Source organism: Ictalurus furcatus, chromosome 9, assembly GCF_023375685.1.
Source record: "Ictalurus furcatus strain D&B chromosome 9, Billie_1.0, whole genome shotgun sequence".
Classification (NCBI taxonomy): Eukaryota; Metazoa; Chordata; class Actinopteri; order Siluriformes; family Ictaluridae; genus Ictalurus; species Ictalurus furcatus.
In genome coordinates, this window is record NC_071263.1 from 7,969,330 (window position 1) to 8,041,418 (window position 72,089).

At 39.3% G+C, this 72,089-nt stretch overlaps 1 protein-coding gene across 1 annotated transcript; it reads left to right on the forward strand.

Moving 5' to 3' along the window:
- Window positions 1-9,613: 9,613 nt before the first annotated feature.
- On the forward strand, window positions 9,614-33,613 carry bmf1 (BCL2 modifying factor 1). The gene is made up of 4 exons (XM_053633030.1): window positions 9,614-9,781; window positions 16,729-16,925; window positions 17,922-18,088; window positions 29,208-33,613. Exons 2-4 carry the CDS (start codon window positions 16,754-16,756, stop codon window positions 29,325-29,327), a joined length of 459 nt encoding a protein of 152 aa, XP_053489005.1. The 5' UTR covers window positions 9,614-9,781; window positions 16,729-16,753; the 3' UTR covers window positions 29,328-33,613.
- Window positions 33,614-72,089: the final 38,476 nt, after the last annotated feature.

The window sequence follows — 72,089 nt, forward strand, 5'->3', positions numbered from 1 at the left end:
TTGCCACAGACAAACCAAACGATAGTACTAAGTCAAGAGTATGACCCTTCTGATGTGTCGGTCCAGAAACGGATTGGACAAGGTTAAAAGAGTCCATAAGACATAAAAACTCGAGGTTTCGACTGACAACGGACATGTATATTAAAATCGCCTAGAATCAGAAGTCTATCAGTATGTGGCATTAGAGAGGCCAAAAAAATCTGAAACTTCTCGAATAAAATCCTTGTTAAATTTAAGTGGTCTGTAACCTAGCACACATATCAAGGAGGTAGGAAGCTCAACCTTGAAAAGCTGCACCTCAAAGCTTAAAAAGTCATCAACAGGCAAAAGTTTACAATCAAAACAGTTCTTAAAAATTGTTGCTATTCCACCTCCATGACCTACAGTTCTTGGAGAATTAAAAAACAAACAGTCTAAAGGAGTAAGTTCCTTCAGGGCAGTAAGTAGAGTCACCAGGGCTGAGCCAGGTCTCCATCACAAATTAAAAAATCCAGAGCACGAGTGGTGAAGAAGTCATTTAAGATAAATGATTTGTTGGACAAAGACCTAGCATTTATTAAAGCAGATTTAATAGGGAGGTCTGTAATACGCACTGGGTCTGACATGGTGTTTATTGGTAAATATTCCAGCGATCTAAGGTTTGCTGAAATTAGCTCCTCCATTTCCAGCGCTTGATCTAGCACGTAAATGGTGAAAAAGAGACCAGATGGCTAATATTTCATCATCAACAAAAGTGTCAGGGAGACTGGAAGTACAAGGTTTGCGTCATGAGCCGTGATGAACATAATGTGGGCGACGAGCAATTCCCAGTACGACACAGGTTTTATAAACCGCGACGACGAATACCAATAATAAAGCTCTGCAGGTAAGTACCGATAAACCACTGTAGAAAGGATATTGTGAAGAACAGCATAACAGCTGTAGTTGGCATGCCATGCATAGTGAAAAGAAAACCACTCAATCATGAGCAGCGCATCTCTCTGAACCGTCTACAAGACCATGTTGAAAAACGTGTTAGCCTGAATACCACAGGACCACCCAGAATACCACTGGATAGGAAAACTGATAAAGAATACCCCAGACCTTTAAGACCCAAAGGAGAGTAGCAAGCAATAAACCAGAGAGAAAGTGGAGACTGCGACACTTTCAACGAGAGAGTTCAAGGTGGGCTAGTGAACGACAGGAAAAAAGATTACAAAAAATAAAAAGTTCAAACAAATATAAAGACAAACATATATCAACAGCAAACACCTTAGAGCAGAGGCAGACAAACTCTAAAAGTGTTAGTTGTTCCGTATATAGAAGTAATCAACACGTTCTGACTAATCAGAATCAAGCATTGAACAGGGCTGTGATTTAAAAATCACAGCCCTTCCTATATCCCCAATGATTATGTTTAATTACATAAGGAAGACATAAAAAATTATCATAGGATCTGGGTTACTGATTGGAAGGTCAGGGGTTCAAGCCCTAGCACCACCGAGCTGCCACTGTTGGGCCCTTGAACAAAGCCCTTAACCCTCTCTGCTCCAGTGGCACCATATCATGGCTGACCCTGCACTCTGACCCTAACCTCCTAACAAGTTGGGATATGCGAAGAAAAAGAATTGCACTGCACTGTAATGTATATATGGCAAATAAAGGCTTCTTCTTCTTCAAAGGTTAATTGTGCATCTCTAAACAGACATCTTACACAGCCTTAATCTCTTTATCTTTCAAAAGAGATTCTCCAAATCAACTGCTTTCAGTTCCAAGGCTATCCCTGACATGCTTCTGAGATGCTAGCTCCGTCCATTTACCAGACTCTATAGCTGAGGTGCTGTCTGGCACTCTCTGTTTACCAGTGTGGATCGGGTGTCTTTGTTTAATAAGCAAGGGCATCTCCCCTCCTCAGAGGCAACCAAGTCCAGCTATCTCTCAGTCTGTGAAAGGGAGGGTCAGGCCTAAATGACCCTCCCCACTCGGTGTGATCAATTATTCACGCCCCCTTCACCTGAGATGACTGACAACCTGTGCGTTTGCTTCTTCGTCTGGAATGAGGTGCGCTGCAGTGTCGGGCACTAATACAATTTGTGTGTGTGGGAATGCAAGTCTCTTATGTTTAAATACATATCTCATTTAAATGGAAAAAAACTGCAATAAATGGGACATAACATCCTAATTAGACTAAGTAATATGTCAATTGCATTAATATGTTGTGAATTAAGCACAACACACAAAGCTCAACTCAAAAAAGTTCCCTGTGACCCTGTGTAGGATAAGCAGTATGGCGAATTAATGTATGGATTATTATTATTATTATTATTATTATTATTATTATTACTATGTGCATGGTTTCCTGCAATAAACTGCCATCCCATCCAGTGTGTATTCCTGCCTCATGTCCAGTGTTCCCGGATTTACTGGGATCCTAATCAGGAGAAAGCAGTTCCTGAAGAGGAATTAACAAATGTATGTATTTATTTATTTGTTTGTTTGTTTGCTTGTTTGCTACCATCCCATCCAGGGTGTATTCCCGCTTCGCACCCAGCATTCTTGTGATAAGCTTTGATTAAGAGAAGTTCAGACAAGTCTCCTAAAGGTGAGATTAGTAAAGAAATGTGTGGGCAGTGGTATTAATATATACACTGTCACTTGGGTTAGACAGATGTAAAATAAAATCATAAAATACAGCTCTAGATGGAGCGAGATGGTATTCTGGAAGTTCAGAAAGGTACACCGATTATCATCATATGATGGGTAGTGGTGGATTGGTGGTTAAGGCGCTGGGTTACTGATTGGAAGGTCGGGGGTTCAAGCCCCAGCCCTGCCAAGCTGCCACTGTTGGGGCCTTGAGCAAGGCTCTTAACTCTCTCTGCTCCAGGGGCGCTGTATTATGGCTGACCCTGCGCTCAACCCCAAATTCCTGACATGCTGAGGTACGTGAAGAAAATAATTTCTCTGTGCTCTAATGTATATGTGACCAACAAAGTATCATTATATGTTAATTAACAACATACTTTTGGTGATATTACTGCTTTGTGCCATATTGTATTAAAAATGTGTTAAACTGTGGCAGCAGGACTACATGACTGACCACTAGGGCATCCTTTGTTAATTTACATTGTGTGAGTGGATGAGTTTTTTTTGTTTTTTTTTTAGGTCTTTAGTCTTTAAGGTTTAAATGGATAATTAACTCTGTTCCAATGGAAGGAGGGCTGAGAAGGCCAACAGGCTGTTACTGGGTTAGTGCGCCTACTTCGGTCCCTTCTCATTCACTGCCATTGGGTCAGTGCAGCTGCATTTCCACCTGACTGGCTGGGTGAGCTCATGCAGTTGCTACGGGGCTTGCGCAGTCAGAATGTGTGAAAACCCCCTTTTTGTGAGTCTCTAGGCAGGATTCAAGCACTCGGGATGTTTTCAATGGAAGATTCATGAATGTGGGATGAATGTGTATGAAAGAGTAATAGAGATAAAGGAAGATAGACAGATAGTGTGGGGTAGGTGGTGGGTGGGTGGAGGTTTGGGGATCTACTGACTGCAGGAAACAGAGCATGTGATACTTCAGTCATGTGCGTGTGCATGTGTGTGTGCGTGTGTGTGTGTGTGTGTGCGTGTGTGTGTGTGTGTGTGTGTGTGTGTGTGCATTTGATCATGCGTTTTATTTTGATGCTATAAGATAAGGTCATAGCCTTTATTTCAGCTTCTCTACTACCTGGAAATACACGATAATGTTTATATTAACCCTCTTCTGCTTGACATATTAACCCAGTGATGACTGTTGCCATCAGAACAGGACAAGAGATGGCAAGACACACTTGGTTAACCTTGTCTTTCTTCTCTGCCCTGTTTCCATAGAAACACACTACCCCTTGAAAGTATGCTCTGATCATATCAATCATTTATCTTATTTTTACGGCCTCTCTATCAGCAGTGGCATCATGGCATAGATGCCAGGGGTGCTCCATTTACTCCAAACACAACATTTGGCCATTCAGATGTTGCATTTAATGCCAGATTGATGAGCCTACAATTCTTGGGGCTGAACTCATTATTCATGCTGTATATAATTGGACGTTTACAAGTTTAACTCATTGACCACTTTAATCACATCATAAACCTTTAGAATAAAAAAAGTTTCCACAATTCTTTTTTAACAGTCCAATATCTCATGTACACCCAAATGTTAATACAATACAGTATATAATAGGAATACACACACTATCACATTACTGGGTGTCACCCAGAAGAAGATGGGTCCCCTTTTGGGTCTGGTTTCTCTCAAGGTTTCTTCCTCATATCGTCTTTGGGAGCCCCCCCCCCTCACCCCCCCCCCCCCCCCTCCACCCCCCCCCGACACACACACACTTTCAATTCTGTCTGACTCATTACGGATCTAAATCTACAACCAGGTTTCTATAAAGCTGCTTTGTGGCAATGTCTATTATTTAAAGCGCTTAACAAATAAAAACTGAATTGATGAGTTGAGGGAACGCATGCTACTAAAACTCTAAACTCCTGACCATGCAGTGGAGACAGTCTGTTTGTACATAGTCACAAACAGCTTCAGTGTGACTGTTTCATGCAGGTTTATTGATTTGAAGGGGACGTTGGATACTTGTGATGATAGTAATTAATTTCAGACTTATCACAGGTCTTATCACAGTATGCTTGCAGATGGAACTCAAAGTAAGTTCAGTAAGCTTACAAGGTATTTAAAATTAAATTGTTCTGAAGTATTTTCACACCTGGTTATGTGACTAAATGCCAACACTTACAACACTATATGATTATTATATTATTATTAGTATATATAGTACTGTGCAAAAGTCCTAGGCAAATGCAAAGAAATGCTATAAAGCAAAGACTGCCTTCAGAAATAATGAAATCAAACACTGTACATAAAAAATCCACTATTAAAAGCAGCAAACAGTAATAAACTAAACAAAGCCAATATTGAGTTTAACAAGCCTTTGCTGTTTAAAAATACATCAGTTGTCTCAGGTATTTCTGAGCATCTTTGAGAATCTGCAAAAGATCTTCTGGAGCCTCTTACTGTCATACCTGTTAAATCTGTTTCTATTTTTGCAGATAAACCCGGACAGACTTCTTTATGATTTTTGTCTGAAAAGTAACAATTTACATTCTTTCCTGTCATATAATCATTTTAATGTAACATTTAATTTTTTGTTGGAAAATGTTTGGAATCAAAACATTTTTTATTGACTCAATAAGACATAAAATAAACATTTAAGACTAAATTTATATGTATATATATATATATATATATATATGTGTGTGTGTGTGTGTGTGTGTGTGTGTGTGTGTAAATACATTTTTTACTGTGTTGCATGTAGAAATGATAATAAGTTGCTTAAGTCAAGACAATGTACATAAAATAAAACTCTTGAAAGGTCCATTTTTTATGAGGGATATAGTAGGGACAGTCAAATTGGACCTCAATCTCTGAACCATAGTCGTATTTGTTTATCATACAACATATTGCTTTTGTCATGTTTCAGTGGTTTTTGATTAAAAAAAATCTTTCTTCCATTAAGTTTCATTCATTCACTCATTCTGAGCAATTGGCTCAACTTGTAATGAAGTTGCTTAAAATATTTCTTTCTTTCCAAGGAAGTTGCTGAAGTGCCAGTTAATGGGTGGGGGAGGGCTATGCTGTGTGTATGTGTAGTGAGTAATTGTCCTCTGCTCTGTGAGAGAACGTTGAGTTGCACTCTTCCCCAGCTGTCCAAGTGTTTATTGACTAACCACTGCATACTGGGAACACCCCACGTGTTCCCAGTATGCAGTGGTTAGTATCTACTAAAAGTGGTCCAAGGAAGGACAATCAGTGAACCAACAACAGGGTTGCAATGATCTGCTGGGAAACCTTGGGTCTTGGCATTCATGTGGATGTTTCTTTGACATGTACCACCTACCAATACATTGTTGCAGACCAAGTACACCCCTTCATGGCAACAATATTCCCTAATGGAAGTGGCCTCTTTCAACAGGATAATGCGCACTACCACCCTGCAAAAAATGGTCAGGAATGGTCTGATTTGGCCTCCAAATTCCCACAATCTCAATTTGATCGAGCATCTGTGGGATATGCTAGACAAACAAGTCCAATCCATTGAGGCCACACCTAGAAACTTACAGGACATAAAGAATCTGCTGCTATCGTGTTGGTGCCAGATATTACAGCACATCCTCAGAGGTCTTGTAGAGACTGTGCCGCGACGGATCAGAGATGTTTTGGTGGAACAACAGGGACCTATACAATATTTGGCAGGAGGTTTTATACACCTTTGTTCATTGTTTATAGTGTGTATGTTATAGAACAAAGTGTGACAGTTATATTTAAGGCTGCCAGTATTATTATAAAACATACAATTCTACAATACACAAAAATCCAGGAGCTCCAGTCTTTATGGGCAAAGGCTTTATACATTTCTGATCTGTGTGGAGCTACAGGTTATAAATTTCATGTTCCAAATTCCTCTTACTTGCTGGCCTCACTCTGCATTAAATCACAGTTTCTTTGCAACAATGTTTGAATTCCAATTTCAAAACTTTACACTTCTGGAGACTGGTTGGATGTGTGTCAGTGGCCTTGGTCTGAACTTGTTCAAAATTTTGGCAAAGCTCCAGCAAACTCCATGTGAACCCTGTTGATGTCCCTTGTGGGGTTAGGAGAGAATGGGGGAGGTAACATGCAGGGTCAATTAACAAAGGAGCACAGTTTTACACTTTGTGAATAACGGTGGGTCTAAAGATGACCATTATTATTATTATTATTATTATTATTATTATTATTATTATTATTATTTTTTACCAATACACAAACCTGAAGGTCAATGCACTTAAAAAAATTATTATATAAGTCAATTATTTATTACTTACTAGATATAATGGCCATTGCCTAATTTGCACACTTTCCACCACTAGCAGTGTTTATGTGGTGTATTGTGTATTAATTTTTTGCACTATAGTGCATTGTAATTGGTTTTTTGTTTGTTTTTGTTTACTGCATCTTATTGTTTACTGTATTGTATGTAGAAATTCTAATAAGTTGCTTAAGTCAAGTCAATGTACATAAAATAAAAGTCTTGAAAGATCCATTTTTATGAAGGATATAGTAGGGACAGTCAAATTGGACCTCAATCTCTGAACTAGTTTCAGTGGTTTTTGATTTTAAAAAAATATCTTTCTTCCATTAAGTTTCATTCATTCACTGATTCTGAGCAATTGGCTCAACTTGTAATGAAGTTGCTTAAAATATTTCTTTCTTTCCAAGGAAGTTGCTGAAGTGCCAGTTAATGGGTGGGGGAGGATATGCTGTGTGTATGTGTAGTGGGTAATTGTCCTCTGCTCTGTGAGAGAATGTTGAGTTGCACTCTGCCCCAGCTGTCCAAGTGTTTATTGATCAGTCGTAGCCCCAGAGGGCGGAGAGGGCCAGATCATAACATCCAGCAGCTGCCCTGCTGTCCCCGAAGGACCAATGGCTGGTGCAGGATTCAGAGGCATGAACAGATCTGCCACAGAGTAGAGATTCCCCTCTCTTATGCCGGGTTCTCTGTCTGATCAGCTGAGTTTAGCAGAGAATTGAAAGGGGCTTGTGTATGCAGTTGAAATACTAGTGTTAATTCAAATCACCATTGCTTGGTACAGCATGGACATACCTTTGATTGTCTTCCAGTCAATATTTTAATGCAGTTAACTTATTCTCCATTTATTACTGGGATCACAGTACATTTACAGTAATTATTTTAAAAAGCAGGTGGCATGGTGGCACAACATATAGCATTGCTGCCTCATGGCTCCGGGTGTGATCCTCAGCTCAGGTTACTGTCTGTGAAGAGTTTCACATATTCTCCCCACATCTGTATGGGTTTCCTAGATGTCCTAAGCTTTCCTCCTACTTCCCAAAAACATGTTGGTAGATGGATTAGCTCCTAGATGTGAATATGTATATTTGTGTGTATGATGGACTAGCGTCCTGTCTAAGATGTGTTTCTGTCTTGTGTCCAGCGTTCTCGGGATATGATCCAGATCCATCAAGACCTCACCAGGAATATGACATATTATGTCATGAGAAAAAAAAAATCATGACATCCAAGATAAATTACCACTGCATTGGACAATAAGGCCAAGTTCTTACAAAATTTACTGGATATTCTAGTTCATGTGAACTAAAACTATATTGATAGTATCTTCTGAATACAATTTATAGGCTTGAATAACTAATCGTGGATTTAAAGGGTATTCGTGACAAAATGTATATGTGATACTTAGCATTTTTTTTGCATTCTCATCATGTGCGCTCACTACCGTGTAGTAGTACTGTCGGAATTTCCCTTCCACGTGCCTGATCGCAAGAGAAGAGGGCGGGATCAAAACAAACACTCTGATTGGCTACAGAAACACTGGAATTTAAAGGTATAGCCAAACATTCTTATTGGACAATGAGTTTCTATTCATGTAATCCATTAAAAGGGATATAATGTTTCTATCCTATTCACAGATTATTGAATTATTATTATTTTTTTTAAATAAAATTTGTCAAACACATCAGTCAAACACTTTGTAGAGTCAAAAACAGCAGGTTAAAAGATAACAAACTTTTATTAATCCCTCATAAGGAAAGTAAGTGTTACAGCAGCATGAGAGTAAGAATAGAACATGTGATAAATAAATAAATATAATTATGTCAATATGACAAGGATACAAAATGATTGATAGCGGTATGAAATGTAGGGCAGTAAATAAACACACACACACACACACACACACACACACACACACACACACACATATATATATATATATATATATATACATACATACATATACATACATACACATACATACATACACACACAGTTGTGCCCAAAATTTTGCATACCCATTGCAGAATCTGCTAAATCTTTATATTGTTAATAAAATAAGAGGGATCATAAAAATCCCATGGTGTTTTATATTTAGTTCTGTCCTGAATAAGCTATTTCACATAACAGATGTTTACATATAGTCCACAAGACAAAACAATAGCTGAATTTATAAAAATTTCAAAAGTTTACATACCCTTGATTCTTAATACCATGTGTCGTTACCTGGGTGATCTACGACTGTTTTTTTGTTTTGTGATAGTTGTTCATGAGTCCCTTGTTTGTCCTGAGCAGTTAAACTGAGCCAGGGGGATGTAAACTTTTGAACAGGATGATCGGTGTAAATTGTTAGTATTTTGTCTTCTGGGAGACATCTTATTTAGCATCTGAAGGGCAGTACTAAATGAAAGAAAAATATCTTTTAACTAAATAATACTCTTTTTTATTTTATTTTAATAAAGCAGAGATCAACAAAATAAGGATATCAACATACATATTGACAACAATATAAACAATAACCAGGGGAGGCTACAACAACAGATTAATCTACAAAAACATAAACAAACAAACAAAACTCCAAAGCAAATAATATAATAAAATTGCACCCCCCCCCCCCCCAAAAAAATAAAATAAAATAAAAAATAATCCAAATTTGGAGTTGGTGTTTTAACAGCTTTCTGATCGTTCTCAGGTACTCTGGTCGTGGATTGCGTCACGTTGTTGGGGCGGAGTCAGTGACGTCGATAGGAATAACACTAACGTGCTGGAGGCTGGACTGCAGAATGAAAGTTGTCGAGAAGGAAAGAGGAGCATACTGATCTGACTGTACTCTGAGCTCATCCCTTCTGCTTTACACCGCCTGCTTTTTTAGACTCAGAATCACCACGGATCTGAACACAGACCGAGCAGAGGTAGGTCTCAGTTATTACACAGATATGTTCTATAGACAGCTTTAAACTGTTGCATTACAGCTTGTGTGATTTTTTTAAAATATATTTTATAACTAATCAAATGATAACTGTAGTTAACAGATTTGCTCTATATGTTAACTAACACAAATAGCTATGGTGTGCGTATGTATATGAGGTGTAGATGTGGGTTTCTCTGGCTGTGCTGTGACTGACAGATGTGCTCTGAATGGCACACGGATGTAGTTAAACACCCGGTATGCTAGTGTAGCTAACCGGCCCTCTCACAAAACCATCGAGCTAATCAGTGTAGAAACAGTCACCAGGTTAAAACGATGGATTTCAACTCTATATTAACGAGCTCTACTACATTCGAGGCCACCTTTATGTTGGCTTTTATGGCAGTACCCGATAGGCTGTTCCGTTACGAGGTAAACACTGTAGTTCACACGATGTAAACACTTCACCAACTGCCTGAAAGTGCTGCGGTGTCGTGAATCCCAGTCGGCTCGTTAGTTCAAGTGGACGCATTAGATTGTTTAACCTCTGTTAACAGCGAGATGTAATAGACACGCGCGGATTATACGAAGTGTAGACTATTAGAACACTGAGTCGATACATGAGTCGACACATGCCGGGTCTGTTTGTTTAGAAATTGCTATCAGTTTCAAACTGTAAATACTGCCATTGTTTTCCTGATTCGGCTACTAATAAATCACTTTTTTTTATTTTTATTTTTTACCTCATTTTAGTAGTCGCCAGCCTGCATGAATAAAAATAACATGTATATTGTGAGTTTAAAAGTTAATTTTGTATTATTTGAGCACTGTCATTCGGGTGTAGTGAGCTAAAGCCAAAGCGCAGTATGAGTATAAACTCGTTTATTTGGCAAAAATGAAATTCCCAGCGCTCACGGAACTCCTATTGTTGTTTCTATACCGAGCAAAGAAGCATTACAGCGGCGATACAATCTCCCTAAACGAGTGGCGTGGTCAAGCATTGTCATGAGGCAGATGATAATAATAATACAATAACATAATTATAATAATAAACTTTATTTTTACAAGGCACTTTACACAATAAGAAAATACCAAGACAAAAAAACAACAACACACAAAACGTTCAAAAACCAGACTTGAATACAAAATGGTTAAAACCATTAAGAAAAGGCTAACCTAAAAAGACGAGTTTTTAGGTTAGATTTAAACATGCTTAACTTCGGTGCATCTCTAACTAACATGAGCAGATGTGAGGAAGTGTAACTAAATGAAATCACAGTGTGTTCCTGTACACTTGTACTGAGAAGTGAGTCGCGTGCGTGCCCCTGCTGTCTGGACTTCAGACCGCATTGTTATCTCTTCATATTAATAACGTCACCGTTAAAAAAAACCCAAACAAAACAAAAACGATTCAAATAACATGCTAATAATCTGGGAGAACAACGTAATATCATATAAATCCACACCCACGCGTTTTTTTTCACTTAATTCCCGGCTGTCACTTTGATCTCGCTATGCTAGCTGGCTAGTAGCGTTCAAACAGAACGACAAAAAAGTGCCTGATTCTGATTGGTTAATTCCGTTTCTCACTCATGATCAAATGTGACTAAACAAAGTATGTATTTGACTTGGAGAGGTTAAATATGGGGTCGTCATGGTGACCCTGTTGACCTTTTCTGCACAAAGCAATGCTGTTTACTGTATAATCTGCGGTGTGTGTGTGAAATGTTAACCTCCCGAACAAACATTCGAACTTGTAACACGAACCAGCCATTAATAATAATGATTGATGGATAACAGGCTAAATTGTGCCCTGAGGTGGCGCGGTTTTCTTGAACAATCATTCCGCCAAAGGAGAGACGCTCATGCAGTGCAAACCCGTCCTGTGTTCAGTCAACTGTAGGACCTCGGATGTTACACCCATGTACTATATGTGGAGTGTTTTGATTGTTTGTGTGTGTGACCTCTGGCCATGGTTTTTAACAGTGTTAAATCAGTGTTGCTATCTCTATTCAGGGGAAAGTCGGTAGAATGGTCGCCAGATGATGTCATTAAGTAATTTGCATATCGGTTGAATCAGTTGCATATCAAAACATGTTCTACGAAGAAAGAATATTTATTGGAGAGACATAGAACAGAATAGAGTGTTATCAAAACAGAAATTAATAAGATTATTTCTTGGGAACAATGGTGATCAGGGATTGGTTGTTGTGAACAATGATGATCAGGGATTGGTTGTTGGGAACAATGATATTCAGGGATTGGTTGTTGGGAACAATGATGATCAGGGATTGGTTGTTGATAACAATGATGATCAGGGATTGGTTGTCGGGAACAATGGTGATCAGGGATCGGTCGGTTTGGGAATAAAGGCTCGTCCAAGCACAACTAATGCAGACTTTACACTGCATAACAAGCAGCTGTGATGATACGGTGCTTCAGGTCTCGAGTGCAGGACAGTCTGCTAGATAAAAAGTAGCTAGATTTGTCGCTCGGCTATAATTTTAAGCGTCTAGGTTGCCAAATCATCTGATGTTTGGAATAATGGTGGCAATGCCAGTAACACATGCAATTTTGAAGATTAGTAAAGTCAAATTATTACTGGTTGCATGTGGTCCTGGGCTTCTCCATAGAAGTATCTGCTTGTACTTTTCATTCTCATCTCCTTTCACCTTTTTTCTTTCCATGGTCTTTGCTGAATAACGATGCCGGTGGTTGAATGCAGATTTAAACATTTTTTTTTTTACTCTGGAACACAATAGATGTGTCAACACATACTGAGACTGTTGGTCAGGAATCAGCTACCCGTTAGCACAGATAACTTCTAAATGTAAATACTGTCACTTTTTGCCTGATTCAAGCGAAACCTTTTTGACAATGAGACTTCTGGGTGTCAGTGTGTACATTTAGTTTAAAGACCTCACTTCATTTCCCCCTTTCTCTCCAGAGGCTGAAGTCTGTATACATGATCTGTAATATTAGTGAGAATAAAACTGGGTAAAAGACAAATTCTGTGCGTTATTCAATATTACACCTGCAAAAAATGTCAGTGAATTGGAAAATCTGTCTGATTTTGGTCCAATTCAAGGGAGGTATCAGGTGCAGTATCAATACTTGATATCTATGCAGTATAAATACTATGATATCAGACCGGTACATCTCTGAAAGTGATGATAAACAGATGTCATGTTGAGCAAGGTCATAGGTTTCTCTGCTCTGAGCCTGCACACACACACACACACACACACACACACACACTCAGAGTTCAGGGCAGCAGAGGGAGCTGTGTATCGCTCGCTTCAGCGTGGAGTCATTCGCACTTTCTATGGGATGTGAACAGAGCGACCCGATGTTTCACTCAAACACACACACACACGCACTTTCTCCATGCTGCACTCCAACTTGTGAAAGTGTGTGCATGCTTTCAGCTTTCAAACACAACAGACAGACCTTCACTTTAAATTTAGAAACTAGTTGTGAACGTGTATTGTCTCATGTTTTTATGAAAGTAGCACATGCTTTTTGTGTCAGTTCGGCTTGCAGTGTGTAGTCTCCATTCTCTGTGACATCATTATTATTTTTTATTACTGATGTGCTGTGTTTAGAGAGTGGCTTCTGTTGGTTGTGTGTGTGTGTGTGTGTGTGTGTTTGTTTTACTTCCACTGTGTCTTGTGCAGTATAATGTTATATGAGATCAACATGGAGGCATTTCGGGGATAAATAGCTACTACTCACCCAGAATTGTCATGATCCACAAAAACCACATGGGCTCTACCACAGAACACCGAGAAAGTAGGAGACACGGTTTATGCCACTGCCTTGCCAAAATCCCCGTAAGGTTAAATATAGTAAACCCGTTGTCTAACCACAGCCCCATGGTGTGTCTTCATGGCTACTGTTTATCTAAATGAGTACCACAAGTTAAGCTAATCTTTACTGTTCTTGTGCTATTGCTGATGCTTCGGGTCTGGACTGTATGGATGTTCTCTCCAGCCCTGCTGTTATTAGAGTCAGAGGCATTGATTTTTCTTTTGGTCATGTGTGTATTACAAACACAACCTTCGCAATGGTTTGTGTGTACGTTCCCAGTCCATGGGTGTGGCCAAATGGGTGGTGCAAAGTGGCACATGCCTCACTTGAAGTAAAAACTGGCCACCCGACTCTGACCTCAAATCTTATCTCCTGAGAGATCTATTATTCGTATGCCTTAATGAATCATATCTAAATGGTGTTTTGGCCAAATCTCATAAATATTAAGAAGTATAGAGTGACTTCAAAGTCAATACAGGAGTCATTATGTGGCCATTTTGAACTAAGAACCAAATCTGATGTTCTGCAAATATTCTTAACCAAGGCGCAATTTGGAGTCACTACCCATTACACTGGGGTTATACTTGCTTTAAGCGATGCAAGATGGCCCCCATGTGTATTCTTTGTTCAACTCCAAAAAATAATAATGCAGTGTATGGTGCTATACCAAGTAAACAGCAGAGACAACACAACTGTGCCACTTTTTTTGGTCAGATTCTGTCAGAAATATGCTATGTGTTGTCTTGGCGATTTATTTAATAGTCTGATATACGATTATATAAGTCCATTTTATTTCAAGCCCTGTCAACTCCCAACATCTTCACTGTTTATCTGTTTGTACCAAGATCAGAGCAAGAAGGTATTCCAGTGCTGGCGAGGTGTCTTTTGGCTCTGACCCGCCCCTTAGTGGATAGATATTTGAATCCTCCAAGTGTATGAAAGGTATACCAATGACTGTGTGAACTGTACCGTTTGTGTCATCACCCCATGTCTAAATACCTGGAAGCACCTCTTCCCCAGTCACTCATGAAAGTGCTTAATAACTATAGTTCAACTCGAGGTCTCAATTCCCAGCCTCCAACCAGGAAAAAGTCGTCAAACACAGGAAACAACCAGGAAAAAGTCAAGAAAACACATCCTCAACATGAAATTCCTGCTTGTCGACTTGATGTAGCTTCTCAATTAGGAGTTTTTTTCCCCTGTTTACGGCAAACTGTGACGGCAAATCAACATGGCTGCCCACAGCATCAGAATAAACAAAGTAGCACCTCTTACCTTTCAAATGAGTTAATGCTGTATATACAATTATTAGCTTTAGATCAATCAGCATACAGACATTCACTTCTATATCTATAATCTACAACACTGACTATGCAGTTCCTTTGTCAAAGGATGCCATTCTGACCTGCGAATTGCTGCTTATGAGGTAAGTCGAATGCAGCATTAGCTTTCTGGACATGTCTGTTAAGTTGTAAGTGCTTGTTGTACTTGCACTTGATGATTAGGAGGTCACGTGACCTTAACACGTATGTTGGCTGTACTTGTGCTAGGAACTCATAAACTTACCTTAAAGCCTTGGAAGCATCACATTTCTGACAAGTATATTTAAATGTCTCTATTTTATAGTTTTGCATTTTGAACTCGGACAGCACTTGGTTTTGTTTTGGTTTTGGTGTTGGACAAAGTGAGCGAGTGTCTCCTAGAAAGGAGCAAGAGCTTTCTGTGGCGTATTTATAATGAAGAAAAAGTGCAAAACCTCTTTTTCCAGGATATAAGGAAGTAAAGCAGGACTGTACATGGACATGTGCTGTATACACGTGCATGTAGTTCTGCAGTCCCCTCCGAAAACTATTGGAACAGCAAGGCCGATTCGTTTGTTTTTGCTGTAGTCTGAAGACCACCCAATTTGTAGGCATGCAAAAATATTGGAACATGTGACTGACACATGTTTCTTGGTACCCAGGTGTGCCCTGTTAGATTGATTGATTGTTTTAAACAATAAATAACTCCGAATATCTACTCTACTCTTGGTTTTAGCTTTCAGTTTCACCTGTGAGGCCAACATGAAAATCAGAGAGCTGTCTATGGGAGAAAAGCAAGCCATTTTGAACCTGAGAAAAGAGGGAATTTCATACAGAGGCGTTGCACAAACATTGGGCATAGCCAATACAACAATTAGGTGATGTCAGTGAGTCACAGGCTTGATGTAGTTATTGCAAGCAAGGGATATGCAACCGAATATTACATGTTATTTACTTTAATTTACTTCAAGTCTTATCTGTTCTGATACTTTTGTTCACCTAAAAATTCGATGTTATGTTGTTTAACACCTCTAGATGTAAATACCAGGAAATAAAAGCTGAAATCCAAAACCCACGTCTCATATCCGTCTCAAACTCAAATGTTTTTTGGTGTCTAGCACGAACAAATAAACTGGCCTTGCTGTTCTGATTGGGTTTTGAAGATGACTGTATATCTTTCTCTTTATTTAAATCACTTGTTGTTATTCTCTACTGAGGCTAAACGTAAGTACATACAGGACTGTGCAAAAGTCTTAGGCACATGCAAAGAAATGCTGTAGAGCAAAGATGCCTTCCAAAGTAATGAAATTAAATGTTTCTCCATTTAAAAAAAACTAAAGAATAGTAATAAACAGTAATAAATGAAACAAAGTCGATATTTGGTGTGATGACCCTTTGCTTAAAAACCCCCCCAGTAGTCTCAGATAGAATTAGCGTAGTTTTATAAAGAAATGAGCTGTAGGTTTTATTGAGCATCTTGAAGATCCAGCCACGGTTCTTCTGGAGGCGTTGATGTGGCACTTGCTTCTTATTTTTGCAGCAAAATCCCTTTTTTTTTGTCTGAAAAGTGTCTCTTACCACTTAATCTGCTGTTTTCTTTACTGACGTACAAACATTTTTCCGTAACATTTCATTTTGTGCTGGAAAACTAATGTTGGGAAATCTAAAATGTTTTTTTTTTAATGACTCGATAATGTAGAAGTCATAAAATACGAGTTTGAAAGTTTGTACTACAAAAAAATGGGGTGCTTAAGACTTTTTCACAGTACTGTACATTGTTCCACTAATGATGGTCTCTATATTCATCGACAATCTCATTGACGAATTTTCTGCATTGCAGGTGGACAGCGTACAAGACCCTGCTCATGGATGAGGATGAGGATGAGGTGTTTGGGCCTGTCTCACAGTGCTGGCCTTCCTCCAACAGGGAGATAAAGCAGGAGGACCACAGCACGCAGACCCCAGGGAGCCCTGCGGTACGGCTAAATGGCATGCTGCCCTGTGGCGTGGCCGAGGAGCCCCGACGACTCTTCTATGGTAAACCTGACACTGAAAAACAACTTTATCAGTTAGGAGAACTTAAAAAAAAAAAAAGTGTTCATCACAGTTTGTCTCTTTGCTCACACTACCAGCACTCATAATTTGTTTAATCAGAAGAGTTACAAGTAGTGTAACTGTTTCATTCTCTTGTTTAGCCCTCAAGCATTGGTACCATGTTCCATCATCTCTTATGCTAATAGAGTATACTGGACACGAGCGAGAGATTCTAGCACCTGTGAGAGCAATCTATGTGTCTCTCGTCCTCTCCCCTCTCTCCCCTGTGGCGTCTGATTGTCGTGGCCTCTTCAGCTTTTATTACTTGTGTGTGTGTACTTAGTCGCTTTGCAATTCAAATGACTGCACGCAAGGGTTGTTCTGTTGGCTCTGTGCCCAGGCATGGACACCAACAGAGCTAGAACCTGACTGCACTGTTTCATTAGTTTATGTTCGCACACTTACAGAGTTATTTCTCCAATGACCACACGAGTCCTTTTCCCATTTTAAATTCAGGACTGTTTAATCAGCCACTGGCCCAAACAGCAGCTTCCTGTTCAGCTTCTCTGAATGTCGCCGTTAAACCTTTTGTGACTCGTGTGTTCTTGTGATGTATTTCCTTCTCTTTGATGTTTTTGTGAAAACGTTTCGTTTTCGTGATTCGTCATTTTTCTAGTTTATTTTTAAAACTTAAGGAACTTGAGGTGTAGAAACCACAACAAACAGGAAATTTGATTTCTGAAGTCTGATTTATTGGCGCCTTAAGCACACAGCGCAAAAATAACAATCTGGTCAGGGCAATGCTTGTAATTCCTGCAAATTTCTTGTACTTAGGCCTAGTTGTTTAGTATATGAGGTTAGATGTACTCTATAGATGTCAGAGCTTTAGTAGTAGCAGCTATGTTTGTCAGTCAGTATTATGTAGTCCCTTGTTAGGTGGTGTGTTGTGTTACAGCTTTGCCTCTATCTCTCTCTCTCGCTCTCTCTCTCTCTCTCTAGGTAGTGCAGGATTGCTATTGCTGACGCCGTCTGCCCGTACTAACCGCGTCGAGGACGCCATGTTTCCTGAGAATCGGCCTCGCCGACGGCCTGCGCATAGCGTGGAGGCTCAGATCGGCCAGAAACTCCAGATGATTGGCGACCAATTCTATCAAGAGCACATGCTGGTAAGTCACATCATGTCCCATGTTTATGGCATAGCAATACATTACTGAGAAAGTGAGCGCTCTGTTCTCAGTGGGTGTGGGGGATATTTACGAAGTAAAAATACTGCCATATTGTAGTATGATGCAGTAAAGTATGGTTGTAGTGCAGCAGCCACCTCCTAACCTCTTTCAGGAATGTTGGTGAGAACCATCATCCATGCATGTGCACAGAGAAGCAGAGCATCACACATCTTATCTTAGTTCCTGCCCAAAAGTGTTATTGGTGATAAGGGGCACCGTACCGGGGGAGGGGGTGGATTAGGATGATTCTAAGGTCAGACAGGGGGCCCAGCAGAATCCCATACTTTCCTGTGTGATTTTGGTATTTAAATGGCTTCTTTGCACAATAATATTGGGCGGCTGTGGATCAGGTGGTAGAGCGGGTTGTCCACTAATCTTAGGGTTGGCGGTTCGATTCCCGGCCAGCATGACTCCACATGCCGAAGTGTCCTTGGGCAAGACACTGAACCCCAAGTTGCTCCCGATGGCAAGTTAGCGCCTTGCATGGCAGCTCTGCTACCATTGGTGTGTGAATGGGTGAATGAGACACAGTGTAAAGCGCTTTGGATAAAAGCGCTATATAAGTGTGCCATTTACCATTTACCATTTAATATATTAAGAAGCACACTATAATGAATGCCCTCAGACTGTTCCAAGCGCATGTGTGTCCCCGTTACATGCATCAGGTAGATGGAAAGAGATGACGCAGACAAAACCGGGATACCAAAAGAGGAAAGAAAAACATGAAAAAGAGGAGAGAGCAAGAATGGGAAGACAGCTAATCACCAAGTTTAAAAAAAAAATAAGGTGATTTATGTTCTCTGTCTTGTGTTATGGTTCTGAAGATAACCCGTATGAAGCTGCTATAATTAACATCAAATAGAAACTCTATCAGTTACTCGCCCCGATGTTTATCCTTGGAAGTTGGAACACATTATTTCAGAGTATGTATGTTTTTCTACGCAATCGCGCAATAGTAATGGAGCATTGAGCTTCAAAAAGGACGAAAAAGCACCAAGCGACAATAAATCTAGTCCAGTGTTGTGTGTGTGTATATTCAAGCTTTCCGAAGCCATGCAACAGCTTTCTGTGAGGAATCAATCGAAATTTAATGTAATCATATAAATCTGCTTTAATTGTCCCAACTGCGTCCATGAGAGAAGTGTTGTAATAATGTCCGATTCGTGAGTGAATCGTTTATTTGAGTCGGTTCATTTCAGTGAATTGGAGAATCCCGTTGATAAAACCAGTCTGAATGATTCATTCACGAATAGAACTGATTCGATTCTTGAATTCAACTCACTGATTCAATGATCCTGTCACTGTTTTCCACATTTCTTTCTGGAGCTGCTGTGTGTGAAACTTATTATTCACTCAGTTAATAATAATAATAATAATAATAATAATAATGATGATGATGATGATGATGATGATGATAATAAATAATAAAAGTTCATTTTTGTTGGTATTTGGGGAATAAGAAATTACAAGTCGACAGCATATAAAGAAATCCAGACAAAGTTTCTATAGTGTCTGTGTATGAGAGAGAGATAGAGAGAGAGTACAATGGTGTTAATTACTTGTACTGTATATATAATTATTTGTATATAGTTATAAATACATAATTTCAAATTTAGTTCTTTATAGTCTTATTGAATATGCAATAATTGTTATGCTTATTGATAATGATTGTTTTTACACGTGGCAGTAAGGAAAGATCACTGGTGGGTGGGGGGTTAGGGCCCGGAGTACAAATTAGCCAGCGCGCCCAGGAACCCTAGCAACGCCCCTGGCGGTAATGATATCTTTAGCTTTGTGAGATGCTAAAACCACTTAATGTCATGCTTCTCTTGCCAAGTCTTCTTTTTCTTTCTTTCCTTTTTTTTGTTAACTATGACCCTTGTGTGTTCTCATCATCAGCATGTCATACCTTCTTACTTGAAGCAGTTTTTTTTTTTTTGCCTCAGTTTAAAGCCATTTAAAAACTCTCTACAGTCCTCTCTACAAGTATTCACCTCCCTTGATCTTTTGTTTTATCTTGAATTATTTTGATATATTTTTCATAACCAATCCCTGATTGATACTTTTCCAGAACTTTGTCCCGGACTTGTTTTGATAGCTTCTTGGTCTTCTAGATGCCGTTTCTTTATGCTCTGTAACAAACTCTGTGGCCGTCTAAATGGATTCTATTCAACTAGTTATGTGACTTCTGATGAACTAATTTAAGGGTTTCACAGCAACGGGATGTGGGGATGAATAGATTCATGACAGTCCATTCAGTCCATTTCAGTTGCAGGTTGTAACACTACAAAATGTAGAAAAGCTCAAGTGGGGGTGTAGGTGGGAGCGCGTTTACTTATGCTAGGTGCTGTACACTGGAACAGAAGCTCAACATCATTCCAGACTAAAGTTCCAGTGCAGTTTACACATGGACATTTTCTGTGTCAGATTGTTCTCTCTCTCTCTCTCTCTCTCTCTCTCTCTCTCTCTCTCATTTTTTTTATTAATCTCTCCTACTGTGCTAAAGCTTAGCTCACACTATCCTACTAGCTTCCTGTTTATAGTTCTCTTTTCCTTTTGTGTGTGTGTGTGTGTGTGTGTGTGTATGTTTTTGTCTGTCAGTCACTGTGTGGTGGGTTTGTCATATAACACACAGACAGCAATGCTCAGCTGAGACTGTTGAGGTTTGTGTGACTCTGGCCAAGAATAATGGCCCTTTGTTCGGATTAATGCTACATTGTTGGATTAGTGTCACGCGTGCTCAAAAAGAGAGCCTATGAGTGTGTTTACACGCACTGGCAGTGTGGAAGTGTGTTATGAAAGGTGCAAGCGTATCACGAAACCGTCAGCTGGCAGTTTCTAATTTGTTTTCTATTACATAAAGTCTATTAAATCTTCATTGTCCCTCCACAAATCTCTCTCACTCTCTGTCTCTCTCTATATCTCTCTTTCTCTTTCTTTCGCTCTCTCTCACTCTCTAGCTCTCTCTCTCTCTCTCTCTCTCTCTCTCTCTCTCTGTCTCTCCCACACACAGGTAAGAGGTGAGAATGTGAGGTAGACAGCGTGGTAAGCCAAGACTTAGTCTGTATAGATGTGGTTAGTGAGACTCCAGTGAAGTCTTGCTTGGCGCTGAGAGAACTAGCAAGCCACACTCACACTTACACAGATTTACACCCTGTAGTAAGGAATGAGGAGCCATGAGGCAGCGATGGTACAGCCAGCTTGATGCCAAGTGTGTGTTCCCAGTGATAATAAGCTACTGTTTTAACTGCAGCTCACCGAGTTGCTAGATGTTTGAGGTTTAAAGCCTGTTTTTCAGGCTACTCTGCTCTCTCTGTTATGTAGCAGACATTGTTTTCGCCTGTACCCGACACTGTGCCAGGTCTCGTCCGTGGAAAGGAAGGATGATTATACTCTTACACTTATATCAGGAACTTGCTTTTGGTGTGCAACAGTAGATGTGTACAAGTCCATATGAGGGTAAGATGTGGAGGGCAGAGTGTTAACTGATAGCCTCGGCTCACCTAATTGACTTGAGAGGCCATACGGGAGCCCAGAGATTATGACTCGCGCTCTCTCGGGCCACTTTATGCCGCTTTACGCCAAGTTGATGAGTGATCCCAAAGAAACCTGAACCTGAATCTATTAGGCTGCATTTAGTGTGTGTGTGTGTGTGTGTGTGTGTGTGTGTGTGTGTGTGTGCTCTTCTCCCCCTCTGCTTCTTGCTGTTATTCTTGATTGTGTAATTTATTGCTTAATGTCAAAGTACAGAGGCTGCTTCAGGCTGTAGTCTTTGCAACTGTTTACCCCCCCCCCCTTTTCTTGTTTGTTTTTCCTTTCTTTATTGCTGTCCTTGTTTATGCCTCACTGTACATGTCAAGTCTTAAGCTGACAAGTAAATATATAACTACACACATTACAGTGTAGCAGTTTGTTGATGGCTTGGGCTCAATCCAAGTTTTTCATTTTAATTAATGTTCTGTTTTTATAATCGGTTGTTTGGGACAGCTTCAGGGCTAGTATTACTAGTATACTTTTCTGTTATTCCTTTAGGAGAGTTCAGGTTGAGGTGCACTGCGGAACATTCATGAGCTGCAGGTTTTCTTTTATTACCGTCCATTTAATCATTTTCTTTAGCAATGAGAACTTGGTTTGTTGTACAGCATAACAGCATGATAGCCCACCACCACCAACCCTAACCCCACCCCGCCACCCGTGTTATTCCCTTTACGGCTCAAAGACGCAGTTTGGAATTCTTACTGCTCACTAATCCCACTATCTGGTTATCAGGACGGGTTCCCTTTTTGTTGTCTGGTTCCTTTGAGGTTTCTTCCTCATGTCCTCTCAAGGTGATTTTTTTTTCTTTTCTTTTCTTTTTCTTTTATTTCCACTGTCATTTCTGGCGTGTTCATTAGGGATCTAGATCTACATCCAGATTTCTGTAAAGCTGCTTTGTGACAACGTCTTTTGTTAAAAGCACCACACAAATAACATTTCATTGAACATCATTTTCTGATGGATTCCAGGTCATATTGGCTATCTTGCAATGAACAAGCAGACATTGCTGCTAAGGAAGCCCTCAAACTGAGAATCACAGATTGTCAAATCCCACCGTCTGATCTCAGACCGATAATGAACTCGTACATCTGAAAAAAGTGGCAAATGGAATGGGACCTGTGCATTCCTAACAAACTACAAGAAATCAGCCCTGTTATGAACGAAAGACACTTCCTTGATTTCCTCTTTGAATCCAGACACGATCAGACTCGACCGTATACACGTCCTTATTGGACACTCAAGACTTACTCATGCATTCCTATTGAACGGTGGAAAGGACCTCCAACATGTAATTCCTGTAAAACAAGAATGCCTGTTAAACATATATTAATGGACTGTCCTGCTCTTAACAATACTAGACAATGCTTTTACTCAGAAAATACATGTTTATAAATCTTCCAAAAGGTCTCACCAGGACAAATCCTAGAATTCTTATTGAATATTAAAGTGAAGGACCTCATATAGCTGTTGTTGTTGACAGTGTTGAAAAGTTGCATGATTATACAGTTGCAATCAGAATTATTCAACCCCTAAATCAGGTGTCTTGTCAAAATGTACAAACGTTCAGCTGTTTGCAATGAACAAATCAAACAAAAGAAATTGAAATAGTTCAACACAACGAATGCTTCAAGTGGATTCCCTAAATTCAACTGAAAATGCAACTTATAATGATTTATCCAGTTTAAAAATTATTCAACCCCCTGAATAGAATGCAAAACAGGTGTTGTCTAAAGCACCCCTGATGCAACTAATCAAGGGCTTCATTAATTGCACCAGGTGTGCTTGAGCTGGAACACATGAAAAACCTGAACTGGCTAGGGGTAGATAATATATGAAGTACCTGGACAGGGCAGAAAAAGGAAACTATCAACAGGTGCAACCAGATTTCTGAGAAGGAATGTTGTTAAAAACCCTCGAGTGACTGCAAAACACCTGCAGCAAGACTTCAGTGAGCACAGTAAGGCGCGTACTAAATGCAGAAGGTTTCCATGCCGGAACTCCAAGACGTACACCACTACTGACCCAAAAGCACAAGAAAGTCGGCTGAAAATCATATAAATAAGCCACAGAAGTTTTGGGATTCTGTTCTATGGAGCAATGAAACAGTACTGGAAGTTTTTGGCAGGATGGATCAGCGGTATGTCTGGAGGAAGAAGAATGAAGAAAGAACACTCTGTCCACAGTCAAGCATGGTGGTGGCTCAGTGATGCTCTGGGGCTGCTTTGCATCCTCTGGCACTGGAAACCTGCAGCGTGTGGAAGGCAAGATGGATTCATTGAAGTATCATTAAATCCTAGGAGAAAATGTCATGACGTCTGTGAGGAAGCTGAAGCTTGGACGTCATTGGACCTTCCAACAGGACAATGATCCCAAGCATACCTCAAATTCCACCAAGGCTTGGTTGCAGAAGAAGTCCTTGAAGATTCTACAGGACCATCACAGTCGCCTGACTTGAACCTGATAGAAAATCTCTGGTGGGATTTGAAGAAGGCGGTTGCAGCACGCAAACCCAAGAATATTACTGAACTGGAGGCCATTGCTCATGAGGAATGCCAGAAGCTCTGCATCTCGTTTGCAGCAGTTCATAACAGCAAAAGGGTGCGCTACCAAGTACTAAAGATGCTTGCCATGAAGGGGTTGAATAATTTTGAGACTGGAGAAGTCATTAGTTGCATTTTTAGTTGAATTTGGGGAAACCACTTGAAGCATTTGTTGTGTTGAACTATTTCACTTGCTTTTGTTTGATTTGTTCATTGCAAACAGCTGAAAGTCTGTACATTTTGACAATAAACCTGATTTGCAATGGGGGTTGAATAATTTTGATTGCATATGTATTCTTGTAATACTGTAAGACTTTACACAATGTCCTGTTTTACCTACCTTGAAAATAGCCATTGATGCTGACATGGTATCAAAAGAACAATAAATAATAAAATAGACTTGAATTGAATCGGAAAAAAAAAAAATGAAGCGGGATCCTTTTGCACTATTCCTTCTTGACTTCCGTGTCAATCTTGAAAATACTTTCCATCTATTTTCTTAACAACTAAACCAAGCTTGATTGAGATTTTTCTTTGTTATATGTACAGTTTGGTCAACCCACAGAGAGAGCGAGTTGAAAAAGAATGGGCTTCTCTGTGTTGCCATACCGCATGATGAGAACCCGTAGGGGACAGAGACTTCACTTTTCATCCCCTAAAGCCTAGGCCTTGCTCGTTTATCATCGGGAGCGTTCGCTTATCAGTGCCTCGTCTCGAGGTTTGACGCCGGCAGTGACACTTCAGTTTCGAATGAGTCAGACGTGACAAAGAGTAGCCTGTTGTTCCCACGAGCCCCCTGACGAGCAGTTAGTGCAGCGCCGGCGGGCTGCTCAGCCTGAAATGAAGCGACTGTAGAGAGTCAGATAGGAACGTTCACTGCTGACAGATAAATTGCTGCTCTTGACAGGTTTGCGATGGGACCCTGAGGCAGTCTTTGGGATTATCTGAGCAGGGCCATGTTTCCAGGAGCTCTCTTTGGGGGTTGTTATTATGTTTTTTCATTGTTCTTTTTGTTCTTTTACAGGTCACTTTGTTCTGAGAATTTTAGTACCTAGAGTTCCATAACGCAGACATGTGCATGTGCGTAGGGTTTCAGATACTACTTCCTGTGTGTGTGTGTGTGTGTGTGTATGTGTGTGTGTGAGAGAGAGAGAGAGAATACACACACAGAGAATGTACTTCTGTTTACCAGCACTCCAGAGAAAAGGGGATGTTTTTTAAGAGACTGGTTTCCTGTCAACCAGTTTGCTTAAAAAGCTGTGCAGCACTTCTAATGGGACAAAAAGCGACAAGTTAGGGGAAAAACAATAAAACAAAAAGGCTGTTGCTTGTTGCTGCAACCAGTTTTACCAAACTGTAATGTGAAATTATTAGCCAGTCATTTGGAAAGTTATTTCTTTCAGGTTGTTCTGCCAATCATAAAAAAAAGATGACAAATGTATAGATCTCAAATATTTCCAAACATTAAGTAAGGTCTGAGATATGTATGGAGTTTAGGGTGAGATATGGATAATGCACATTTTATTTATTTCCTTACTTCTTTCTTTCTTTTTTTTTGGGCACCAGGTGTCTAACTGTCAGCTTCTGTTATGGATAGCCCCAGTGATTTTACAAATTGCAGACGAGGTCTCCAGTGGGTCTGGTGACATTTACTGCGTGTGTATGTATGTGTTTATTGCTGCTGTTGTGATAAGCGGTGGCTCTTGGGAGCTCTGCAGCTGATGGCGAGCCTGCACGCACGACTGATAGGAAGCCAGCAGGAGTGACTGGTGACGTCTGCCTCGACTCTAACGCTTATCTCTGGTTAAATTTAGCCTTTGACTCATTTTGACAGTTAGTCATGTGGCATGGAGTCTCTCACTCTCTCACTCACACACACGTACCCACACACACACTTACACACAGACATTGCGTGCCACACTGTTTTGAGTGGGAAACTGTGTGTGTCTGCATATAAAGGTCATTCTTGCCTTCTTGATAACCTTATGTTGTCAGTTCAGAGGCATGAAGCATGAGGCTGCTGTAACACACCTCTGGCTGATTAACCTGTTCACCACTCTTACTTGCAAATCTCCAGTCTCAGACTGAAATCATACTTTGCCTAGGATGCAATCAGGGTGTTCTGTGCTCATCATGTTTTCAAATAGAGTGAAGAAAACTAGGACTGAGGTTGCTTTCACACTTTATTTCCCACTCAATTGTCAGTGCAAGATTTACATGTTGTTGTTGTTGTTGTTTTTCCTGGTCACTGTGGAGCATTTTCTAAAGTCAAGGTGCAGAGTGACTTTTTTTTTTTAACCTTCCAACCAATCAGATTGCAAGTTGAGGCAAGCAAACAAACAAACGAACAAACGAACCAAAAACCAAACATGGGGATAGTGATTTACTACATGTTGAATGGAAAATCTTTCATCTTCCACAGCAGTTTTAACCTGGTCAGGGTCACGGTGGATCCGGAGCCAACAGCTGGAACCCCAGTTCATCGCAGGACTCTCATTCACAGCTCGGGGCTGTGGTTTGTGTAGTCAATCCACCTAACAGCATGTTTTTGGGATGTGTGAGGAAACCAGAAAGCCCAGAAGAAAGCCCAGAGAGACCTGAAACTCCACACAGACAGTTACCCGAGCTCAGGATCGAATCCGGGACTCACTCTGAGCTGTGAGGCAAGGACTCTTACCTGCTGTGCCATCATGTTGCCCTGCCATTATATTTCATCACCAGAATTGCAAAGTTGCAATATAAAATAAAAAGAACAACGTTAATATTCTTAAGATTTTAATATTCTCAACTTAAAAATCAATAAAGGCAGGGAGTGATCTAAAGCACATTATGAAACCGAACGGAGCCTGATGTCACTTCCTGTAACAGTTTGAGCATGTCAACTGATCTGTGAGGCCAAAGGAAGAGTGGCAAGCACTTGCACAACATATTGCAACACCTGCTGTGATCTGCGCGAGTCAGTGCTACTCGTTATCATTTAACAAATAAGAAATATAAGAGTTTTCCTAAACAGGCTGAGGTTCTGCATTTGTTTGTAATCAGGCATGCATTTGCTTTACATTGTGTGTAATGTTTAAACGTAGCTTTTCTAATTGTATTGCTTATTTCATATTGAACAGAGTGCAGTCCTTAGCGTTCACCCCCACATCAACCTTTCCACATTTGGTAATGTTGCAACCTGGAACTGATTTAATCGGGTCTACACAAATTAGCTCTGTGGGGGAAAATCAATGGTGTGCGAAATCATTTACACATAAGAAATGGGACTGCACAAGTATTCACCCCTGTGCCTGTGAAACGCCCAAATGAGAAGTTCCATCCATCCATCCATCCATCCATTCATCCATTATCTCTATCGCTTATCCAACACAGGGTTGTGTGAAGCCTGGGGCATATCCCAGGGGACTCGGGGCACAAGACGGGGGATGGGGAGGGGGTGCCAATCCACTGCAGGGCACAATCGCACACACATCCACACACCCATTCACACATTACGGACAATTTAGGGATGCTGATCAGCCTACAACACACGCCTTTGGATTGGGGGAAGAAACCGGAGTACCCGGAGGAAACCCCTGAAGCACGGGGAGATCATGCGCACTCCACGCACACGGGGTGGAAGCGGGAATCGAACCCCCAACCCCAGAGGTGCTAGGCAAATTTCCCCCAGAAGTCACATAATTTATAAATGTAGGCAAACTATGTGCAATTAAAGTGTCACATGACCTCAATATAAATACAAACGTACAGCATCATGAAGAAGGCATGGCATTGTATATTCTAACCTGGATATGTTTGAGAGGATCATTTACATTAGCTCGAGTAGTGTGAGGGGCAGAACATATCGAGAGAGAGTCATGATATGAGCTGCTATGAAGATATCGTACTCTGTATGACTCATTACACATGACTACTAAAGTGTGAATGTGAGCTTGAACTTACGTGGTAAACTTTTACGTCTTATCTTCTCAGGTTTTTGTCTTTGTACTTTGTATAACCCTGCGTTCACTCCAGCAGTGACAATTCACTCATGTCGCATGTGGTCATGCATGGTAACCGCCGCTATCGCGGTCACTTGTGGGTGTGTACTGTCTGTGTTTTGTTTATTTATTTATTTCTTTATTTTAAGCATAAAGTCTCCATATGAGTGATTTCACCCTCCACTGTAAAACTCGTACAGGCTTTGTTTAAAATGCATTCTATATTGGAAATACAAGACCATGGCTTTTGTGTACTGGATGTGGTTGAGTAGGGATTAAATACAGGTACCTCATTTATAGCGGCTCAAATGAAATGTCGCTTGTCTCTCTTTTGCCAGAATCGTGGCTTAGTATTGCACACTTACATACCAAACAAGCAGTCAAGCCTGTGGTGTTGAATGAAGCAAAGTGTTTTTGTGTGCATATGCGTGTGCCCAGAGCCTTTTAATCCCATTTTTGTATTGTACTTAAACCCTGATGGTATTATTCTCTAAATCTCTCCTGGTCAGCTTAGGCTCAATTCCATGCAGAGACCCGAGTGAGATTAAGCTGTGCATCATTTACAGCTTAACTGTGATTATATTTAACTACGCCACAGTTTCGGGTGACGGCAGTATCATGCACACTATTTAAAGACCCCGATCAAGTGTTATCTGTGTTAATGACTGTAATTTACGCTTTAGCAGAGTAAAAGGAAGGGGTTTCTGATCGGGAATAAACATTGTGTTTACAGTATTGGGATCATTTTATCCAAAGATGCTTTAGGGCAATCACTCTTGTGTCTGTATTGCACCATGTTTTTGCGTCAGACGGACCGCGTCTGTTGTGGAAACATCAGCACGGTTCCGGCGTCTGGTTTTCAGTCACACGCTTTGCCTGCTGCCCCCATTTCACCCTGCCTGCATGATCTATCACAAATACTGTAGCGTGTGTGTGTGATACTGTTTGGATCCAGTCTTGACTTCTTATCTCTTTTTTTTTTTTTTCCTCCATTCTTTTCAGCAACACCAAAACCAAAGGAACCAGTGGCCATTTTGGTTGCGTTTGGCCTCAGCGTTGTACGCGCTCCTGTTCGATGGCGAGCCCGCAGTTCACAGGAGGAGACAGGAGGATCGCAGATGAGTCGGCCACCGGGACAAGATCCACCTCTTCTGCTTAATGGCACTGTTCGACTTTCAACACGGGTTTTTAGGAGGAGAAAGCGAGAAGGAAGACGATCTCCGCGGGACGGGGACCTCCTTTTCTCCTCACAAGAAGATGCCACGGTGTTCATGAGATTATTTTCATATAAGACTTCTTGAGGTATTTTGTACAATATTTTCTGTCTTCGAATTTCGCTTGCACTTCCATGCGTGTACTTTTTGTGAACAACTTCCGTCGTGGGAATGCCTTATCATCTCCAGCCACTGCAGAAAGACTGTTGAATTCTGAATGTGGACTGAAGAAGAGACGGTGGTGGTGGTGGTGGTGGTGATTTTGGAAGTTTCTTTTTTTCTTCTTCTTTTATCTTCCTGGACACCAATCAGCTTGACTAATCTCCAAAGAGTTTTGCACCTCAGTCTGCTTCTGTAGCGTTTCATAATTATTAGGATTTTTTTTTTACGTTGTTTTTGCTATCTCCCATACCCAACCCCCAAACTCCAACCCCACAGGAATAGGAAGCAGACAGGCCTCTACTACTTGAATTTGGTGTGTCTCACTGATGAGCTTGTCAATAATCAGCAAGCGAGATCGCCAAATAGTTAGATGCCTAGAGGCGACACGTGTCATCTTCTCGATTTAAGCCAGAAGAACAAGAATGCAGTGCCTGTTATTATACAAATGTTTTTTTAATTTTAATTGTTTTTTACTCAAACCACCTTCCTTAAATTTTCAGTGAAGGTTTCAGTAACCCTCATTGCATCACTGTCAAAGGAAATTCACTGTGGGTATTAGTCTGCACGTTTAGCACCAAAAAAACCTCAGTACTGATTCTCACCACATGTGTTCAGGTTGATTTAAAAAAAAAATCATCACTGATTTTCTACTGAACGTTTTATGTACCACTGGTCCTTTTGGTTGGCTGTTGAACATCATTTTGGCCACTCGTTTTCTCAGCCACAGAGCAAGACTGTGTCTGTGAAGTGAAGTGAACTGCATTACTCCTCTCAGGATACTCGGGTGTTTTTGTCTTGCAGAATTTCAAGTTGTATTTGTGCTTTTTTTTTTTTTTTTTAAAATACCTTCCAGATTATGTATGTTTCAGTGGTTTAAATGTTTTTTTTTTTTTTTTAAATAACCACTACTTTTGCCTATATTAGATGTAAATTGTTAGTAAGACTGTAACTGCCTTGTTTAAAGACACTGATTGATTCTTAATGCTGTTTTTTTTTTTTTTGCTTGTAGAGCTGTTTTTTTTAATCATTTAAAAATTTTTTTTAAAAGGAGTGATGTATATTTTGTGAGACTAGCGTTTCCAGTTTCCAACCTTAAAGCAGTCCGTGCAGGATTTTGCGATCGCAGAAATTTAACGCAAAATCAAGGAAACGTTACGACAGATTTTCCATAGATTTGAGACGAGACGTGTCGTGTGATGTCATCACAACACGCATTCGGCCAAAGCCCTCTGCGATTCACGTGTGTTGAACATGAGTACAGCTAAAAGGTCTCATTTAGCAACAAACATCACTGCGAAAGATCTGCAATTTCATCAATTCGAGTAGTTTTCCACAAAAACAAACAAACAAACAAAAAAAAAACTCTGCAGCAAAATCAAGCATTTCTGGCTGCAACAATCAATATAGAACATGCAGGTTATCTTTGGATGGTTATATGAAGGACCAAGAATGGTTTAATTTTAGAACCTTTAACAAAAGCTCTAAAAATGAAACTCTTGTAACCGGTTCGAGTCGGTGTTAAAGTCTAGTCAGAATTTGCCTTATTGATTTGCATACAGTATGTACTAGTTTCAGAAAAAATAATGACTTAACTGTATTAACTGTGGTCCTATGATTACACAGGTACACAGGCATGGTACAAATGTCTCAAGTTCTCATCACTGAACAGTGTTGCCAGCTGTGTGTGTGTGTGTGTGTGTGTGTGTGTGTGTGTGTGTATATGTGTGTTTGTATGTATGCGTGTATGTATTGTGTGGGGCACAGGCTACTTTTCAAGCATGATGAATGTCCAAAGAAATGCTGACCGTTTGTTTCCTGCAGACCGTGAACGCTGAGCCAGTGACTGTAGCCCTCACAACTCAGTAGCTATCTTTCTCACTTCACCTAGTCTCCATCCGTATACATTCACTCCTTAACTTTTTTTTTTATTTTTTATTTTTTTTGGTATGCTGATATTTTTTCTTTAATTTGTAATTTATACATATTTTTGTCCTTTTTTAAATTTTTTATTTATTTCTTTGTATATAGATCCATTGCTACTGTATAGGTTGTGTGCAATTTCTTTTCTGTGTGTTTCTTGCCACTTTTGTTTTGGTCTTGGATGGGTCTACATTTCGTCGTCTTCCACACGCTGTGGATTAAGGAGGTGAGAGGTTACCCTTTTATTGGATCTTGTTTCATGGTGATAACTTCCTGAATTCCTTTTAAATGTTTTAGGTTAAGGCTATGAAAAGTGAACCAAGAAATGTCCGTGCATAAATTCTAATCATTGTACTCCTACAAGACTGTATTGTGCGTATTGGAGTGATTTATGTTCTGAACTATGAAGGGAGTTGGATTTTTTTTTTTGTCCAGTCATTGATTTAGTCAGTCTTGGTTTCCTCTGAAGAGTATGAATGGTAAAAAGGCAAAAATGGGAAGGAAATTTATTTACCAGACTGAAGGAATCCATCAGCAGTGAAGGATTGTGAAGTTACCACTTCCAGATGGGTGACAAATTAAAGGTAAAGAAAATAGAGGCCCTGTTGTGCTCTGGGGGGCATTTTGCTGGCCACTTGTCCCCTTAGAGGGAAGGATCACTGCTATGTGTGTGTGTGTGTATATATGTATATATATATATACACATATATAATGTGTGTACATTTTTTATATATATATGTGTGTGTGTATATGTATATATCATACATGCATACACACACACACACATACACACACACACACACACACACACACGCAGTATGTGTTTATACCGTATATATATAAAAAATAAGTATAATAAATGTTGTTGTGGTGACCCAACACCTTTAATTCGTCACCTGTCTACCTTTATATTGCATTAAATATAATTGAAACCTATTTTTAGAATCCTTTGAAACATTGCATATACATAAACATTATTACTAGACAGAAAAGTCCCCGAAGAAATGCGTTGCCCATAATACAACAGTGAATGAAAGCTTGTGGTCACCATTCTCATTGACCTCGTTTCCATGATGCTCACTGTCTCCTACCAGGTTTCATTCAAATGTTTCAATATAATATAATCTCTCAATGATGAAAACAGGGTAGGAAAGATTAATCAAGCCACTGGGCCATGTTAATGAGTTAGCATGTCTTCACTGTATCCACTATTTTCTTGATTTACATGCACTGGAAAATATTTTGTAATATTTTTGTCCAATCTCGTAGTTGTTGTTTTAAAAAATATATCTATATTCCAGTGTTCTTCTAAGAAGCCTCTCCTGGCATTCTCCTAATACACTTAAGGTGACAGCCACAAGTAACAACGTGTATGTTTCCTTTTACACAAAGGATTGCAAGCATACCATGGTGTCCAGTATTAGTTTGATGAAGTGGTTTATATGGAGGAAGATCGAGGTCTCACCAACAATTTCAGCTATTCAAAGACATTCAAGGTTTAACAGAATCTTGACCAGGCCTATGTTTGACAGAAACCAGCAGTATCATGAAAAGTATTTTGTTCTCCAAAATTTTGGTTTCCAATTTCCAAAATTAGGTGTACTGATGTTTGAGGTATTATGCTTGCTTGTGGGTTTTAACAAATCCAATCTTGTTCTTCTTTTTAAAATAAACCATAGAGGGATTTTTTTTATTATTTTTATCTTTATCAATTGGCATTTGTAATAAACTACACTGTATTTTTTTTAATTGCCAGAAACCTATTATTGTAAAATTTTACAATTATAGAGATGGCTAAAAGCCTTTTAGTTCAAAAGTTAAAAAAAAAAGAAAAGAAAAAAATTGTCTTGAGGCTCACAATTCTCTGTATACCAAGAAATGAGACCCAGCGAAAATGTAGCATTTGTTGTAAACATTGAACTGTGTGTCTGCGAGACTGTACTGTGCACTCTGGAACGTGTTGTTTTCTTACGTTTTGATACAGTATAGAAGTTTTAGACAATGTTATATAGTGCAATATGCTGTATATAAGAGCTTTGCTCTACAAAAATGATTTCTGACTTTTTTTTCCATTGGTACATTTTTTTTTAATTAAAATTGTATTAAAGCCTGGGATGTGTTTATTATTAAATGCACACTGGTTAAACTTTTTGAGTAAAATAACTTAAGGGTGTTTATTGGAGTCATGCTGTGCTCAGGCAGAACGTATTGTTCTCTCTCTCTCTCTCTCTCTCTCTCTCTCTCTCTCTCTCTCTCTCACTCACTCTCTTGCATATATCCTCTGAAATCAGCGAGTCGAGGTCTATCCAGCTGCTTCCCTCTCCTACTGCGAGGTCATTAATTCAGTGGGCCATGCTATGCTTCCTGCTCACACTAATGACTGCCTGTCCACACACACATACACGCACACAGCTATTAATGTTCTAGACTGATGCGCCAGTAGACACCGTGTAGGAAAAGTTTGTCTTGAGCCAAAGTAATGCTCTTTGTTAATGGACACAGTTTTAGAGAAACAGAGAAAAGCAGAAAACCCCATCCTTGCTTTTTGGTCATTGAGTCTCTCACTCTCTCTCACTCTCTCACTCACTCACTTTAATTAATTGCTTTATCTTGATTTGGGTCGCCGTGGATCTGGAGCCTATCCCTGAAACTCTGGGTGCAAGGTGGGAATATAGCCAGGATCCATTCACACACATTCACACTCGTTTACACTTACCGTGAGGGGAAAGATGTATTCAGACACTTTTTGTAATTTAATTTACTTCCAGTGCATATATCCATATATATATAAACTTTGTTAAATATATGTGTGCCACAATTATTGCCACCCCTATGAATTCACAAGATAAAAAATATATTTGAAGTATTTTCCAATTGATATTTTACACTGCTTGTACACCTGCGTGATTACAATCAGGAAATTATTCAACCATGACTGGTATAATATAAGGTAACACATTAGTCATTAGACATTAGTCATTCATAACAATGGGGAAGACCAAGTCAACCGGAAATGTTATGAATCAACCTGGAAAAGGACGTGTGTCTATATTGTCTCAACACAGTGTGAAGAGAATCGTTCTGGAGAGATTCTGTATGGAGGAACGGTCTCAGATCCCTTGCCATGTATTCTCCAACCTCACCAGGTATTATAGGAGAAGACTCAGAGCTGTTATCTTGGCAAAGGGAGGTAGCACAAAGTGTTGACTTAAAGGGTGCCAATAATTGATATTGAAGTTGCACACTTATATTTAATAAAGATGTATTTTTGGATAAACCTGTGTTTTATTTGCAGCTGTTTGATATGAGAGCAGAGTATTTTTGTGAATTTTTTTTTAAACAAAAGATCAAAAGGTTATATAATAAAGACATACCTATATCATATTTACCTCTATCTATCTATCTATCTATCTATATATATATATATATATATATATATATATATATATATATATATATATATACCCACACATAATTTCCTATAATGCCTGTAATTGCCTGCTTGAGTGTCAGGTACCTGAACAAGGTAACTGCAACAGGTAAAATGACATACAAAGCATGATTAAATGCGAGCACATGTTCAAGCATGTCTGGGCATGAAATGAAGGAAGCTCTTTTCTAGGGATTCAGGGAAGTTTTTTTTTATATATATATAATGTATCTTCCCCATTGTGTACTGTGGCACATCCTATATCTATCACACACAGAAACATTTGTGCACAGCAGGCATTTTATTCATACTGTCAGCTACTCTTTCGCTCCTCCATGTTCCCTGACTGACCTGTTTTGCCACTTCTAGGTTGAGAACTTCTTTAGCCTGAAGCATTAGATGTACGCCCAGTTCAAGCTATAAACACAAAGCCCTGTGTTGTAGGACAGTCAACTTGGCTTTTTCAGCTATTTAGAAGAGCAGAAATCACTTTCAGATGTTTCCACAGGCTCCCTTCCCCCTCCACCATTTATGTTGTGTGGATAGTGTTTACCTTCACTGCTTAGCAATTCATGTGTCATGGGTCAGGTCATCTCCTTTATTTTAAATATCCAATATCACCAGTATCTACATCATATACAATATACATGACATTAATGAAATCACACAGTGAATCCTCTTGTAAAAATATTTATTTTACTTTGTTACTCTCAGGTATAAATGATCTTAAGTATGATCTTAAGCTTAAGTAAATGGGACTGTTTATTAGCGAAGCGTAGCTCATTTTTCCAAATCCTTATTAGTATTGCATGGATGGATATATTTTTTATTTTTTTTTAGTAAAAGTATAAACAAGTCCATGCTAACCTGAAGAATATGAGGGTTGAAAAGTAAATCAGAAAGCCTGGGCTAGATTCATACTGGTGATCACAAGAGTTAAGTATAGTATCTGTTAGTTTTTCATCTAAAAGTATAATGTCCATAGCATAGTGGACAACAGGAGAGATGAATGAAACTAGAGTAGAGAAAAGTAAAGCAATGTAGCCTACTGTACAATGTGAGTGTAGCACATGAACTGAAGCACACCAGCTGGAGGTTTAGAGAGCACTTGGAAATATTCGCAAGCAAGTCAAGCAATAAAAGCAGAGATGATGATCACGGTTGAATCCCTGGGGCAATGCTGTTATGGTGCTCCAGCTGAATCAAGGCAAGGGAGAGGAGGGGAAGGAGGGGGGAGAGCTGGAACTCAGAGCCAGTCCCAGCTCCACAACCTTGCTTGGCTCAGCACTTTTCTCAGAGACGCGAGAGACTTGGCAGCCTCTGGCTGACAAACAATAGACCCTCTGTTCCTGGGCTTCTCGCTGTTTGAAAGAGACACCCATTAGCCCCACTCTCTATCTCTGGGGTCAGGATTGAGGGTCACCAGCAAGTAAGGCTCTTGTTTATGTCTGGAAAGCCGATCAACACACTCTGTTGCTCTGGTTAACCCTTTCCTTCCTTTTCAGGTTTCTGGAGAAGCTATTGTAGAATGTCGATTCCAATGATTATTACATTATGAGAAGAATAATAAAAAATTATTGATGCCTTGTAAGTGGTGTTTTACAAGTATAATTATACAAGTATATAAATAATGCCATTTCCAACCTCAGCACGGTCAACATGCAAAATGGGGAAAAAACCCATAAACTTTTGACTTTTGTTTGCTCTGTCAAAACACAAAGCTCATAAGAAGCTACTTTATCCACACTTTTACAGTTACAGGCCTGAGTGGCTATAAGTACTGTTCCATTTTAGTGAACTTTAGTGACTGAAATTGCAGCAACAACTACAGACAATAGCAAGAAGTGTTAATGATAACTCTAATGTTGATGATTACATTCTCAACACAACGATTAGTATGGTCAATGTTATAGATTTAATAAGTACTGTGCCTGTATATTAAGTGATCTAAAGCCAACACTGCTATAAACTAATTTAAAAGTAGAGGAGGTGTACTTTGCACTGTTGAAAGTGTGTGCGGCCATGTTGATTTGATGTCACTCCAGTAAACAGGGAAGGAACTGGTAGTTGAGAAGACTACCCCAAGTTGACAAGTTGAAATTTCCAGTTGACGGGGTGTTTTCGGTGGTTTTTACCAGTTGTAGGTGGATAATTACAAGTTTTACAAGCAACTTCACCTCAAACACAGCACCTTTCACTGAACCCACCGCTTAAATGCAAAAAGTTTGAATTCCTAGTGGTTTCTGGGTAAAAATAAAAGAAACTGTACCGCTATTTTACAATTTATCTACAAAAACACTGCATTCTAAGAAGTTAAAAATCAAATGTGGATTGTAGCCACAGCAAGACAACAATCTAAAAGCTAAATCAATAGAAAACAGTTCTGTAATGACCTTCTAGGTCAGATTTGAAGAAGGCAGTGTATGACATCTGGCAAAGTTATACCAGATATGTCAAGAAAAATAGACAAAGATTGCCAAAGTGATCTGGCAGCGTTAGAACAGAAAAACAGAAATTATGCAAAGAAGTTGGAGGCAGTTATTTTACAGTTACAGTTACATTTATTTAGCGCTTTTCTAGACACTCAAAGCGCTTTACATTGCAATTTGCATTACATTGTTTCTCCTCAACCACCACTAATGTGTAGCATCCACCTGGATGATGCGACGGCAGCCATAGTGCGCCAGAACGCTCACCACACACCAGATATTAGTGGAGAGGAGAGAGAGGGATGTAGCTAATTCAGAGATGGAGATTGAAAGCGATATAGCACTTAGCACTTGATAATGAAGAAACATCAGTAAAACCTAAATTACATTTCTTCTTCTTTTTGTCATTTTTCTTTATCAAACATTTGCATTCAACTGTACATTTTAGTGCAGGAGCTCTTTAGGAACCAGTTGCTAATAAGCAAATACAGTAAATATCAGTAAGAGTGCCTTCACTGCAAACTGGCATGGGAAAATGGGTCAACATCATCTCTCACACTCACAAAGCCACAGTGTACATCCAAAAGCACCAGCAGCAGCAGCTAAAGCAGTTCCAGCCTGTGAGGTTACTGCTTAATTACTGCAGTGAAGAGTATATAATTATCCTTAAAGAGTCATTCTGCACTTTCAAAGTGTTAACGAAAACACTGAGCTTTCAGAGGAAGTGTTTTCACTTCTGATATAGTGGAAAGGTTGTGGCTATTTTTATTTAATTACATGATGGTCTTTGAACCTGTTTTAAGGAAGCACAACCAGTTCATCATGATAAGGGGAGACAGTATGGAAGCCCTTCATGGTGTACAAATCGTTCTAGTATTACAATATATCTCTATACGTATGTCCATTTAGGCTATTTTCATTTAGAATTCTATAGATTGTTGTGGCAAGGGAGATTCTTGAAAAGTTCTTTTTACGACAAAAGTTATGGCATTGTAACAGAGACACAGTTAAGGAAACGCAAGAAAGTTTAACCTCAAACACAAATTTAGACACTACCTGGAACTGACTGTTCAGAAGAGGATGCTGGGTAAGGTGCTGCTTATCCAAGACAATGCTTCTCACCTTCTCCATGACTATGGACCTTCAGTTACAGACTGATCCAGCCACGCTACAGCAAAGAGCAGTACAGGACGTCCTTCCTACCTGCTGCCATCAGTCTCTATAACTCATCCACCAGGTGAATCTGCTCATAACTCATAACTCTGCTCATATGATTTACCATAATATCCAACATGCATGATACAGCTATCTAAGTCAATTACACATTCTGGTAACACTTTACCTTAGGGCAGTGTTCATAAGGTTACATGACACGTTATGTCTCATCTTCACCATTATGCAACTCTGACAGAGCAAAAGTATAGCCTACTGAGCTATAAAGTCAAACAATGTCAAAACACAGTTTTGAGTATGGTGTTAATATTAAAACTGACAAGAGAATCTTTATGTAAGTTTACAAGACAGCTTTAAGATTGTTGGAAGAAGACTTTATAAACTTTGATGTAAGTTTATATCAGTTGTAATGAATAGATTATGTAGGTGTTATGTAGCCTTATAAGTACTGCATTCTCTGGGTCAGCGTTTGCCTGCTTCCAAGAAAGAAGACATTCAGAAAGACAGGAAATGATCACTGGGGCGGTGGTGGCTTGGTGGTTAAGGCTCTGGGTTCCTGATCAGAAGGTCGGGGGTTCAAGCCCCCGCACTGCCAAGCTGCCACGCTTGAAGCTGCCACTGCCAAGCTGTTGGGCCCTTGAGCAAGGCCCTTAACCCTCTCTGCTCCTCTCTGCTCCAGAAACGCCATGATCCAGGGCCTGTATCATGGCTGACCCTGTGCTCTGACCCCATATGCAAAGAAAAGAATTTCACTGTACTATAATGTATATGTGATCATATGTGACATTCATTCAAATGACAGCATAAAGTGCAAATGAAGTGGGAATTACAAACAACAAGAGATAGTAGAGATAGGATCATTGTCAGATAGTAACAACATGGCATATGCATATGATTTGGTAATCCGGAAAGGTGGAGGCGATACAGATCATTCATTCATTCCTGGTCAGGGTCACAGTGTATCCGGAGCCTATCCCAAGAATGGGGTGCCAGTCACACATGGTCATTCTCTCATTCACACTTATGGTCAATTTATCAACTGATATTTGATAATGACATCTTTTTGGGGAGGTAACCCACATTGACATGGAGAGAATATGCACAGAAACGCCACACAGACAGTTCTCAGAGGTCAGGATCGAACCAGGGAGCCTGTGAGCTCTGTGAGGCAACAATGCCTGATACAAATCTCTCCGTCTTAATTAAGCCGTACCTTTTAAACCTATCACATATAACAACAGCCATTAAATGTGACAAGTACTATATATTCACAACCACAAGACAAGCTTCAATAACTGGCCTTTATTAACTCCTTTCTTAATATTTACATTATGGCTACTCTAGACATTTTTAAAGAATGCAGAATATTGCACTAATCCTTTTTGCAGAATCTAAAAACTCCATCGCCTTCAGCAGGTTAAACGTAAAAGTAATTCTGAGATAATTCCTCGTTCCTCCTCGAATGTATATTATATATTCTCAGATGTTTTTGGTATTTGATATTTGGAATTAATGAATAACAATCTATTTCTTACATCCTAAACAGGGTTAGTCCTTTAGTCTGAACCAGTTTACTGTATATTAGATTTCAAAGGACCAACCTCAAACTACTCGGTTGAGTTTGCTTTACATTTTGTATTGATTATAATTTACAGAAACCTGACACAATATAACCAGTGTATGTATAGATTAATATTACACAGCGACTGGCCAATATGTGAGCTATACTATACTGTATTTGGACTGTGGTTAGGAGATTAAGGAGATATTGATCCGTATGTTGGTCAATTAAGGATAAATCTGAATGAGATGAAATCCTGTGCAGTATGCTTTTGTTAGTTCAGTAAACCAAACAACATTGAACAGCCAAAGCAACATTTTTCCATTACAGACATGTTTCTGTCTCATTTTGTTATTGTTTCCCTACTTTTCTGCGCTAAAAATAGCTGTGCATCCCTTCAGTTGTTCTGTGGACCTTTAGCGGTGTTTATGTTTGCCAAATAATGTTAACAGAGACCTGGTTAAACTTGTTTATCAGAGACGTGAGTATCAGTTTTCTTTCTTTTTCCCTCCCTAAATCTCTCTCTCTCTCTCTCTGTTGCAGGATACAATACACTATCATAGGTCTCTGTTTGTACACATTACACATTACATGATCCACGCATATTAATAAGGGTATAACGACATACAGAAACAACACTTTCAATTTCATTTATTTATTTTTTAAACTTGGTTACTTTTGTAATCTGTGGGCCTTAGAGGGCTAACTTTAATTCTTCAATTCTATGTATGCAAAAAACATCTGAGCTGCTATAATTAATAAAGTTGGAACATAAACCTTTACCCTCACTGTTTTTCTACTGGTCACCTAGGTAAGACAAACCAAAAGCCACCCTTCTGTATCCAGATGTACACTATATGGCCAAAAGTTTGTGGACACCTGATCATCACATTCATATGTTCTTTTTTGAACACCCCATTGCAGATTTAGTAACTGTGGCAACAGTTTGGTGAAGGCCCACATATGAGTGTGAAATTCAGGTGTCCCTAATCTTTTGTAATCCACCAGTCTATCCATCCATCAATTTTCCATACCGCTCCAGCGTGGAGCCTATCCCAGGGAACTTGGGGCACAAGGTGGGGGACACACTGGACAGGGTGCCAACCCAACGCAGGGCACAATCACACATACACACACACGCACACACACACACGTTCACACACTACGGACAATTTAGAGATGCTAATCAACCTACCCATGTCTTTGGACTGGGGGAGGAAACCAGTGTACCCAGAGGAAACCTTTGAAGCACAGGGAAAATATGCAAGCTACAATTCTATAAACAGTGCGGAGGTGAAAATCGAACCCCCAAGGTGCAAGCTAACCACTTAGCCACCGTGCTCCCCACTTTTGCCCAAATAGTGTATTTTGTGAATCAGAATTCTGGAGTCAGGAGTCATTCTACAAAGTCCTTGTTTGTCTGTTCAATTCATTATTTCCCTCTTCATAATAAAATCATATCCCATTATAAACTATTTAAATTCAAAATTTCATGATCTCTGAAATGTGTGTCCCATTTGGAGTTTTGTACAAATCAAAGTGTACAGTAAGAGAGAAACAGAAACCAGACCTCCAGGGTTTGGGGTTCGATTCCCGCCTCCGCCCTGTGTGCGCACTGCTTGGATGTTCTCCCCGTGTTTCATTGTAGACATGCATTGTACGCAGATTGGCCTTTCCAAATAGTCCGTAGTGTGTGATTGTGCCCCATTCAGGGTGTCCTCTGCCTTGTGCCGTGTGTCCCCTAGGATAGGCTCCAGGTTCCCTGCAATCCTGTGTAGGATAAGCAGTATGGAAAATGGATGGATGGATGGATTTCTGAATGGGTTCTGCTTGAGAAAACCTCAGCTTCAGAGAAGTAACAGAATATTCAAATACAGATATGATTAGGAGGTGCACCATTTATTATTTTAGAGCAGTTCGCAGGGCATCTGGTTGAGAATAGAGGTGCGCATTGGGACTTGTGTCCCCTATGGGACACAACAAAAAAGTTGCTTGAGTGGGAGGTTTTTTTCTTTTATATGGGTATGAGTGGTCAGATATGAAGCTCGTGTGACAAAGAAAGACCACGTTCATTAACATGGAACAACAGTCATTCATTCATCCTTAGTAACTGCCTGGTCATGGTAACAATGGTTTAAATTAGGCTACTTGTTTGTTTACTCACTCACTCATGTTCAGTAACCTCTTTATCCTGACAGACTACTCTGGAAGGGATACCAGTCCATCGCATCCAAACACTCATTCATGCCTAGGGGCACTTTAGCAAAGATGAGAGGAACATGGAGGAAACTTGCATGGACACAGGGAGAACATGCACTGAAACACTGCACAGACAGTAACCTGAGCTTAGGGCCGAACCAGGGACCCTGGAGCTGTGAGGCGGCAACAATACTGGCTGCACCACTACCACTGTCACAGCTCGGTCTGATCAGAACTCAAATTCCCAGGATGCAATACTCACTTCTCAGGCACGCATGCGCTCCCCATCCCCGGAGTTCTGATCAGACACACCTGGCACCAATCACACACTAGTACTTAGAGAAGACATCCACCTAGAATCGGCGTGAAGTATACGCTCAGTAGCCTAGTATGCTGCGTTAACAAGCCGATCTAGTTCGTTGTTTCTTGTGATCCTCGACCCTTGCTTTCTGTCTCGACTACGCTTTCTGGATATCCCCATTTGTATTGTTCGCCCGATCGCTTGACCCTTGCCTACTCTACGACTACGCTTCTTGAACTTCCTGATCCTACGCTGTTCACCCGCCTCCCACTCCTGCATCCATACCGTCTCGAGGTTGGTGACAACCACTAAGTTGTAGTCTAGGCCATGCCCAGTTTGGGTTTAAATCTGAATATTGATATGGCTATTTGGAACCCTAAACAGATAGAGATAGTGTTATTTCATTACACCCTTACTTAGGTGAATTGTTCTAAACAGAACCTTGAAGAGGGACAAATCAGTTAACACTTGAAGGTGTTAGAGGGAACCTCTTTTTTGCAGACTGAGCACTTATATGAAGCTGTAGACACACAGGGTTTTAGATGATTAAGGGTTTTAGCTTCCTAGAGGGTTTCTTGGAGACTTTTCTAAAAAAATTAGCCACTGTTTTTGGGTCCACTTAGAACCTTTAAGGATATCCCCAGAAGGACAACTGTTGAACCCTATAGAGTGCTAGATGGACATTATTTTTCTAAGAGTGTAGGATGTGCACATATGTATTTTTTATTAAAAAATTTTTGGTGTGGAAATGGTTTCATCAAACAACTGAGCAGTCAGCATTACCTGGAAACAGTCTCAGCTACATTTATTTGGCACATCTTTTCCAGTTCATATCTGGCAACTCCTACAAAAAAGATGGTGAAGCCAATCAGTATTATGAAATGTGCATGATTTTTGGCTGAAAAACTGCTATCCATCTCTGATAAATCCTTGTCCAAAGTGTACAACATCTGTTGCCTTTGAACTTTCTATGTAATGTGGGATACAGAACCAGACAGACATACTTTCCCTAAAAATGATGAACTCATGGACTTAGCAAACAGGCCATTAACTCTCTTTATTAGTTGCTTTTTATGTGAAATGCTCGGGCCATTCATTGCAGTTCTCTGTAAGATACCTACAGTACTTCATGTGCACTGAACATATCAACATGACGGAATGCTTGCTACTGCTGCTTAGCAGATGAATCAGAAAATTGCCAACCCCCCAAAAATGGGGCTGCTTTATCTGATACAGAGGCCTGAAGCTCCAACAATGTCATTTTAGGATTAAAACCTTAGAAAGAATATCAAGACTCTGTTCTTGATTCTCCACCACACTGCATAATGACTTGTCCAGTGAAAATCTAACAGCCTCTTCAAAAAAAAAAAGGAGGACAGCTGTACTTCTGAGCAAAATAGAAATGCTGAAATATGGTGTATCGTTTAATAATCACATGGCACAAGGTTGAGATGGAGCTCAGATGTAATTATAGCAATGACCAGTGGCCATTTTAAACCAAACCCTGAACATCTTTCACTTCATTCAATACTTATGTTCCCTAATGGCACTTGCTCAATATATGAGCTAAACTCAATCCTGTTTAAGAGAGGTATTTATCAAGCTGTTACAGATTTTTAGAGTATTACATATTTATCAGTGTTGCACCTATCCCTTGTACGTTCCTTGTGAAACCAGAATGCACCAGACTTATATTTTTATTACATGCCCCTCAAGATAATATAGACTTTCCATTTTGTATAAACTTGATGCAATATCAGCAAGGTGTTGATTCTTTTCCAAATATGCATTTTTTATTTATTTATTTTTAATTTTTTTTAAAGCCTTGCAGTTAGACAATCCATCATGCTCAGTGACCCGTAATCCCCATGCAGGGGAAGCTCATAGTTTATTATTTCATAACAATTATTTGTTAACCTTTGGAGCAGACACTCTGTGGTGTCTGCCAATACCTGCTGATTGCACAATTCCGCTCAGCTGGATGAGCCTTATAAATCAGACTTGACACTGAGCATGTTTTAAAGCCCTCCATATATATTAGTGCTACAAATAATAGTGTCATTATCTGACTGTGCCATGTAGCAGAAAGTACATCTCCCTACCTCCAAAAAAATCTGCTAGGGAGTGCTTGGCAAAACAATCTCTTGTGGAGAACCTGGTTAAGAAGGAGAGAGCTACAGGCAATGATGTGTTAGACAAGCCAATGTGCCAGACCTATCTATATCTTCTTTGCTGATTTTTATGATATATTATGTTTCAATGTTGCAGCAGGGAGCATAACTGCCTCACAACTCCTTGGTTCGATCCTGAGCTCAGGTAATGGTCTCTTTGGAGTTTTTCATGTTCTCCCTGTGTTTGTGGTAGTTTCTTCTAGGTTTTTATGGTTTCCTCCAACTGTCCAAAAACATGCCAGTGGTGCCAGTAGGCAGACTGGCTATGCTAAATTGCCCCTAGGTGTGAAGGACTGTGTGAATGTGTGTGTGCATGGTGCCCTGCAATGGACCGGCATCCCATTCAGAGTGTGTATTGCATACAGTGTTCCCAGGAGAGACTCAAGACAAGGAATGCAACTCTTATAAAGCAATAAGATAAAGCAGTTACTGAAGACGAATGAATGAATGAATTGTGTTTCAACTGCATTTTGAATTTGGATAATTCACACAGAGATTATTCTCAAAACAATTGTGGTTGCACCACATTACTGTTTTGAAACACAAAAGAAGACATGATAAGTGTAGATAGTATTGCTTTTATCCTTGGCTCAGCCAGCAATTATTTTGTGGTTTCAGATTAAGGTCAGTTTTGCCAGAGATCTATACCAGTTAACTGGGTCATCTGTGCCATGTACAACCCATATATGCCATTAAACAGGAAGTATGATCAGGCAGTGTGAAGGTTTCACTGCTATATTACAGCAACCCATATTTCGACCTGTTTAAACCAGATGATTTATCTGAAGTCTTGGCTTACAAATCTTGCCTCGTTATTTTAGTCCACATTTAATTTTTTGATTTATTTCCATGCTAATGGAAGTGGCTTGAGATCAGTCACATTATCCTACTTCAAGTATCCTTTGAAAAAAGGTAGATTGTGGCCATAAAGGGATGTTTATCAACTCTGCAGCATTCATATAATTCTGAAATGCTATTAAAATCCAAGATTCATTGTCTTCCGAACTTGAATCACCAGTTTGGATGAATGCATGGCCACTGTAGCCTCATCTTCCTGTTGTTAGTTTACAGGAGTGGAACCTGGCATAGTGTTTTATTACTGTAGCCAATTCACTTCAGCATTCAATGCATTGTGGCTTCTGTACACCACTAAGTTATTATTTGGGTATATGTGGCCAATCTGTTAGTTTGAATCCATCTGGTCATTCTGCACTGACCTTCCTCATTAACAAAATGCTTTGACCACAGAACTTCCACTGCATTGATGTTTTTTTTATTTTTTTATTTTTTTATTATTTTTTTATTGCACCATTCTCTGTGAACTTTAGAGATTGTAAATACATAACAATTCCAGGGCAAACAGCTGTTTCTGAGATGCTGGAACCACCAAATTGGCACCAACAATCATGGTTTGATCACACATCTTGTCTGTAATGTTTGCGCCAACAACAACTAAACTTCTTGACCACGTCTGCTTAGCTCCACATGTTTAGAGGCTATGTTATGTGTCTTAACAAGCAGGTGTACAGTGCTGTGGAAAAGTATCCTGATTTCTTCTGTTTTTGTGTATATCTCATACAAAATTGTTTCAGAAATGAAAACAAAATCTACGATAAAACAAAGGCAACCTGAGTAAACACAAAATACAGTCTTTAAATGAAAATGTAATTTATTTCGTGTTTATAGCATGAAGTTGGTTAAAAGGTCTTACCCAGTAACACACTATGCCAAAGTTGAAAGAAATTCCAGAAATTGCAATCCTAAAGGAGAATGTCTGGTCTTCAGTCTGTAAGCTGAAACTCAAGTGCAATTGAATTATGCAGCAAGACATAGGAGTAAGTCCTAGTCCTAGAAGTAAGTGAAAGACTGATCTCCAGTTATCGGAAGCGTTTGGTTGCAGTTATTTCTGCTAAAGGTGGCACAACCAGATTTTAAGTTTAAGGGGGCAATTAGTTTTTTACATGGGTGATAGGTGTTGGATAATTTTTTTTGCTTCAATAAAATAAATTTAAAAAACTATATTGTTTACTCAGATTGCCTTTGTTTTATGTTGTATTTTGTTTGAAGATCTGAAACTATTTAGTATGAGATATACACAGAAATAGAAGAAATAAGGGTGGGGCAAATACTTTTTCACAGCACTGTACATAATAAAGTAGATAAGTGTGCTGTATGGTTAAGGGTAGGAGCCTGCAATAATGTGTATCCTACAAAATACTGTGCACCTACATGGTGTGTGTATGTGTGTGTGGTGGTCTGTGAAATGTCACTGGATGTGTCTGTGGCAAAAATTTTGGCAGACACCCAAGAATTATGAAAAACTGCTTTGACAAAAACTACACAAAATGGAATTAAATTATTCCTACTTAAATTGCATTCAATGTCAACAGTTCTGTACTTAGAACAGTTCTGTACTTTGTTTTGACCTTGAATGTTGATTGCCTGAGAGGCATTCAAAAATGACTGAGTATCACATTACCACAATGTGATATCCATGTGCTTTGGGTGATTGTCTTATTGCATCACTCAACTTTCATTAAGCTTCAGGTAACGTATTGTTGTCTCAGTTATTGCAAGCTGTCTGGGGACTGAGGAAAGCAGCTCCAAATCATGATGCTCCTTGCAAGGCTCACATGAACAAATTATAATGAACTTCATTAATAAGGGCAAGAACCAGACTTTGGGTGCCTTTTTTTTTTTTTAGGATAGGGCCTGAGTCCAGGTAGCTTTTGGACCACAACACATGATCCCATTTGTAGTTCTAGTGACTAGTGAAAGGGCTTCTTTTTTACAACTACAAAGATCAACTTAAGGCTCTTTTTCCTTCATCCTCCTCCTCCTCCTCACAGTGTGAGGGTACTGTGTGTGTGTGTGTGTGTGACAAATTCCTGGCAAATTTACAGCTGTTTAAGACGTGAAAATGTAGCTATTTAATTGTGCGTAATGTATATTATATGTATATTATATATGTAATGGTATATTATAGAATGCTTACCTGTTTTTTTAAATATCCATTGCTTGTTTTGTATAATAACATGGGATATAGTGTGCGATTGACAAGATCAGAGGCCACTAATGTAGGGACAAAAACTAAAATAGGCATAAAGTCTCTAACAGCAGTATTCTGATAATGACTGGCAGCAGTGTTTTGATAAAGACTAGCAGTGGTGTTTGAGTAAAGACTGCTGTATAAAGACTAAAATCAATATTTTATAAAGGATCTGACAGCAGTGTTTGGATAAATAAACCAACAGCAGAGTTTTGATAAATAAATAAACCAACAGCAGTGTTTGGATAAATAAATAAAAAAACAGCAGTGTTTGGATGAATAAATAAAAAACAGCAGTGTTTGGATAAATAAACCAACAGCAGTGTTTGGATACATAAACCAACAGCAGTGTTTGGATAAATAAATAAAAAAAACCAGCAGTGTTTGGATAAATAAACCAACAGCAGTGTTTGGATAAATAAACCAACAGCAGTGTTTGGATAAATAAATAAAAAACAGCAGTGTTTGGATAAATAAATAAAAAAACAGCAGTGTTTGGATAAATAAACCAACAGCAGTGTTTGGATAAATAAACCAACAGCAGTGTTTGGATACATAAACCAACAGCAGTGTTTGGATAAATAAATTTAAAAAAAGCAGTGTTTGGATAAATAAACCAACAGCAGTGTTTGGATAAATAAATAAAAAACAGCAGTGTTTGGATAAATAAACCAACAGCAGTTTTTGGATAAATAAACCAACAGAAGAGTTTTGATAAATAAACCAACATCAGTGTTTGGATAAATAAATAAACAGCAGTGTTTGGATAAATAAATAAAAAACAGCAGTTTGGATAAATAAAGAAATAACAGCAGTGTTTGGATAAATAAATAATAAAAAAACAGCAGTGTTTGGATGAATAAATAAAAAACAGCAGTGTTTGGATAAATAAACCAACAGCAGTGTTTGGATAAATAAATAAACAGCAGTGTTTGGATAAATAAATAAATAAACAGCAGTGTTTGGATAAATAAACCAACAGCAGTGTTTGGATAAATAAATAAACAGCAGTGTTTGGATAAATAAATAAATAAACAGCAGTGTTTGGATAAATAAACCAACAGCAGTGTTTGGATAAATAAATAAATAAACAGCAGTGTTTGGATAAATAAACCAACAGCAGTGTTTGGATAAATAAACCAACAGCAGTTTTTGGATAAATAAACCAACAGCAGTGTTTGGATAAATAAACCAACAGCAGTGTTTGGATAAATAAACCAACAGCAGTGTTTTCCAATAACCTGTGTCCCTTTACTTCTCTTTACTGACTCTGAAGTGTTTTTCTAATATGTAAAAACCAGAGAGCACTTGTAGCACAACACAATGACTGGATCGTGTTTTTATTTTTTCAGCTACTGGATTTTCTGAATGTCAAGAGCTACAATACTGTTAACTTGGGTTGCTAGCTGAAATTGCCATTAACATAGATGAGGAACATATCCACTGTGGAAAGGTACAGAAAGGCTAACCTAACTGGTGCTGTTTTGTGATATTCATTTGGATTTTGGTGTGCAGAATATTCTAGTTTTTACTCATGGCTAGCCAGGTTAGCATGTGTGGTGCTCATTCTTTTCTTTCTGTGCCCTCATTGTCTCCTGCAGATAATGATGGAGAATGGCTGCTCCATAGGCTTTGGCCTCCTGTGCTTCTAAGCTCCCGAGGAAGCCATGAAGGCCATAATAATGGCTTCTGCTTGGTTGGAATGAAAACCTGAACCCCTCCACACTGGCCCTTAATGGGTAAGATTGGACACCCCTGGTCAACATCTTCCCTTAAGCTTGCTAAAGTTACCACATACTCACTGGATAGCTTAGCTAATTGGCACCTTCTGTGATTCTGATCTGAGAAGAACAGAATGAAATAAAGTGTGCTAACTGCTGAGTGTGTGTGTGTTACAGGCTCAGATTGTGTCTGCTTATTTTGCGAGCAGCCATCTGGCTGAGCTCCGTCTGATTCAGGGTGAATCACTGCCTTTATATATGATTGTATATATAACGAGTTGCATTTGTAACAGTGTGACTGCTCTATGACTGCTTCAAAAACCGCACACTGCTGTCCTAATAGTGTGTCTGACAGCTCTCTCTCTCGCTCTCTCTCTCTCTCCCTCTCTCTCACCTCAACCTGACCCATTCATATCTGCATTCACTGGAAAAAAGCATGTTGATTTTCCTGGAATGGATTAATAAATAAAATGGGTTGGAATATACTTGGCTGGTTGTCAGTAATCCTGGGCGCAGAGCCAAAGTATCACCTATTTGAGGGAAGCACTGCTGCGATAAACATATTTGGAAAATCAGAGTTAGTTTACTAGAGTTGAGTTCATCAGCTAGGTTACTATAACTGGCTACCCAAACTCCATGCTCCATACAAAAGAGTGTGTCAAGACAGATGTGTGCTAAATACCCTTTAGCAATCAGTGTTAGCCCAATACTTAGATATTTGTTCATCTCATTGTTTCTTTTGGCGGTGTTACAAACCACATGATATTGTACTTAACTGGATGTTAAGTACTTAAAAAAATCTCTGCCACCTACTCATAAGTTACCATCAAAATCCACTTTATTAGGAACACATGTACAGCTGAATGGTCAAGCAGTTATCTAATCAGCCAATCATGTGGCAGCTGTGCAATGCATAAAATCAAGCAGATACAGGTCTAGAACTTCAGTTAATGATCACATCAAACATCAGAATGAAGAAAAATTGTGATCTTTGTGACTCAGATTGTGACATGGATGTTGGTACCAGATGGGCTGGTTTGAGTATTTCAGAAAGTGCTGATCTCCTGGGAATTTCACACAAAACATGAAACACAGTGGCGGTAGCATCATGCTCTGCAGTTGCTTTTCAGCAGGCGGATTTGGAAATCTTATTGCCATCAAGGGCAACATGGATGGAGCCATATAAAAGCAAATACTTGAGAAGAACCTGTTCCAGTCAGCCAGAAATCTGTGTCTAAGGTGAAAATTTATGTCCCAACAGGACAATGAGCCAAAGCACAGGGCAGAAACTACAAAGGAATGGCTGCAAAGAAGGTTTGTGTTTGGCTGAATCAAAGCCCAGACTTAAATCCAATTGAAAATGTGCAGCATGACCTGAAAATTACTGTCTACAAAGGTTCTCTATCTAATTTGGGAAAGTTTGAGAAAATTTGCGTTGAGGAATGACAGAAAATGCCAAATTCAACATGCGCAAAGCTCATAGAGACACATCAGAGACGAATCAATGCTGTAATTGCAGCAAAAGGACAATGCACTAAGTATCAAATAAATAATTCTGAGGACATATAATAATAACAACAATAATAACAATAATAATAACAATAATAATACTATTTTATATTGTGTGCCCTGCGATGGAATGGTACCCTGTCCAGGGTGTACCCCGCCTTGTGCCTGATGCTCCCTGGGATAGGCTCCAGGCTCCCCCGCGACCCTGAAAAGGAGTAAGCGGTTGAAGATGGATGGATGGATGGATAATACTTTATTTAATTTTCTTTCTGTATAGAGTCACTTCAAAAGATGCAAGGGAAAAAAATCCCATTCTAATATACTAAAAATTGTTGCAACACAGCAAAAGGAGAAACAATCACTAAGGGGTGAATACTTATTGTAGGCAGGCACACACACACACACACACACACACACACACACACACACAGATATGGGTTAAATACACTCCAGGCTTGTACAGTATTTTCAGACATTCTTGTTGACTTCCCTTTATGACTTGGGAATAGTGTACAGTGAGTGGTCAAATATTTCTGTTTTCGCATTTAAACCGGAAGTGGCCAAGGTCTAGACCACAGTTTTTTGTTTGGTTGTTTGTTTGTATGTTCTTAATGTAAACCCTCTCACTATGCTCCGAAAACACTGGAAAACAGTGAACCCCCTAGAGCTGATAATATACACCTTTATTTTATTTGCATTTCATTTTTTGTTGTTAAACTTTATTTAACTCCTGAACTAGATATTCTGTGGAACTTTCTGGAAAGCTTTCTATCTTCTACCTAATGTGACTGAATAAGCAAGTTATGTTTCAAAACAACATCTTTCCAAAATAAAAAAAAATTAAAAAACACTTATTTACAGTTGACAAAAATCACCATCTAATACTTTTATTTAATCAAATTTACTTTTGTTTTGGGGTTTGTTACATTCCAGAAAAATCTGAAAAGATCAGTGGACACACTATCAGAATCTTCTATAAGCATGTCCTCTCAGCACTCTGAGTGCTTCTGGCATCCATTAAGCAGCATTTCATTATAATGACCATAAGATTTTGCTGCATAACCGAATTGCGCTTGAGCTTCAGATCACAGACTGATTTTCTGGTAGAGAGAAGAATTCATGGTTCTGTCAAGTTGCCCAGGCCGTGAAGCAGCAAAGCATTCAACACAATCGTACTACCACCACCATGTTTGCATGTTAGTATGATGTTCATATTGTGGAATGCTGTGAGAGCTTTTAGTGATAGCCTGCTGTAACAGATCCCATGTCGAACATTAATCCCAAATGTTCCACTTTTGACTCATCAGTCCACAGAGCATTATCCTTTGGGGGTCATCAAGGTGTTTTTGTTTTGTTTTTAGCGAATGTTAGATGAGTGAGACTGTTCTTGGTTAGCCGTGGTTTTTGCCACTCTTTGCAGCTCTTCCATGGATAAGATTTTTGACCAGTCCCTTTCTAATTGTGGAATCATGAAGTCTGACCTTATCTGAGGCAAGCAAGGCCTCCAGTTCCTTAGATGTTCGTCTGGGTTCTTTTGTGACTTCCTGGATGAGTCATTCATTTTGGGATTATCCCCAAAAACTGCCCGAGGGAGGTCCAGATAATTTCTTGTAATAAGAAGCAGAGATGGGACTTGAATTAGGGGCTCAGACTCCAGTCTCCCTTGAGTTGCACGTTGACTGTCTCATGTCTTGAAAGTGAAACCTGCAACTTGGCTTGGACTCTAGACCAAAGCCTCGTGAAATTTCTGCCTTGATAAAAACATGGAAAAAATAGGATTTATAATCTCAACACAGTAAAAAAAAAAAAAAAACTTTAAATTTCCAACCTATAGTGTAGAGCTTTATCTGTTAGTTCCATGACTGTCATGCTTAGTGCTTTATTGCAGTGCTATTTCTGTGCAGCTTGCAGTGGTAATTGAGCACAACACCAAAAAAAAAAAAGTAAAGCAGGATTGGAAGCTGTTTTTATTGTGCATTTTATTTATAGGTGTAGGCCTACTTAGGTTAATGTTACTCTAAACCAGTGGTCACCAACCCTGCTCCTGGAGATCTAACTTCCTATAGGTTTCATCTCCAATCAAAATCTAACACACTCATTTTAGTTGATCAAGAACTTGTTAAGGCAATGATTAGATGGTCAGGTGGGCACCATTATGGTTGGAGCTAAAGTCTTCAGGAAGGTAGATCTCCAGGAACAGGGTTGGTGACCATTAAACAGTAATTAGGAGTAAGTACAGTATACTACAACCTACTACTCTGGCAAGTGAAACCTGTGGTGGACAGATGAACTACATCATCAAGTGTTTTTGAGCAGGTAAGGGTTCTAGCTTCCCGAAGGGGTTTTATTGATCCTCTGAGTAATAAAAAAAAAGGTTCTGGCTGGAATGCTTGCTGATTGGTGAACACTTCATTGTATTATTCTAAATAGAACTTTTAAGGTTTCCCCCTGTGGGGAATCTACTTTTAAACATTATTAAAAAGAAACCATTTATTTTATGGTTCTAAACTTTTAAGTGTTCCCTTAAAATGGGACAAAAAGCACACACACTCCAAACAAATTGGAAGAAATCCCCAAAGCATGGGGAGAACATGCAAACTCCACTTCTTTATTAAATATCAACACGTGTTTGAAATTTTTGATATTCAGCCATAGTTAATCCTTTGTTGTTGTTTTTCAGTTATAGTTGATTTCACCTTGTTTATGCGGTCAGCTCGGTACCGCCTCAACTCACAGAATAGCCTATGTCACAAGAAAAGTATGCCATGTACATTAACAATAACGTGTAAACTTTTATATACAAAAACATTTTTAAATGATGATTTTATTTGATGTTTTAAAGTTATATCAAATGTTAACATAACACTTTTTCATGTTTTGTAAGTATAAATAAAACAAAAACAACCCTAAAATCAATAATTAAAATTGAGCCTATTTATAGAACGTACTTGGTGGGAGACTCACAGACTACAGGCTACCTGGTGCCTGCGGGCATCATGTTGAAGACCACTGATCTAGTGGAAAGCCTTCCCAGAAGAGTGGAGGTTATTATAACAGCAAAGGGCGACTACAGTTGCAATCAAAATTATTCAGCCCCCACTGCAAAATAGGTTTATTGCCAAAATTAACTTTCAAAAAAGTCAAAAAAGACTTTCAGCTGTTTGCAGTGAACAAATCAAACAAAAGTAACTGAAATAGTTCAACACAACGAATGCTTCAAGTGGTTTCCCCAAATTCAATTGAAAATACAACTTATAATGACTTCTCCAGTTTCAACCCCTTCATGACAAGCATCTTTAGTACTTAGTAGAGCACCCTTTTGCTGTTATGACCTGCTGCAAATGAGATGCAGAGCTTCTGGCAGCGTTCCTGAGTAATCTTAGCCCATTCCTCATGAGCAATGGCCTCCAGTTCAGTAATATTCTTGGGTTTGGGTGCTGCAACCGCCTTCTTCAAATCCCACCAGAGATTTTCTATGGGGTTCAAGTCAGGCGACTGTGATGGCCCTGTAGAATCTTCAAGGACTTCTTCTGCAACCAAGCCTTGGTGGAATTTGAGGTATGCTTGGGATCATTGTCCTGTTGGAAGGTCCAATAACGCCCATTCTTCAGCATCCTCACGGACGGCATGACATTTTCTCCTAGGATTTCATGATACTTCAATGAATCCATCTTGCCTTCCACACGCTGCAGGTTTCCACTGCCAGAGGATGCAAAGCAGCCCCAGAGCATCACTGAGACACCACCATGCTTGACTGTGGACAGAGTGTTCTTTCATCATTCTTATTTCTCCAGATGAACCACAGATCCATTGTGCCAAAAAGTAAAAAAAATAAATATTTTGAGCTGACTTTTCTCGTGCTTTTGGGTCAGTAGTGGTGTACGTCTTGGAGTTCTGGCATGGAAACTTTCTGCGTTTAGTACGTGCCTTACTGTGCTCACTGAAACCTCAGTGCCTGTTGCTGTCTTGCTGCTGGTCTTTTGCAGTCACTCGAGGGTTTTTCACAACCTGCCTTCTCAGAAATCTGGTTGCAGCAGTTGATAGTTTCCTTTATCTGCCCTGTCCAGATATTTCATGAATTTTCTGCCCCTAGCCAGTTCAGGTATTTCATGTGTTCCAGCTCAAGCACACCTGGTGCAACTAATGAAGCCCTTGATTAGTTTCATCAGGTGTACTTGAGACAACACCTGTTTTGACTATTTGTGTTGTTGTGAGGGATTCTATTCAGGGGGTTGAATAATATTGAGACTGGAGAAGTCATTAGTTGCATTTTCAGTTGAATTTGGGGAAACCACTTGAAGCATTCATTGTGTTGAACTATTTCAATTGCTTTTGTTTGATTTGTTCATTGCAAACAGCTAAAAGCCTGTAAATTTTGACAATAAACCTCATTGCAACTGTAAGTTTGTAATGGGATGTTTAAAAAGCACATATGAGTGTGATGGTCAGGGTTCCACAAACATTTGGCCATATGAACAGTGTGGGTCCAAGTATTTATGATAGATTTCAGGTGAGCTGGACTTATATTTCTGAGTACCTACATTAGCATCAAAGTTCTAGTGCAAAACTAAAGAAGCAAACACCAGACACCAAAAAATGTGTTGACTGACTGAGACAAGCGGAAAATTGTGTGCATTTAAAGATTGTCGTAACTTGTAATATGAGGGAACAATTGTCAGAACTTGTCAGCTGATCCATAATTTACATGCAGTCTAAATGAGATGACTTTTGCAGTGATTCTGAGAGAGTGAGAGTGAGACAGAGAAAGAAACTGGGAGATCAACCCTCCCCCTCTGTCTTTGTACCACAGCAAAGAACACAAAGAGTTGTCATGGGAATCACAACACTCAAAACAGGCATAGAAATGACTGTTATTGAGCAAAAGAGTGTCATCAAGTCAGCAAAATATCACACATTCTAAGCAAGAGGGAAAAAATGGGCATAATGTTAAATTTGTATTAGTTGTGTGTCACTGAATGTCACTGAGTGTCACTTTACTGTTTTAACAAGCCTCTTCCCCTGACCATGACTAATAATGAGTCACTTGGTTTCATGACCTCAGTTATGATTAGAGATCATTTTATTGAAAGGTAAAGGAAAGCCAAAACATGTTTTAACCTGTATTCCATATTATAGTACAATGTAGATGTAGTCTACATTAATACATTAATGTAATGTAACTGCATGTGCCTCTTTCTATTTACTAGCATTTCTGCAAATCAACACACACTGTATATCAAGCTTTGTTTAGCAGGCACAAGCCTTTTGTTGGGTTAGGAGCAGCAGTCAGTCCCAGTCTCACAGCTGTGACACACACACACACACACACACACACACACACGCACAAACCCAGTCCTGTGGTCAAAGGGAGGGACCTGAATTTCACCAAGCACGCCATTACGAACTTAGTGAACTCTGTTTTCCCTTCTTGCTGCAGGGAATTATTGTGCATAAAACAACACTTGCTTTATAAGTGTGCTGATATAGTTGTGTTTAATAGAATTAGTGTAATGTCACTCTGTACACTACGTAACAAACCACATATTTTCATTTGATGAGGCTAAACTGTTTTGTGGATTTCAGCAAACAGCTTCTTTGTCATAAGACAGGCCATCATAGAAAGCATGCCTCTTATTGAAGATTATCTGTCTCGTTGCACCACAACAAGCCCCTTCTTTTTTTTGTCTCTTACTCTCTTCATGTTTTTTTCTTTTCTTTTTTTTATGTAAGCATAGCAAGACTGAAGTCCTCACCAGGTTCACCCAGCATGTGGTGAACAGTAATGAGAAAAGCGTACTCGCTGACCCTCCAACTGTTCACTCATTGTGAGTAAGAATGACTAGAAGTCATAGAACAAGATAATGCCTGCCAGCTACATACAGTCCAGTTCCCCAACTGCTCAAGCTGCTGGATGGTGAATTAAGACATCAAATTACTAGTTTCATATGTGTCGATTTCATGAGGAAGTGTTTTCAGGTGAAGACACCAGATGGGAATTAGTGTGAAATGAAAAGAAGTTTACTTAGTGTTGAAGATACATTTCTTATTCTTATTCTTTTATTTATTTATTTATTTATTTTTAACATGAGTTTTCAGAATCAGCTATTACTGTTGTTTTTTCACCCACTTTTTTCCTGGGCAGTCCATTGTTTCTCAGCTATAACCCCTATCTCTTTTCTGCTCTCACTCCCCTCCTCCACCCCTCAGCTTGCTGTTGTTTCACGCTGACTGTGCTGATTTATTCCAGGCCTGGACCGTAGCCAGCTCCTCTCAAACAGTCTCCTGAGTAGCTGGCATACTCTAGCCAAGTCCCCAGGGCAATCAACAAAGTTGTAGATTTTGCGCAATCCTGCTGCAGGCCTTGACAGCTGTGGAACACGTTTCCCCTCCCAGCATGCACCTCTGATTCCCTCAACTTTCCCCTCAATGAACATTACTACTGCTTCCACCTGGGAATGGAGGCATGTAGTGTGTGTAGAGAAATCATGTGACAAGATTGCTTTCGTAGAGCAAAACAACAAAGAATGGTTGTGCTGGTTAATTAAGTTTAGTTAAAACAACAGGCAAGTTAAATTTTTGGTAATTGTTAGTAAAACTATTATTACAAATTGTGGTTAGTTATGTGGTTAGAGTGTTTTCATACTTCTATAAGTAAATGTGTTAAAAAATTAGGTCATCACATGTATAATATCATCTGATAGTAATAAAAAAATGTTGATTTTAGCATTTATACCGTATGTATTTAAGAAATATGATCATTGGCTTACTTAAGTCAATAATAATAACTCCATATAAATACATGGCTTCTGCATCTTTACAGGTACAATGTAACTTGCCAACAATCTTAAGACAAAACAATGATGTCACCTAAATGCATCATCCATCCATCCATCCATTCATTTTCTGTACAGCTTATCCTACACAGGGTCGCGAGGAACCTGGAGCCTATCCCAGGGGACTCGGAGCACAAGGTGGAGGGACACCCTTGACAAGGTTAAATGCATCTTTTTTTTTTTAACCTCTTACACTCACAAACCCATCAGTGCCTCCAAACATACATTCCTTACTCTCATAAATACTCCTGTAACTTTCCTTTAAAATGTTGTTTTGCTCTCAGTTCAGAGGTGTACTATTTACTTGAGTCTGTGACACTATGCGGTTCATTCTGTGGAAAGTGTTAGCTAATAATAGATAAAGGATGTACCTGTGGTGAAAAATATGTGATTACTGGTCTAGAACCACAGTTATCTTTAGTGTGCTCTTTATATGACCACTTACTTTATCTGCAGCTACGAATCAGATATGATTGCATAACTATGCCTGATTGAGACTTCTTTTGTACAAATTAAAACTGATGTTTGGTCTGAAAAATATTATACAAGGAACAAGTAATGTGATTTATGGTTGGTTTTGCAGCATTCTTGAGGATGCTGTTACAAGTTGCTCACTAACAAGGTGATGAAAAATATAATCCTGTAGGCTTTAAGATACCAGATGTTTCTGTAACCTGTAATGTGTTTGTCCTTAGGCTAATAGTAAATGATGTTGTCTATGACCATTAAATGGTCTGTTAGCTCTTACTGAAATAGCCAGTGCTGATAAATAGCAAAGGCTTTCCAGTGCACCTTGCCCTGTTTACATTTCTGTTCAAAACCGAGTTGACCATATCAACTTGTATGGTGAGTCCATAATTACAGATGTTAAAAAGCTTATAATGCAGCTCACTGTGTTTTCATTGCACATCCTGTCAATAATCCACAGAGTAGTCCAAATGCTATGCGGTTGCTTTCCTTAGATTTCCTTAGAAGAGATAGATTTCCTTTATTTTTTGTAGTGCCCCTACATAGACTGAATGCAGTTTGATTCCACAGAGAGGACAAACATTTAGGGTCATATAAAAGGATTACTTTTGACCCACTGAAAATCTGATATAGATAGTAAATAGAAGCTGAAATAAGTGTCTCTTTATATATATATAAACACTTATTTCAGCTTTTATTTACTCTCTATATCAGATTTTTATTGGGTCAAAAGTTTACACGCACTTTGTTAGAATTTGTTGGCATTGCATTTAATTGCTTGAACTTGAATCAACCACATGGGGCAGCATTCCACAAGCTCTTCTCAAAACTTCGCTGGATTTTTGCTCGTTCTTCCTGATAGAACTGGTGTACCTTCAGTCGGCCTCCTTGCTCAGACATGCCTTTTCAATTCAGTCCAATTCAGACCTAATTTTAACTTTCTGGCTGTTGTCTTGAGGTGTTGCTTCAGTATTCCTAGATAATCCTTCTTCCTCATCTATTTTCTAAAGTGCATAACGTGATGCTTCCATACACATGCCTTGCAAGTGAAATGGTGTTCTTTGGATTAAAGGCCTCATCCTTTCTCCACCATAAATATCGCTGATCATTATGGCCACACAGTTAAACTTTTGTTTTATTTGACCAAAGAGCATTACTCTAAATGCTGGTGATTACCTGCGAATTTCAGTCTGGTAATTTTTTTTTTTATGTCAGTCTTGGAATAGAGGCTTCTTTTATTTCCAACAGCCTTTCAGACAACGACAATGTACATAGGATTCTCTTAATGGTGGAGGTAACTACTTTGGTACCTGATGCCTTCAACTCCTTCACCAGTTCCTTTCCTGGTGTCTTGGGGTTCAGTTGAACCTTTTGAACCAAAAGTTAAAAAATAAAAAAGGACAATCTAAACAAGTTTAAACCAATATTATGTTAAATTTGCAGCCATATAAACTGCCAAATAAATATTTGCATATAAAGCAGATTTTTTGAGGTAAAAACCCTGATGACTTGAGAGTGAGTCAGTTTCAGTCACACCTCAGTCATTGTTTTATTGCCCTGTTGTGTCATGCTAGGAGCTTACCTGTTTGCCATGTTGTAATCCACTCAGAAAAGAGGAGACAAAACACAGGGAGCACAACAAGATTTTCATGATTAGAAAGCTGTAGTGTTAAACTCACAATTATTTATCCTCCATAAGATGTTGAAATCCCAAGGTTTTAAGTGTGTGTTAATCATATCTTGTTCCAGATAGTAAACAAACTACAATTCTGCCCATCCAACTTTGTCAGCTCTGTTGAATGAGGCTGGTGTCACTGTGTTATGGAACTTTAGTTCATTAGTTAGGTAACTGCTCACTTGGTATTTAGCTGAGAGCTAAACATGCAGTCTAACGGTGTGGTTTATCCTTAAACATGAATATAAATGAAGTTATATTGTATGTAATAGATAGGTGAGACTGGACATAAGCTGGACATTTGTAGTAATAGGAGGAATAATGTTAGTTACACTTTCTATGAATCCCATATTCATAAATCATAACATCTGTGCCTAAAGTACATTGGTCCTATAAATAATTATTTGATAACTAATAATGGGGTAATGCAATCTTAATCTTGTTGTAACACAAGTGTCACTATTCATTATAATGCCATGTGGTGTGTTCAGTGATGACATTTTAAATAACATTGATGTCCTCTGAAGCTGACAACAGATCTGGCTGTTCACATCTTACAAACAATGGATTAGAAAAAATTGTAGCATTGTTATCTAAGAGTTATTGTAGCATAATATTCTAAAAGTTTTTGTGTTTATAATCATAATAAGTATTACAATTGCTTTATCATTATTCAAAGGTCTTAAGAAGTGTTACCATTAATCATGAATTTTTTCACTTACAAAATAGAAAATATCAGGCAATATTCATTTAAAGCCAGACAATTTGATAACTAACCATGTAGAGGACAAGATAAGCATATCAAATCAGCAATTAGAATGTTTTACTCCCCTTCAAAAGACTAATTTCCTCATCAATATCAGCAACTTATGTACTACAGGGTGTCCCAAAAGTCTCCATATATAGTGGAAATTAATACTTGCAATTAAAACATGAAATTAACACAGAAGAATGTATCGAGATCATTCTCATGGCTTGTGACGGGTCTCCTGCTCTTCCTGCTACAGCCGGCTGGTGGGTGTGGCTAGGAGGAGCAGGAGACATGTCACATGGCTGGATTGGGAAGCTATAGCAAGGTTGTGATGGACTTTAACAGGTAACCTGGCAAGCACATCACACATTACACTGTTGACAAACTTATTAACAAATTCAAAAAGACTGGAAGTGTTGTGGACCAACCGAGAAGTGGACGTCAACAAACAACCGATGTGGTGCTTAGTCCCCGATGTATGGAGACTTTTGGGACACGCTGTAGATCCCTTACCTACATGTTTCTTCAAACAGATACCACCAAAAGCAATCAAAGCTCTTCTAAAAATAATCTATTCTTCCTGTCGCACTGGCAGTTATCAAACACCTGGTTTACAAAATCTGACCTTGACCCCTGTCAGCTGTCAATTTATAGGCCAAAATCAAACCTCCCCTTTATCTCCAAGATCCTAGAAATGTTTGTAGCATAGCAGTTATGCTCATAACTACAGAGGAATTACATTCATGAAAATGTATCAGTAAGGATTTAGGCCTCATCATAGCACAGACAGCACTGGATAAAGTTGTAAATGACCTACTATTGTAAATGACCTCTGATCAGGGTTGAGTCTCTTTGCTTGTGTTGCTTGAACGTAATGCGGCTTTTGACACCACTGATCATATTCTTTTCTTGATAGACTAGAAAATGTTGGCGCCAAAGGAAAAGCCCTCTCCTGGCTCAGGTCTTAATTGACTGATCATTATCAGTTTAAAGATGTAAATGATGATTTCTCGATGCATACTAAGGAAAATTTTGGTGTTCCACAAGGGTTGGTTTAGGCCCACTGCTTTTTTTCTCTATATATGCTACCTCTGGGTAAAATGATTCATAAACATGGTATTACTTTTCACTGTTATGCTGATTACACAATTATACTGTATGTTTCAGCAAAACTAGATGACAGACACCAGCTTAATAAAGTTGGGGAATGTGTAAAGGACATTAGACACTTGATGCTTAGTAGCTTCCTTATACTTAATTCTGACAAGACAAAAGTACTTGTACTAGGACCAGAAGCAGCTATAAGTAACCTTTTTTTTTGTATCATGTAGAGACATATATATATAAGAGAACAAGCTCGTCAGACAGATTCACTGATAAAGACGTCACCACCTGGCTGAATTGAGGCTGTCTGCTGCACAGTTCAGTGGTTTTCTTGTTAGGGTGCCCTAGAATTTGGTGGTTTTCTTGTTAAAGTGTCTTTCACAGGAAAAGGTTTTACTGAACCTGGTAGACATTAGTAAAAAAATATCAAGTATTTTACCCTTAGCACTTATCCTTTCCTATGCCACAAAGTTAAATAAAATACAGGATTGCTTGTCAAATTGTTCATAATAACATAGTACTGTGTAACCGATGCAAGACCTAATGACAGTAATAAAACTAAATAATACCTATGCTTTTCGGAGCTCATGTGTTCTATGTGATTTATGGTAGTGATTAATTCTATGTCTGTTACAACATCAGACACAGATGTTAGAAGGACATCGAATTCTGACCTCCATTTTTCTAGTCACCATATAGAAACACTTCCCTTGCTGACAAATGATGCCTGATATGTTTTTAGCATAAACACATTAAATTCAGATTGTCTGAAATGACAGCAAATACATGTGAGTAGCTCAAACAGTGATCCAAAACATAAGATAAGACTTGGTGGAAATAATCACAATATGCAATTCAATTAATCACTGACCTGGCAGAATCATTAGCCTTGATAGGATTAGCATGGCTTTGATATGCTTGAAGCTGCAGTATCAAACAATATCTGTACGTTAGCCTATAGGCTCATTCTTTATTATCCTGGTGTCTCTTCATATGCTCCACACCGCTCCGTGCACCAAATTCAAAGAGGCATAAGTTCAAATTGAAGGACAACCTTATTGACAACCTTATAAAAAAACCGTATTGAATTAAGAAGTCTACTCAGTGACCTGCGAAAGCAGAAATTTTATCATCTGAAAGCTGAGGCTTTCAGTGTAATCCATAAGATGGCAGATGAAGGATAAGCCCCAATCACAATTCACAACAGATAGTGGTTTGCAGCATTGCGACATGGGACAGTCTTCATGACAAAATTTGTTCCCATCTTGTACTGCCATTTATTATAGTCAATAGGGGCCAAACAAAGAGGAGCAGTCACTGGAACATAGTAAATACTGGGTTTACACGTATCCAGTCAGTTTCGACTTTTATTCTTATTCTTCCAGGCATCATAGTTCTTGATTTTGTCTCTGATAACAGCATTGGTGTTCTCTGCAGGTGATAACAGATCTGCTGCATTTTCTGTACACATTATACACGCATTACAAACAATGGGAACAGTGGACTGACCTCAGATTAGGAAAAAAGAAAGAGCTGTTACATATAAGTACAGTATCATCAAATAATTTACTTTGCATATCATAGCTTGTTAGGAAGGTGAGGTCAGAGTCAGCCATGATACAGAACCCCTGTAGCAGAGAGGGCCCAACAGTGGCCACATGGCAGTGCTAGGATTTAAACTCACACCATTCTGACTGGCAAGCCAGAATCTTAACCACTGAGCCACCACTGAGCCACCAGTGGCCAATTAAGCATGCTTTGTTATAAGTACATGAAAGCACATGACAGTATCTTATTGGTGCCATCACCATCCATCCATCCATCCATCTTCTACTGCTTACTCCTTCTTCAGGGTCGCTGGGGAACCTGGAGCCAATCCCAGGGAGCATCGGGCACAAGGCGGGGTACACCCTGGACAGGGTGCCAGTCCATCGCAGGGCACAATCACATACACACCCATTCATACACTATGGACACTTTAGACACGCCAATCAGCCTACCATGCGTGTCTTTGGACTGGGGGAGGAAACCGGAGTACCCGGAGGAAACCCCCGCAGCACGGGGAGAACATGCTGCTGTCATCACACTGAGGTAAAAATAACCAACCATACTAACAAAAATGTGGTCCTAATATGGAGTTTGCTTGAGTACGTATTTATTATTTAATCTATTATGACTGGTTATAATCTGAGTCCACTCTTCATGAGTTTTGGTTTCACTCTTGTTGCATCTCAACTGGTTTTTCTTTTCTACCAACAATAGCACATTTGAATGAATGCTGTAAGTATGTACGAACAATTGCAACAAGCATAAAAAGAAAACACAACAGACACAATAGACAAAGGCATCCATGTTAAATTATGAAAAAGTGGCCATGTCCAGCAGTAATGTTCCACAGCCTCAGGCAGGGATCGCAAAGGCACCTCAGTTTCAGCTGGGAGCACAGAATAGCCAACAGACTTGATTTCATGATCAAATCTGTCATCCCAAATTCTTGACATGAGGTTTAACATTTTGTGACAGTGGCCCTAGGTTATTTATTGCCCTGTTTGTAGATTTGGGTAGTCCAATGAGAATAACTGCTTTGTTTAATTTACTTGAAGAAACAAATTTGCAATCCAGCTTTTGAAATTTTCCAGGCTGTCATTGAGCCACTTCAGTGAGCACAAATCATTAGGCTTCAAACAGAAATAAAGCTGAGAATTAAACTGCTTCATATGAGGTTTTCTGAGAATTTAGCATAACTATACAACTGCAGTAACCTTTCTCATTGTCCAGCCTGGTGTTATTGTGATTCATTCATCTTCAGTAACTTTTTTTTATCCTGGTTAGGTTTACAGTGTATCCAAAGCCTATCCTGGGAACCCTAGGGGTGGGACCCGGACACACCCTGGATGGGATGCTAGTCAATTGGATGGGATGCTAGTCAATTGGTCACTTCATCTTAGCCAATTCACCTATCAGCGATTTTCTGGGAGGTGGGAGGAAACTAGAGAATCTGGAGAAAACCCACACAGACACTAGGAGGACATGCATAGAAACCTAAACTCAGAATCAAACCAAGGATTCTGGAGCTGTAAGGCTGTGACTGAAATGATATTATTCAAACAATAGACTCTGGCTCTGTTGAGTGATTTTCCTGACAGCAATTAGCCTGTGAGTGCACTTGGATAGACTCCAAAGGCCTGGCTAAAACTCAGAGTCTGCATGCAAACAACAAGCCCCTCTAAAACTACCCTGACCATCCGACAACCCCTACAGTCCTTCTCTTTTTATGGGATGGGTCTGATTTAAAGGCTCCAAGCATGGACTTTTTTATATAGCTAATTACACAAGCATGGAATGCAAACACAGCAGTGGGTGAACTGAACCACAGTTCGATTCACATGGAATTTATTTGTTTATCCAATAGGGATTCAAGGTTCTCTCCACAGTACTAGACCTGGGGGGATGTTTAGCTAGGGATGGGCATACAAAAAAGTTTCCATAGCGAGACATTCGAGGACTGAAGTGTGCACATGGTTTGTTTTTTATCATCTTGTGTCGCCTACTGCATTGTAAATGTGGGCCTACTGACAACATATGATCTGTGTTATAAAAAGTACCTGAAGTATATGGAGATGTTTGAAAGGACAGTATGCAGAAATTGTCTTCAGACAGTGCAATCAACACAGGAGTGTGTTTTTGTAGTTACTGCAGGGGGAAATTGAGGTCAGTTTAAGGTTGGCAGTTGTGGTGTGACTAAGGCATCACATTACAGTTAAATACAACGTAGTGTCACATAACAAAATGACAGTTTAGCATTAGCCAGTGAAAAATGGTGCTGTATTTGGTGGTATGTTTTGGACTACAGAATGTGCATTGGCTATAAGACAGGTTATGAAGTGTAACTGACTGGGATTAATAAATAAGCACTGGCAGAGTGGTATCAAGTGCAGGATAAAGACAATAATATAATACAACAATGCCAATAACGTCAACAACAACAACAACAACAAAAATAACAACAACAACAACAACAACAACAATAATAATAACAACAATAATAATAACAACAACAACAACAACATAGTATCTATTACTTGAGATTCAGGGTTGCTTTACAACAGCAGTGATAATGTAGAGCAAGCTACATGAGATGACAAACTACAAGGGTGAGGCCATAAACTCATGAAAAAATACACCCTATTTTTCTGTTTGTTTACTTCAGTCATTTCTTTACCATCTACGCACACACACACACACACACACACACACACACACAGTAAACATGGTTTTATGACGCACTGTTACTTTAGTGATCCTGATATGTAAATGATGGTGTTCCCTCTATTATCTATAGAGTTTTGCAAGGCATGTGGAAAAAAAAAAACAAACATCAGCTCTCGTGACTGAAAAAGCACGTAATATTCTTGGAAATTATGTAAGGATTAAAAACAAGACGGGGCGTGCTGTTATAGGAAAATAATCATCAACAAGGTGGTGTGACGTTTTCCTATAACAGCATGCCCAAAAGGCCTGGGAAACAGGTTATTTCTTGTTATCAGTTATGTAATAGCAGTTGTAAACTGTCATTCCCTCACACAAAAAGACAAAAAAAAAAAGCATCAGCTTTGACTGTTAAGACTCCTTCCAGAAACGCTAAATAAATATCTCCTTACAGAAAACGTCACCATATCAACAATGACACACGTGTTTTTAATCCATATAGTGTTGTGTATGAGATTAGTACAAGATATACACAAAAAAAGGAGAAATCAGGATCAGGAAATACTTGTTCACAGAACTGTATTTACCAGTTTGTTTGTTTTTTTACATTTATTAATGCCACATAGAAAGAAAGGGAGGATGGTTTAGTGGTTAGCATGTTTACCTCACACCTCCAGGGTGTGGGATTCGAATCCCACCTCCGCCCTGTGTGCGCAGAGTTTGCATGTGCTTCGAGGGTTTCCTCCAGGTATCTCAGTTTCCTCCCCCAGTCCAAAGACATGCATTGTAGGCTGACTGGCATTTCCAAATTGTCTGTAGTGTGTGATTGTGCCCTACGATGGGTTGGGCCTCCGTCCAGGGCGTCCCCCTCCTTGTGCCTGGAGTTCCCTGGGATAGACTCCAGGCTCCTCGTGACCCTGTGTAGGATACGGAAGGCTATGGAAAACGAATGCATGGATGTTAGTTAGAGTATTACTATTGTTGAGTTGTGAGTATTATATACCAGTTTCTTTTTACATTCATTAATCCACATGAAAAGAAAATGTGTCTCAAAGGCCTACTCTCTAGGAAAATATATTATCATATCATCATAACTATTCTATACTTTAATACCCTTCTGATGAGGAATCATTTCAGGTATAAATCTAGAGGTCGTAATAGAAAGGTAATTTGAAAACAGACAACGTGACAAGATTTTTCCACTCATGGAAACTTTTCTAGCACCCGTTCTATCTGCACAAAAAGGTAAGTGACATACAGTCCTTCTGTTTCCTACATCATGTGTGTGTTGTTGTTGTTGTTTTTTTTTTAGACAAATCAGTGGTCAATTAATTCCTGCTTATGTTTGAGCTGTTGGCCTAAAATGGATTCATAAAACTATAGAAGGGCAGATACACTCACTGACCACAGAGTTATAAAAAGGAACAATAAATAGTAATGGTAGAGAGGAATAATATCCATGAGTCAGCCAGCAGCTGGAACTCTCTCTCTCTCTCTCTCTCTCTCTCTCTCTGTAACGTGAGATATGGAGGCAGAGAGAGTGAGAGCGAGAGAGAGAGAGAGAGAGAGAGAGAGAGAGCTAGGGAGAGGTGAAGCAAGCAAAGGAAAAAGAAAAACAATCATGGGCCATACACTGTGAGGGTGCAGTGGGCAGCCTGCCAAGAGTAACAACTCACGCATCCAGTCAGGGAGGACGAGCGAGCGAGAAGGAGATAAAGGAAGCAGAGAGGAAAAGCGAGGGCGTGCATATCTTTAGTGATGATTTGAAAAACAGGGCAAAAGCGTGCAGCTAAAACATAGCCGAGGTCGTCTCCCTCCTCTAAGCCGCCACAAGTCTAACCTTCTCAGCGTTTGTTCTACTCTTCCACCCTGATACACAGCCCTCCTACACAATTTAAAGCCACACACACACACACACATACACAAAGTGCACAGCTGCATGTAGCCATTCTTCCACAGTGCCAAGTGGTTAAAGTGTTGGTTTTTGCCATCACACCACATCACACACACACACACACACATAAACACAAACACACACACACAGTGTACAGCTGCACCATAGCTGAGGCAGCAGGGTACCAAGTGATAATGTAGTGGTTTTGAATTGTCATCTAAACTTGGTCTATCTCATACTAAATCTCTCTTTCTCAGATGTTCAGCATTCGTCCTGAGAACAGACTTTTGAACAGACTTTTATTTCTCTCCTGTTTCCTCACTATTATAAACTCATCATAAAGAAACTCTTTGACATTAAACTTACTGTGCATATGCATATAAATATTGCATATTAAAGACTCCATTCACCCAGAGCACAGAATGCTTGTCCCCATACCATCTGGAAAGAGGTACAGGGCCATAAAGTCACACATAAACAAACTGAAGTGCAGCTTCTTTCCCAAAACTGTAGCTGCCACCCCCCCGCCTCTCCCCCCTCCCCCCCTCCCCCCCAACCCTTACAGCTGTTAAGGACTAAGGACCATTTTACACTAAGCACACCCTTTGCTGCTACATGCACTACAGCGCACTTTGTCACTTGCCACTTCATACAATGTGCAGTATATCTCTAATGGTTTTATACTGTATGCAAAATATACATCTCAGAACACATTCCAATAATCAAGGCATCATGTTTATCATGTTTATGTGCGATTTTGTATATATATATATATATATATATATATATATATATATATATATATATATATATATATATATATATATATATATATATAGTATAAACATAGTTGTATTTTATACAATGGCAATATGGTACCTTACCTTACCTTACAGCTCTACAATGTAGCAAGATGTTGATTATATTGTTTAATGCTTCACTGAATCATCTATTTTTTTGATTTTTTAAAAAAATATTATGCAATTTATAAAGCAATAATGAAATTATCACTACACAAAATATGCGCGCGCGCGCACACACACACACACACACACACACACACACACACACACACACACACACACACACATCCTTGTGGGGACCAGCCAAATGTGTGTTGTATCTTGTTTGTCAATTAATCAGATATTCCTATACTTGTGGGGGCATTTGGTCCCCAATAAGAACTAAAAACATGCCTACACACGCACACACACACACGCACGCACGCACGCACACACGTACACGCACACACACATGCGCACACACACACACACACACACACACACACACACACACACAGACACGCACGCGCACGCACACGCACACGCACGCACACACACACGCACACACACACACACAAAGGATAGGATATCCTGTTTTCCAATGAGGCAACCATGCCTGTGTGTCTAAAAATAAGTTTTATACTAGATCATTTAGAAAATTATGCATGCAGAGAATCACTCACAAACAAAGAGAGCAGTCTGTCAGTACTTGGATGGTGATATCATGGTGACATGGTGAAACTCATGTGAAACTGCAAAACATAAACAATACCCTAATAGCTGGGTGACTCCTATAACACTAACTGTTATAGAAGAACAAATATAATTATACTACTGACTGCTCATCTGTGTCTCAGTGAACGATTGGCTCAAGTTCAAGTTCAAGTGGCTTTATTGTCATGTCAACCATATACAGCTGGTATAGTACACAGTGAAACAACGTTCCTCCAGGACCATGGTGCCACACAAAACAAGACACTAACCACATGAGACACAGAACTAAATATGATCTACACATTTTTACATAACGTGCATGTGCAGACATGTGCTAACAACACAGGACAGTACAGTACTACTAAAACAGGACAATAGGTACAGTAAGTGACAGTGTAGTGCCGAACAGTACACAGTTTTAGTGTGGAAGTGTCTGATATAACAGGTAGTGCAAAAAGATAGGTGCCAAAGAGTAACAATATAATTTAAAAATGGTATCAATGTAAACATGATATGCTATGACTGAGTATTCAGCAGATTAGCTTATACCAAATATGGACATTTATTGCAGTAGCAGCCAGGTAAAGTGTATAATGATCTTCTCAGCTGTCTTCACTGTCCGCTACAGGGTCTTGTGATCCGATAAGGTGCAATTTCTGAACCAGACAGTGATCCAGCTGCTCACGATGCTCTCAATAGTTCCTCTGTAGAATGTGGTGAGAATGAGGGGTGGGAGATGGGCTTTTTTCAGCCTTCTCAGAAAGTAGAGACGCTACTGGGCTTTTTTGGCTATGGAGCTGGTGTTGAGGGACCAGGTGAGGTTCTCTGTCAGGTGAACACCAAGGAATTTGATGCTCTTGATCTCCACGGAGGAGCCATCGATGTTCAGTGGAGAGTGGTCGCTCTGTGCTCTCCTGAAGTCAACAACCGTCTCTTTTGTTTTCTCCACGCTCTGAGACAGGTTGTTGGCTCTGCACCAGTACGTTAGCCGTTGCACCTCCTCTCTGCATGCTGACTCATCGTTCTTGCTGATGAGACCCACCACGGTCGTGTCATCGGCAAACTTGATGTGATTGGAGCTGTGTGTTGCTGCACAGTCGTGAGTCAGCAGAGTGAACAGCAGTGGACTAAGCACACAGCCCTGGGGGCCCCCATGCTCACAGTGGTGGTGCTGGAGATCCTGTTCCTGATCCAGACTAACTTAGGTCTACCAGTCTGGAAGTCCACGATCCAGTTGTAAATAGAGATGTTCAGGCCTAGTAGAGCTCGTTCAGGTCTAATAGAGGTGTTCAGGCCTAGTAGGTTCAGCTTTCCAATCAGGTGGCTCAATCCTAAAGAAACCTTACTGTTAGTGCTGACTGCAGATGTGTTACATGTGTTGGGAAAATCAGAAACATATCCAAATCATTAGATGTGATGAAATTAACTGTTTGATTGGTTGAGAAGAAAGACTTGTGACTTTAGCACAACCTGTTAGATCATGGAAAATAGCTGTAATGAAGTCTGCTGTAAGAAATTTCACCAAAACTGCTAAACAGATCAAGAGCACTCTCTAAGGCACAGGTGACAAACCCGAGTATGGCTTGCACAACCTGTACTGTATCATTCAGTGATACCTACACAATGAGTGAGACCTACACAAGAGTACTGGAAGACTAAGTGTTCTTAGCATCATGTTAGATCATGTTAAATCACTTTCTTTAAGTTATCCATCCATCCATGTTCCATACCGCTTATCCTATTCGGGGTTGTGGGTGAGCCTTTCGCAAGGAACTCAGGGCACAGAATGGGGAACACCCTAGACAGGGTGCCAACCGATCGCAGGGCACAATCACACACACATTCACACACTACAGACAATTTGTAAATGCCAGTCAACTTACAATGCATGTCTTTGGACTGGGGAGGAAACCGATGTGATAACCACTAAGCCACCATGCCCCCCTCTTAAAGTTATATATTTTTAATATTTGAGGAAACAGACATATATTAAAAAACAAGCTAACAGTGCATATTTTCTAGAAAAGATCTATTCTATTTCAGATCCTAGGTCATTGGTGTTAATTGACAGAATAGATATAATAATAATAATAATAATAATAATAATAATAATAATAATAATAGTACACAAAAGACTGTAAAAAAGTACTGATACTAACATGGCATTACCATGTTCAGAAAGCTATTCTGTCAGGTCACAAGCAAACCGTGTGACAGGAAATAAGACCACAAGGAGGACCCCTGAAGATCCTCGTGCTTGAGGGTCAAGGTCAGTGAGTCTCACAGAAATATCAGACAAGTTGACATTTTAATGACATAACAAGTATAGTTCAAGTTAACAAGTTAACATGCCAAATTATATGGCTCTAGGAAATGTTTGAAAGCCCATCATGTTTGTAAAAACAACTATAAGCCTGAGTTGAAGGTCAGATGCTAATATACAGTAGTTGTCCTTGATAATGCCTATCAAATATGACACCAGTAGGATATTATATCTAAGGCTTATCTTTGAAACTACAAATAATTGAATGAGGGCTGATCATTTAATTCGAATATATTTTTACCCTGATTGAAAATAGCATCATAAAGCAAGAAAGAGTTAGCCAACTGCAAAT

Excerpts from the sequence above, each read along its gene's own strand:
- bmf1 (XM_053633030.1), top strand. The coding sequence starts at position 16,754 with ATGGATGAGGATGAGGATGAGGTGTTTGGGCCTGTCTCACAGTGCTGG. Across the intron at positions 16,926-17,921 it reads GCCCCGACGACTCTTCTATG|GTAGTGCAGGATTGCTATTG; the intron begins GTAAACCTGACA and ends CTCTCTCTCTAG. Across the intron at positions 18,089-29,207 it reads TCTATCAAGAGCACATGCTG|CAACACCAAAACCAAAGGAA; the intron begins GTAAGTCACATC and ends CATTCTTTTCAG.